Consider the following 60,948-nt stretch of genomic DNA (forward strand, 5'->3'; position numbering starts at 1 on the left):
CAAAGAGGTTCCTCTCTAAAGGAAGCCTGGCAGTGCAGCCCCTTTCACAGTCCATAAAGTCTTTTGAACTGGACAAAGCAACATGTACAAGAAATGTCCAAGCAAAATGGAAGTAGGATGCCTAAGCTAAGTCAGAACTAAGTTAGGAGCCACACAACTAAACACTGTTAGTGAAACCTAACTCAGTATTCCTTTTGCTGTAACATCCAATCCTGATCCAACAGTAAGGGGCTACACAACACAACACTGTGTGCCACCTCCACTCGAAGCAAACAAAACAGAATCACCTAGAGATGTTCTTGGCCTTTGGTCACAGATAATCTCTTTCTTTTATATGTCTTAAAACACTCAATAAAAAAATACAATAGTGCTCAGTCTTCTTGGTGCCTACTTCGTTTGCCATGATGTGGTGTCTCTATCTTTAAAATTGCTCACAAAAAATCCAGTTCTAATAAAATTTCGTCATGGGAAGGAAACACATCCATACATATTAATCAGCCAAGGTAGTGAGAAAACACTTGATATGGAATTGTGTTTAACATCCCATGTTGAACCACTTTAACTTTCCTTTAGTTTTGGTTTCATTTACACTAAAAAGCCCAGTTCCAATTAGCTTTGTTAAACATGCTTCACATCTATACACAATGTGTCTAGAATGGATCTATCAGTGAACATGGACAAACACAGGACATAACATAAGCTGTCTTCATGCAGCTTGTTTTCCTGGGCTGGCACAAATTTGTGTTATGATAGATGAGTCATCCCTGCATGGCTGTTAAGGTAAGTTTTTTAAATTATTCTTCTATTTTCCAGAATCATAGAATTATGTTTGACAGATAGTCTAAAATCTTAGAGATGCTGATTTAATCCATGCCTTCTTCTTATGCTATCCTCTGCTGAGGTCCAGCATCTGGAGGATAAATAACATAGCTAAAGTTAAACCATACCCCAGCCACAGAACAGAGACTAACATCCATGCCAGCCCCCTGAATCCCCACACTCATGCACAAAGGAGTGGACAATGCCACTTCTAAATTCATTAACAAGAACACAGTTGTGTTGCAGACACATAATGAATATGTGGAAAGGTCTTTTGTTCTATTATGATCTGGGGTCCAGCTGTGGGGGCAGAGATTTAAAATGGTACAATAGCTGTAGGGTTTGCAACTTGTTTCCAAGATCTTTATAACATCCCACATTCTGAGTAGTGGCATGTGACAAACAGGACAGTAAACTAAAGAGTATGTGTCATGTTTCTAGTGGAGACTGCTGTATAGCTTCCTCTGTCCTCCTTGGATCCTCTTTAAAAGAAAAGACATAAAGCAGAGAAGTGTCCTTTTCCTTTATGAAGCTGTCTGCCTTGTTGCCTTTGTTAGATACTTAAAGGACTGAGATCATTAAAAAAAAAGCAAAACAACCACCCCACATGAATTTCATCAGTAACAAGAACCAAAGTTATGTCAGTTACACCACGGAGATATTTTTCTTAGCTGAGACACACTGAGGGATAATGTAGCCTACTGCTTGGATACCTAATATTCTTTATGCTTTTGCTAGAGATGTGTGGTTTTGACAGCTGCAGAAATTAAAAAGGCTATTACCATTAATTATCAGGTATTAAACAAGATTATGCTTGTAAAATAATATCAGCAAAGTTGAGGGTGAACAAAGAAGTTAGATGTTTTGCCTGTTTGTTTTAAAGGACCCAGGATAAGTGGGTGGCCCGGTATTGGAAAGACTAAAGCAAGACTCAATTCAATCATTCACCTTGAAAATTCAGAGAAGGGTGGTCACTGATAAGTGAAATGAGCATGTGAGGAAAAAAATGAACATAGGTGGAGATGCAAGTCTCTGCAACACTGAGTAGAATACAGAGTACAACAGACTTTTCAGAATTCAGAAGAACTACAGGAGGAATGAACAAAGTGAAACTTCAGATTAAATTAGTTGACTCATATTCTCAGGGTCTCTACAGCCAATTAAAGAATAAAGTTCCTGCACAGAGAAGGTAATTACTTGGGTTAGAGCATAAAACAATATCCTCCATCTACAAGCTGTTCAGAAGAACAGATTACAATTTTATTACTCTTTTTTAACAACCAGAAACTAATGGTGTATTTGGTGCTACACAGAAACTATTGCCCCTCTCCAGAGTTTAGAATCTCAATGAGCACAGGAAAGATTCAATGCCTGGAGAACAGAAGGATGAAGGGATTAAATTATATCCCTAAAGTTACACATTGAGTATATGACAGAACTTAAAACAATACAGTCGTGTTTTACATCCTTATCTGGCCTGCATGCAGACTGCATGTTCTGGTAAGCATGCAGCATACCATGAACAAGGAGGAGACTGACCAGCCCTTCCCCTGAAACTAAATTCACTCCTTTTTCCTATGATGTGTTTTTCCAAGGTGTGAAGAAGAAGCATCTGCTCTCAATTAAACTGAATGCTTTCAATGTTTCCTATTAGTTCAAGGAATAGAAATAATCACTTCAGCTTTAGTTTTTTCACCAGCCCACACAGACTCAGTGCCTCAGATTTTTTAACAACTGCTGAACTTCATGGAGACAATCATAATGCTCACTTGTGGGAAAGGAGATAGAAAACTGGAATTGCACACTTCGAATATACACCTGTTTCCCAGAGCTTAGATTTTTTTGTAGAATGGACTGAAATAAGAACCTCAGGGCAGGCTTTCTTCCTTGATTTAGCATGTTATGCACTGTCTTGCCTGACTTTATGACCCAAACTTCAGTTTCTCATATCTTAGAGACACTGTCAACATCAACATGAAGACATTGTCTGTGTTATAAGGAGAGCATGGAATAAACATGCTTAGCTGAAATCTACCTTACAGAGACAAATGATACACATATCTCACTGTTTTTTAAACATGAACACTCTTGGAGTTAGGATTCTGTTAACAGCCTACAAACCAGCTTTTGCTGCCAGGAATGACTATTACAAGGAATGACTTTTTCATCCTAAAATTGTGGCTCTCCACCATAACCATCACCAAGTAGTTATCTGAGTCTGTGCTATGAACACAAAAAGCCCTAACTCTGTAAAATCACAGAATTTTTGACTCAAGCTGATGACTTCTACAGTTCTGTGAAACTTCAAGCAGGATGCTTAGCCCTTTCTGCCTTTCAAATTCACCACCATCATTGTTACAACAGCCTGCAAGTCATATTTTGACTTGAATGAAGCAGAACTGATCAGACTTATTTTAGAGAAGATAATCTTTCAGCATTTTGTCACCATGTGGTACCAGATCAGTATTCTGTCTTTAGCACAATCATCCCAAGAAGTTGGAAAGAGGTTCAAGATGAATTGTTAATTAAGTTGAAACTCCCACACATGTACTGCTGAATTGATTGTGCTGTTATCAAGGCAGCTATTATTTGTACAGTAACAGTGTGTAAGGGCCCCAGGGACTCACCTGTGCTAGGTTCTGTATTTCTGTTTCCGCCTCCTGCCTTGCCAACCAACTCGCCATGCCCACTCTGAAAGATGTGAGGCACTGAACCAGCCTTTTAAAATGTCATCATGCACACTCAGGCCAAGACGATTGATGGGTGAGGTCTCCAGCTGAGAAGGAGCTCTGTCAGAAAGTCAGAAGCAGAACTGAGCCCAAGATGTTTACTTCCAAAGTGGAACTGGCAACTCTCTTGCTGTCTGCCAGCTCCACTCAGCACTCCACAAGTATTTCCGGCATTTTCTACAGGAAGCAGCTTTGATGACTGATTGGAACTGCCTTCCCCATCTGGCAAGGCAGCTTCAGGGACCTGGAGCCTCTGGGAAGCATGCCTCACCTTTAGCTCCCTGGCAGCACAGTTTTGTCTGGTTATGTGCTACAGCCTCTACTAGCCACCAGTGACACACTCTCATTCCTATACACTGCATTCCCAGCACTCCTTTCCTTTCAGTCCACTCTGCTTTTCCTTAAAGTCCAGGACTTTAAAGAGAAAGTCTGGACTTTAACTTCAGAAAAGAATGTTTCGTTCAAAGGAAGTCTTAAATCTCCTCCTGAAAAACAGATCTTTGTGGTAGGCCCCTTTGTCCACAAGTAAATGCTTTGACTTCAGAGGGACAAACCAGGACTGTGGGCCCAGCACATTAAACAGGATGATAAAGTTCCCAAATCATCCTACTTGGCTTGCTTAGAAAACTGATGAATATACAAAGAAGTTTCTAAACTAAGAACAAAAGCAAATCATTGATAAAGCACACCTAGATCTCAGCTTTAACCAGTATTTTCTTCCAGGCTCAAACACCTTAAAAGTCCTGCAGATACTCTTGACTTAAAACATTTTACACTCTTGAACTTCATCTCAGCTTAAGGCATTCTCCCTAAATGGATTCAAATATTATAAACTGATTGAGAGGAAAAAAAAAATTGCAAGTTCACAGTAATCTGCAACTTCTCCAAGAATTTTCTGTATAATATAGGTTTTTTAGTGTTCAGGTTTTGACCAGCAACGATTTGAAGGGTTGTTTCCCCCTTTGGGTATTTTCCTGACTTTGCTGAAAATCCAATTAGAAAAAAAAATAAAATATATATATAAAAATATATGAAAAACTATAAAACTGAATTGGACATCAAAGTTTTCCAGGAAAGAGACATTCTTGCTGAACTATTTTGGGGTTTGTAACAATTTTTGGTTTATGATTCTTCACTTAAATTCTTTTCTAATCAAACCAGCATTTTTTTTTCATTAATATTCTCAACTGGATGTAAAGTCGGTTTTTATTATAAGAATTTAATGAAAGAACCTTGAGCAGCTCTACCATCTTTATTTCTAAATAAAATTTTCCAGGTACATTAATAACAAGCATGAGAGGAACACTGCACCAACGAAGATCACCTGCTAATACACAAGTGAGAAGCGAAGCTGAGGAATGACAAAGCAAATTTCCCAAGCACCGAATTACAGCTTGCTTCTCTAACCAGATGTTGGGTATAGCCAGACAAACAGATGCAGGCAGTTGGGATTTTTACTCTACCACACCTCACACAAGCCAGACAGCAGCCAGCTCTCCAAAAGCCATGTAACCATATGAACATGGCACTGAGCCTGAGCTAATATGTCTTGCTTTTCAGCACCAGCATATGGCTTCTGAATTGGACTTCTCCTGTTTAGTGGGCTCAAAAAATGGGCAAAGCAGATGCACACCTCCCATCATTCAGCCAGAAAAGCATCTCCTCAGAAGAATCATTCCCATGCAGTTTCCAAGTGGGCTATGATGCACTATGATGAAATATCATTTGATGAGAAAAATTCAAGAAAAAATACATCTCAATACAAAAATCAGTTTTGCCAAGCAACACTGATTCCCACTAAAGTGCTTCATCCTCTTTCTGTTCTTAAATGCATATTGTCAAAACAACAACCTGCATGTATTAGTTTTCTGGAACGACACTGATGGGTGACAAAATACCTCATGGAAAAATTCTGAGTAGCTCAGTACACTGCTGGTCTGTAACTTATTGATGAAATCTTTTTTTGTTAAAAATACATTAATGTCTTGGAAACAAAATTTATTTACTTCAAGAGAAATTTATATGTGTTCTTAGATCTTGAATTGACTTCCTGGCCAAAACCACACTTGTCTGAGTGGGTGTCTGAGTGGATAAGTGACTTGACCAACTTTAAGCTATGTCTCATGACACAGGAGAAGCCAAGACATGCAGCATGGCATGGCTAAAGGGATGCCCACTATGGCTGGTTTGTAACAGTTCCTCATGAGCTGAGAGTGAAGGAAACATCGCATTAAATCAAAATAACACAAAAACCTATACTAATCAAAATAGGAATATATGATTAAATGAGTTTCCAGTTATAGATAATCCCCTAGGGAGGAATACATAAACAGTTAACTGGATTATCTTCCTTGAGGATTTAAGACTTCTTAAGAATGGTGTTAAAAAGGCAAAAGTAAGAATGATAGAGCAAAAACAATTACAAACTGTTCAGAGCAATTATGAAAACATCAAAATAAAAAAAGATCAAATTTGGTTTTTTTCAAAGTAAAGTTTAGGTGTGGAGATACCATACAGTAACAGCGTGAAACTGAGGGAAAAAAGCATGGTTCTGAAAACTTCAGTAACAAAGCACAGGAGATATGGAACCAGCATGAAAATGGAATTTGACTCCCATGAAATGCTGTTTTCAGTGAAATCTGCCTTGCAGCACTGTTTCTAACTCACAGACAGATTTCAGGAATTTCTTTGCTACTCTGTTTTCCTTTACTTTCTTGAATCTTAAGGAGTTTTACATTCATTCTTCTGACCTTCCTGAATCCTTAAGAGGTAAATAGGCATTATTACCCCTATTTTATGCATAGGAGACTTAGACACAAAAAACCATGAATGAGTCACCAAGATCACACAACACTTCAGAGAAAGTCTAGAACACCATCCAGGAGGCCTGACCAACCATGCTCTTCTCACCACTTGACCAAATTTCTTCCTATTGTAGGAACTGAAAGGATGGAAGCCAATTAGCCACCTGTTTCATTGTTTGGCATTTTCAAGACATCTGGTGTGTGCTAAGTGAAGCAATGGTCTTCACACATACAGGACCTCCTGCTACTCAAGAAGGTTGAAGTTTCACACATGACCAGGACCTTTCACTGTGTAAAACATAAATTGCACACATTCCAGACTTCTGTTTCTATTAAACAAGTGTTTTGACTGGGAGCACTGATTCCATTTTACCTCTGTTGTTTCTGATTTCCTATTGCCGTTTCCTTTCTTTCCACTCCTCTTCCTCTTCCAACACTGGTGCCAACACAGTGGCCACACACACACACACGTCATGGTTGTTAGTAGCCAGCTGGCAGGTGCTGGATATTTTTCTTGCAGCATATGTATGTGTGGATGACTGCTCTTGCTGTGTGACTAACTTAGCTGCTGGCAGTGATTTTGGCTGGGGTATACTCTCTGGCATTATTTTAGTTCCAGACATTTGATGGGTTGACTCTCCTGTTTTGTTCTCCCAGACAGTATTTTTCAGTATTCTCTTTTTTCCAGCCTGAGACAGTCATGGCTGTGTGGATGTCTTTTAATGCTGTTTGCAGAGCTGCAGGCCTTTCTGTCACTTTATACAGCTGTGAAGGGAACCGTGGTGTGTAGGTATCTATGTGTGTATTCATGCGATATTGTTCATGGTCACGTGGCTCCCATTTTGAGTATGTGAATTTGCTTCTGATGTGGATGTGCATGCACAGCCCTATGCCCTCCTAGCTTTGAGTACATCTGTGCATGTCCTTCCTTCAATGTGCCCATTTGTACAGTCTGTGTATACCTGAATTTCACAATGTGAATGGATATGTGTCCTTAGTACATGCAGAAAAATAATATCAAAAGTATTATTAAAGTAGCAAGTCAAACAGCAGATATGTGAAAATACTACCCTGAATTCCAGCCTGTATAAAAATATCTGCTGAGATAATCAAAAATCATATCTATAGTTTTCTAATTGAATGCTTAAAGCGGACCTGCTTTAAGCATCTTCCTGCTAAAGGAAGACTGCATAGCAAATGTATACAAATTATCCAAAATCTGTTGCAATAACTGCCTCATTTATTGCCAAAATAAAAAATTAAAAAAAAAAAAAATGAGGCAAATGATTACAAAATGAAGGTACTCTGAATCCTTGACCCAGCACCTTATCCTTCCAGACTTCCCTTTGCAGTCTCTCAGGCACCTTGACTAATTCTATATTCTGATTTCATACTCATTCTCCAGGCATTTCCAGTTTTCACTAGCTTTACATCTCTTCTCTTTCCAAAGAGAAATGTCAGTGTCAACACCAGAACTGTAAATGCAAGTTCCTTCTCCATTTGGGATTCTTCACTTACATGCCCACAATATCTATTCCTCTCTTTCCTCCCAAATATTTAAACAACTTCCAACACATATAACTTCAACCTTCATTGTTAATCCAAAACATGCTTACAACATACAATGTTTGATGGTGAAAACAACACATGACTGTTAAGAACATAAGCATAAAAGTAGATTACCATTAATATTATAAACAGTTTAAGATTTCTGTAGCACCTGTAAGACAGACAGAATTTCTGTTTTTTACAAGCTCAGAAGAAGAATAATGACTCAAAGAAGTATGTGAAAAGCTATATGATGGTATATTCAAACAATAATGATTTTTTATGTAGTAAGAGAGGACACATAACATCAGGGTATATTCCTGAAATATTTTGTTACAAAAGTATTATTTTCCAAACCTTAAATTCCTTAATTCTTGCTGACAACATCTTTTCCTTGAACAATGAAAATTATATAATATATGTGCTGCTTGTAAATGGTGACATCAATCAACAAGCAAGGATTATGGATGCACACTGTGAATCACCTGATGAGAAATGGACAAAGAAAACAAAACAAAAGAAGAATCCTCAGTTCTCCAATCACAGCCAGAACAGTCAGGAAAACATCCTGAAGAGACTACTACAGTTTCACCTTGCAAACATGATGAAAAGACAGGAAACCACAATAGGTAAGAGCAGAGCAGCTCATGAATCTTGTCCACAAAGGCAAAATCAAAGGCCACAGTAAGAACACACAAATACAGTCCCCAGCTCATCGCAGGCACTCAGCTGAGTGACGACCTCCAGTGCTGTCAAGGACTGCAAGCACGTAGCTCAATCCAAGATTTGTTGAGAATAAATTAAAACAGTCCTAAAGAGCCTTAAAGGATTGGGTAAGTGCTGTGATATACACTTCCATGGGCTAGTTGGAGAGTTCAGTACTCTTTCAGTAACAAATCAACATTGGTTTGAGTACACCAGACCTAGAGCTTAGTGCTCTGAGCACTCACTTGTAGTCACCTGATAACAAGTCTTTTCCAGATTCTTCCACTCATCAGTCTCAGAGAAGAAATGTGGATGTATGCAATGCATTAAAGCACAGGACAATTTATAGCCAGACAGAAAAATTACACTGGCAAGAAAGTTCCAGTGCTAAGTACATGGTTCAGTGGAGAAAGTGTTACTGGCTAAGGTGCACCAGTAACATTTAAAGAAACATTCAGGCTATTCTGCTAGGGTTTTTCAAAAGGGAAATCACTTCTGTTTACTCTGGAACATTTTTTAGAAACTCTTACTCCTCCTGTACTACTATTAAAGCATACAAGTTTTTCTGCAATATAGGCATTTTTCCATAGCCCTGAAAGTATACTGGAAATATAATTGTTCAGAATGAAATATAATGTTGTTTTCATTACTATTAACAATATATTTTATTTTTTTTATTGAAGATCTGTTATTGCAATTCATGCTGCACTAATTATGTCCCAGTTGCTTAAAATCACAGATTTCAGGAATCAGAAATGTGACTGATCATCCCAATCATAAATGCTATCCATTTAAAATTCTAAGCTGACTGCACATAATGTAACTATTTGAAACTAGCTTACTGATTTAAGAATATTCTTTTCAATTGCTCAACTCATAAAAATCCTAACAAAAGGCAAACACAAAACCACATGGATTATGCCTTAATGAAGTCTAAATTTTAATACCTAAACAATATTTCTGGAATTTCCAAAATTATCTGTTGGCTGCAATAGTGATGCATAAGTGCGTTAGAAAGATTAGGTAACTCATATTACTGAAGTAATTAAATATTTTTAATTTTCTCTATAAAAAGAAAGACCTTGTCTTCAGTTTGGCACAGCAATATAAACTTAGATTATCTCCAAATTCAAATACATTGTGCAGGGAAATTTTAACATATATCTGTTTATTTTTTCCAATTATTTTACTTCAACCAGTTGCCCAAATAGGAATTCAAAAGTAACAAAACCCATCATTGTTCTATATTTTTCATGCCTGTTTAAAATTTCAATGGACCTTCTTAGAAAACCTATTTTAGATGGATAGAGCTAAAGATTTAAGGCCACAGAACACTAACCACATAAATTGCTCTCATTCAGATCTTCCCAGCATATCACCTGGTGTTTTACAGGCATACCCCCTAATGCCACATAACTGAGTTTTCAGTATAAATTTGCAAATGAAGAAAATATTTACAATAGTTTAAAAGTCAAAAAGAAAAAATTTATAAATAAAATTAATTACATTTTGAAATTAAAAATACAACTTTGCATTACTGTCTATTTGAGTATCTCTATGAAAACAGCAAGATACTAAACACAAAATTAATCAATGTGCCTTGTGATCTAAGCTAGCTGAAATCACCCACAAACTTCATGCAAATTACATTGAAATGCATCTTTTTGCACAGCAAAGTGTAGGTAGAGAACAGAAGGACATGTGTAGTATATATAAAAGACTACACACATATGCTAAAGATAGAAAAAATAGTTTAGAAAAATCTATAAAACTTATTACACAGGGTACAATATTTCATATAGAATATTTTCAGAAGAATGGTAAAAAGTTGAAACAACACACTGGATAAAAAGATACTTTGTCCCAGGGGCAAGTACTGTAGTGATCAATTACATCTTGAACTGCAGAAACAAAATTAACTAACTTGATGGAAAGCACCACATTGCAATAAAACATATTATATACAGATGAACAGGAATTGAGAATGCTATTTATTTGAAACAGCAGGTATAATATACTGTACCTCTATACCTCCTGATGGAATATTTCTAAATGGGCTACCCATATTTTGCAACATGACTGCACGTTGATTTATGGAGCCAAAATAAATGATATGCTTCGCCAATAAAAATTCCTTGCAAAGGCAGCTTTTTCCATTTCATTTTAAAGTGAATATGAAAAGAAAGACATACAGAGAACTTTTTTTTTAACAAACAGTGCTAAGCAAAATACATGTTACAGGTATGAAAGTATGTTTGTGTATGTGTACAAAAGTATTTTCTGTACTGAATCAGTTTTTGATACAGAAAAGCACTTGTACATATGCAGACAGCACAAAAAGCACTTTCCATCTGAAGGGTGGAAATAGTCAATGAAAACAATTCACTGTTTTGCTTTACAAGTGAATGAAATACCCTGAGTAGTTCTGTGTTACTGTGTGCTAACACAGCAGTTCAGGGTTGGTGTGTTAAGGGATGCACAAGCCGTAAGATCCATGGATGTGCAAGCTGCCTGCCATGGAACAGCGGACTGCAGGCAGCTGGTGGCTGTAACACACACCCATCATTACCCATCACAGGTCATGGGAAGGTGGCAATGCCTGACACACTGATGGTGCTGACATTGTCAGCATGACAGTTCCATCATGCTCAGCTTCAATTTCACTTTCAGTGCTGCCATGCAGCCACTCAACGGTGAGGTGGAATGGCCACTAGCACTACACTAATTAAGTTTAGGCAGCTGTAATTTCCCATCCTTAGGGATATTCACAGCATCCAGTTTCAGTCATTGAACTTAGTTATCTGTGAATCCATTTCACATAATGCTGGACATGTAAAAGCCAGATGCCTCATCTTTCCACTTTAATCTGTGGGGGTCACCGACAGTCACATCCAGATTCCACAGAAATCAGTCTTACTAAAATAATTCCTTGATATGCACAGTGTTACAATAAGAATAAGAGGAATGAATGCGTACTCACATTAATCCTTTGTTGTTAAGCATATGAAGTAAACTGCACCAATTTAATTGGGATAAGAGTAAATTATATGGCATGGGAAATTCTACACCAGTTATAGGAAAGGAAAAGATAAAAACTTTTCATGCTGAAAATAAGCAGAAGCATTCGATTGATTCAGCTCAGCACAAAACTTTACCCAGATCTAACTGAAGCCTCCATGCAGATTCTGATGGAAAAGCTGAAAACAATACATGGTGAAAAAGTTGGAGACAACATATGGTATAAAAGTTGAAAAGAAATTTGGAGAACTAGATCTCAACAGAACTTCAGATCTCTTCATGCAAACAATTCAGGTATTTTAATGGCACTTTGAAATCTTCTGAAGGAGAGGTGGAGGCTCAACAAAAATGGCACTGTGAGCAGACAACCTTCCAAACTATTCACTCTCAGCTAAGGTGACCAGTTTCAACAGGTCTGTAAAATCAGTAACGTAACACTTCTTCTGCTTTACTTCTGACATCATAGAAAAAACATTTTCTCCACCCTTACAGACAAGTGAAATTATTATATTCATTCTAAGCAGCTTCTCTCTCTGCATTGCACCAATATCACATTGTATCATCCTTTTCAGCATTCAATCCCATGGCATTCTCTACCTCACTTCTTCCTACCTCCCCTTATCCCAGCTTCTATTCCTCTTTGCTCTGAAATAAAAGCATAGGCTTCTTGTTCTTCCTTCCCACCAGGGTGGGACACCTTCCTCTGAGAAACCTGCTGCACAACTGTTCTTTCTCCTTTCTTCCTAGGGTGGAAGCTTTTAAAATCTTCCAGCTGGCATCATTGTCACTTGAGATTACGTGCCTTCTCATGAAAGGTCAACTACCATTCTAGAACCTTAAAAAGGCCACATGCCCCGTCACTAGAAGGATTTTCTATGTTCATTGTACTGTTGAACCACTTTTCACTGCAATAAAGCAGGGATTATTTAACAGTCATCTCAATATATTTTCAGTGATGTTTATTTTAAGTCTTTTCTGCTGTAAGAGCTCCTGCAACTTTGGGTAATGAAGCAGAACCACTGAACTTATCATCTCCCTTCCGAATAGTTCCCTGGAATCCTTGTTTCTTCTCTGGGACTAAGGAGAAAAGAATGAGTGGAGTTTCTTTGGCAATGATAAAAAACCCCATGATGAACTTGTGTTCTCTGAATCATGAGTGTGAGTGATATTAAATGCAGACTGTTAGCAGGAAGATGAACATGGTAACAAAACATCTTTGGGGACAAGGGACCACAGACAAGCATTGGAATGCCTTGTGGTAAATACATCCCTTCTGAATGCATCATCATCAGAGGACTTATTCCAGGTCTGGCTCATGTTGCCATAACCCTGAAATGGCTTTCAAGAACTTATAAAACATATGAGTGAAGACAACAAATTAAGTGAAGGCAATAATTAATAATAAAATACTTTCCTTTTCCAAAGCTCTTTGATCCTAAAGCTCACAAGGAACCCAATTATATCATATTAAGGCATGAAACAATTTTGATTAGTGCCTAGTAAGCTTTCTGAAATTCATAAAATAGATACCACCTCCTTCTGAAAATGGCATTAGGTACAGAAACATCTGCATCTTAAGTTATCTAAATACCATTTAAAAAACAATACAAGTACATAGATGCTCCACTAAATTTAAGTTGCCTTACAGATTTCAGTTTAATAGAAATAAAATGCATTTAAAATTCCCACATGAGATTTTAACTGAATTGCCATACTTATGAGCCTTTTCATGCAGAAAGAGATTCAAACAAACATCCTTACAGAACACTCTATCTTACAAACATGTAAAAGTCAGTGCTGCCCCTCATATACCCTAAGGAACTGCTTTCCATGTTCCTCATCATATTTCCCACTGTCCTTGAAGTACTTGTTCCCCAGTCTAGTTTCATAGGTAAGTCCCTGTAAGCTGTGGATAGTGCAGTGTCCTACCATGATCTCTGCAACACTCCCATCTGGGAGCACTGCCCACCTCAATCTAACAATACTTGGTGATTTAGTGATTTATAGATCTCATGGCCTGCACACAGAGTGAATTCTGCTGCCACAGTAAACTTCCTTTGTGCTTGTCCTTATACCTGAATACGCCAGCACTGCTTTTTAAAACAAATATACCATTCGCCATTCTGTCAAACTTTCAGTGTCAGCAACTAACCATAGTTGCTTTTCTCACTGTATTCTTTTCTTTACTGCTTCTTTACTGAAACTCTTCACCCTACTCTTTAATCCAGTGCTCAATTTTTTCTAAGACAGTGCCATCCAAAACATACATTTTAATGATCTCTCATCTGCAGTATTTCCACAAACTACCATCTTCTTTTCCTGGAGAAGTCAACCCATAGGTGTCAATTCCAGTCCAGCCACTGTGCTGAGAGCTTTGAAGCTGAATAAAACATGTCTCAAATCAAGACTGGGTTTAACCAGAAAGAGGCCAAGATGATTAAAGTGGATAAGAAAGATGTATTAAGATAGGCTTTATTTTTCAGTATTTCCTGGGGGCCCATGCTGCAGATAGCAAGGAATTGCTACTGAGTGTGGAAATGAGCCATGGCAAATTTTTAATGTGCTTTGTTATACTTTAATAGTAAAACCCATTAAACTATAAAAATGTAACAATGCTCATAAAAACTTGACACTCCTCACTAAAGATAGGGCTGCTGGAAGCTGCCTCTGCTCCAGAGCAACCCTGCTGAGCCACTTTACTGGGTTTCTGACTCCCAGCTCTGGGACACTGTGGCACCACGGCTGCTTTCAGCTCCTATGGAAGGAGCCTGACCCACCAAAAACACAAAGTACAAGCTTAGAGCTTTGTTTGACTACAAACTTTTACTGCCTGCTGCAGCCCTTTCCAATTTCAGAATACATTGCTTCACTGCTTTACATCTGTCTCACTGAGCAGAACCACAGAGGTCAGACCTTGGTGAAGCCAGAAGCCTGCCTTTGCCCATCCTGATACTTTGTTAGGTATTTATTAGGTGTTTCTCTAGGGAGGCTCTGGGAGACACTAAGATGCTCATAATAAAGATCTAGAACAGATCTTCTAACCTATGCAGGTTGTGATGTATCACCTTAGCATCAGAATGCCATACAATGGTATACTGAGCAACAGACATATATCTTGTATGTCTTCCATTTGTCTTTAAAATATTTTAAAATATTAATAAATAAATTACTGTACTGAAAAAAAAATCTAGTGTTAGCATCATGATTCTTCTGCTCCAATATTCATCTACAAGTTTTTTTCATTAATTTGCTATAAATCAATTCCAAGTGAGTCTTATGGAATTTCTGGTATTTCTTCTTTCTGTGGAAAAAAATCCCTGCATAGAGTTTGGGAGGAAGAAGTTTGGGCAAGTGTTCTTACGATTTCCTTCCTACAAGATAGGATCTTAAATGTGTGTTCAACCCAAAATATCCTACGATTCAATGATAGATGGTTTTAGATTCATATAGGAAATCTGTCAAGAATAGGCCTTATTTTATTTATATCTATGTACATCTATGATTAATGGGAGTGAGGGACAATGAAATTTACAACTGAGACTACCATAGATTAGATGCCACAAAATGCAAAGAACTAGTACAATAACTCACTTAGAATGATATACCCATTTTTCTCCACTCAGATACTTCAAACTGTTTTAATTGTCATCTTCCTAATAGTTTAAGAGTTATATAATATTAATGAAAAATTAGTGTGAGACTGATGAACAAAGCATCTTATTTCAAAGCTTAATTTTTCAATTTACAGGGAATAAGAATTTTGGTGGAGTTTCAACTGATGATTACTGTGGTTGCTAGTCTGGCATGCTCCCTTTCTAAGCAAGCTGAGATCAATCATAGCAAGAATTCAACAACTGACAGGGCCAAACTCATCTTGGATGGAACTGCAAAGTTCATATAGTGACATTAAATTTTGGTCCACAACTTAGTATAACAGAAAACATCCCCTTAGTATTCTTTTACAACAAAAAAAATATCCACATGCACCCAAACTACACAGCAGTGATCTGTGGAGTCAGTTTCACACAATGTGTGAATTCTGCTTACCATCAAGGAATTCTGTCTATGGAAATCAGAATAAAAACCCCACTTTAAGCTCTGGCATACTTTCTGTGTTGGCTGTTGGGTTTTTCTAAGCATACTGAATATAATATGTGATGATAACCTAAATAACTCTTTCAAATGAGACAGCTAATGGTGCAGCCTTCAAGAAGTAGTGTTCTGCACTCAACCACTCGTCCACATTTCTTCTGGAGGCTGCAGGACAGAATGGGATTTTCTCAGAAAAAGGTGTGAGGTTGGTCTCTCCCCTCAAAAATGCTGAGTATAAGAAATGAGAGACAGGTAGATCAAGGAAATATGAAAAAAAGGGATATATCTGGAGAAATAAATTCTTCCGTGTTGTTGAATTACCTGAAGAGGAAAGTAACTACTTACAAGAGAAACAAGAGAAGAGGCTTCATGGATTCAGAAACAAGGCAGAGAGAGAAAATAGCTCTCATTAGACCCACAAATATGGGTGGAAAATTTTAAAAAAAAAACACCTTTCAGCCTGCCTATGCTAGTTATCTAATACAAAACACTACCTTTAACCCCAGGTTCTCCCACTAGCGCATGCTGGCAGCAGCTCAGCCAAGGCTATCCTAAGGCTGAGAAGGTTGAGACTGCCCGAGCTGGAGACAGGGAAGCCTCTCGGCAGAGCTGCTGGCTGGGAACACGTCCCCGGAGCACGGGGCTGTCCCCAGGGGCTGGCACTGCCTTCGGGACACGCCTGTCCCCTGCTGGTCACCGTGCCCGTGACAGCGCCCGGAGCCGGCTCAGCCCGCCGTGCCAAGGCGCTGCGCATCCTCCTCTCGTCTGCAGCCGTACTCGGAGCCACAAAACCCCGAAACATCCCGGCTCCATCTGCGAGAAGATCTTTGCAAAACCAGCAGCGGTCACCGATGGTTCCCAGCTGCTGCTGCCTTTCCCCCACCCTCTCTCCAGGGCCCTCAAATTCCCCTTGCAAAGAGGAGTGTGAAGATGCAGATCGCAGCTGGCATGCACTGGTGCAGGGGGTACAAGGGCACGCTGCAGCCTCAGCAGGTCTGTCTATTGCACAGCCCATTCCCACTTTCCTCTTGACAAGCACGAGTGTTTAGAGCGGCTCATCAGATATGGGTCCTGCCAGAGTGCATCAGGCAGAACTCTGAACCTGTATTGAACACTGACCTCAGTGAGAGTCTTTGCTGCCTAGGAAACAAACGGCCTAAAAGGACTGTAAATTCAAAGCTTTAGACATTGCAGGCTGGAACTTTAGTGCCTAGAACTGCTTGAATAATTTCCTTTAATTTTGTTTTGAACATGAAAATTGATTTAAACACCACAACCACCACCCCTTTTTCTCCCTGAAGTTGTTGACTTCTGCTTCAGCCACAATCTGAATGGTCTGATCACCTTCTGCTCTCATTCTCCTGCATGGTCTGTAGCTTCCCTCTCCCATGGAAGAAAGGTATCCCAGGCAGGACAATGGCCAGGCACTTGTGATGCATCCTCTCGCAGTAAGGAGAGATCTCAAACAGTTACAAGAGCTACTGCAGTTCAGGTGAGGTCAAAGGCAGAATAACCAACATGGATGAACCAGTTTTTCAACAGAGATGAGTTACCATAGAATTTCTACTGGAAAAGTTTCTTCCCTTAATAGGAAAAACATTTCTTCCTAAATGACTCTACATGGTGGTGCATGGGCCATTGAAAAGTTGAAAATGCCTGCTGTAACAAAAACAAAACAAAACAAACCCCAAAAAACAACAAATCAAAACATGGTCAGTACATGGTAAAATCACAGAATTGCTACGTCTGCAAATACCAGCTGATACCTTTGCACTTGGTAGCCTATGCATGGAGAAAATCCTCCCACAGAGAGAGGCTGGTGACTTCTGGGTAAGCAACAGAATGGGAAATGCTTGTCTGATAATTGTCCATACTATCCTCATTACAAGCATAAATGGTGGACCTCAAGATAGAAACATGTGTCTTTGGTTCCTGAGACCTATCAAAAATACATGTTCTGAAAGTCTTCCAATATGGAAGAAAAAATACTGGACTGTCAGTGAGATAAAACCAGAAAAGCAACAGATACAACATTTCTACTACTGATGGGGATAAGGAATTATTAATGCACCAATGCTTGGTACAAGCCAATTGTGTAAAGAGAAACTGAAACTAACCCCAGACTTGCAAAACGCTAATCCTGAGGCTGAACAGTGCTAGCACTGCCAGTGGAACTGGAATGGGAAGGTGCTCTCTACTTCACACAACCACCCTTGGGGAGTGAAATCCTCCTCTGCACATCTAGCCAGTTGATAGAGATTCCTTGTAGCCAATGAAAACCTACAGACACCACTAGACCACAGAGCATATGAGCAATTTTGGACATCTGCCGTAGGGTGGGACAAATTACACTTCATCTGTGCATCCTAATTCCTTGGTTTCTGTAATGATGATCATTACAGTGTGGTGGGATGAGAATAGAGGTAATTTTTGCTTCTTAGCAAGACAGACAAAATAAACTTTTGTCACTAAGGATGAAGGATGGGGAGACTGTCAGGGGGAAAGTTTATTCTTGTGACAGACTGGAGTATGTGAGATCGTGGATCCAGAATGGAAATTCAAGGTGAGATATTGTTCTTGAGCTGATGGGATGGACTGAGAGAATTACAGGTGCTTCTTAAGAGCAAAATCTTTCCCTGCCAACAATAGGCAAAGCTTTCCCTGCCTGATATACCAAACTCTTCTCTCAGCATTAAAAGCCTTCCAGAACTCTGGATCAACTCTGAGCATTCTGTTTCCTTTAATACCTAAACACCACTTTGTCCCTTCTGGGGTATTAAAATAATTTCACTATTGTTTAGGAAAACTGAACTAGATGCAAAAGCCCATTTTACTGACCATACATCACTGACCATATAACATCTGTGCCACACTATGTGATTTTGGAAGGAATGTGAAAAGGCTTTGTAGAGTTCTGCCACCAAATTCTATGAGAACCTGCAGACCACTGCATTTCACACAGCTAACTTCTAATTAATAAGTTATATAGTTAAGGAATGGTCTTACCTAATTGTGTAGCATTACACATAGCGAGGGATTTTTCTGAGTGAAAAATGAATGAGCTGCCCTACAATAAGTAGTAGCCAGAAATTTGGACTGAAGCCAAAATTCAATAATAATTTATGTTTCATTAACTTCCCTGGAGTTTTAAGCTTTATTATCCCTGCTACTGACTTTATTTTTAAAAATAAAAGAGTCAGGCAAAATTATTTTAATATACATAGATATAATCCTAAAGGGAGTTAAAAATTTATTTTACCATAGAACAAGAAGAATAGATACTACTCCGTGCGCTCTATATCCCCTTTTGTATATTTCCTGTGTATTTCCTACAACAAAATACCACCACAGCTCACAATAGTTCCTTTGTGAAGATATCATTAATTCCATAAGAAAACATTATTTGGTTTCTTTTTCACATATAAGCTGTTATTGAAGGTCTGTAACACTATTTATATCACAATTATTTTAGCAGGAAACTTAGATCTGCAGTTTAAAATCTTGAATGCATTGTTCTAACTATAAGGAGACTTTCTCCAAGTCCTGGCTTGCAAAGCTTTGACTTAAGCTATTTAAGAAGGGAAGAAGAAAAGAAAAAAAGTAAAAGAAAAAAGAAAAAAGACTCTACTTGGCAAGAGCTTTAATTAGCAGAAATTTCCACGCTAGGAATATTATTCTGCATGAGCAGAAATTGCATAGCTCTTGCCTCTAGATGCCTTAGAGATGCCATTGATTGGCCATATTCAGAACAGGGGAATTATGTGACCCAGTGCTAATTTGAATTCCTTTACCAAACACATTTTTATTTCATCATCTCAGCTGCATAAAAGAGTCAAAGTACCAGAGCTTTAAAGACTTTGAATTCCTGCTGTTCTGCAATAAAATAAGGCAAGAAATATTAGCCATCCCTGGTTGATTCTTCAATTCTTTCCCAACAATGTCAAAGTATCAGTGTCCTACAGGTTTTAGTGCAGGTTAAAGACTGATACAAAGTGTATGCCTGAATAGAAGTTTGGAGTGAGTTAAGGAGAGGGAGAACATTTTAATGGGACATTGGTCCAAAATAGCCCAGCTTGTTTCTACCTCCTGCTGCCTCTTCCTCCTTTTCACAGGACCTTGATTGTATAGAAACAGTACAGACAAAAACCACAAACAACAAAAGGTTCGCTCACACCCCCAGTGGAGGTCATGAGCATGCTACCATGGAGAAAAAAAAAAAAGCATCAAAGGGTAGTTTGGCTTACTTATAAGTAAAGATTAATTAATAGGAGGTTTGATACTTTAGCAATGTACATTTAGGCAAATTTGTATTTGCAAATTGTTTGTTTCACACATTCAAAGGGCACAGAGCAATGAGGCCTGGTCCTAATTTTAAAAATGAATCAAACCTTTCTTTGCTATGATCCAAAAACTACAAACTTGTGGTTCAGAGGCTTTCAATGGTATCTGCTCAGACTTGACACTCCAAGCTTAAGAGAGAAAAGCACAAAAGAGTTGTGTTATACACAGCAACAGTAGCTTTTTCCAACAATTTTTCAATTATTGCTTTGTATAATCTCCAAGAAAAGTAACTGTCTTGGCTACTAGAGATAAAGGTTTTAAAAAGAAGGTGGAAATTTAAAATTCCCTTAAAATATACCCCTCTCCTTACAGGTTGTCTTTAAAACTGCTATTCATTACACCAGCATTTGTACCCGCTGGATGACTATGATTCAGAAATACCTGTGTCACATGAAGAATAAGTGCAACACGCACCATTCACTTTGAAATCAACCCCCTCCGACCTAAGCCATGTAAATCCTTCAGAAATTCACACCAGTATTCTCCTCCTTCAAACCACACATAGAAACAGTCCAATGACGAAAGTTTACCCATGCACAGCCCCTTTAACCCCGACCATTTAAGTATCTGCTGGGAATTATCGGTGACCCTTGCTGCACTCCCGGCTAGCTCGCACCGGCTCTTCCAGAGTACGGACCCACGGGGGCTTCTCTTTTCTCAGGGGTCCTTGAAATAAACACTATTCACAGCGTTGCCTTCACAAGACAGCACTGTCAGTTCTGCCAGCAAAGGGGAAACAGCAAAGACTCTTCCACTTTCGGCACGTATATCACACCCTTCCCGTGTCATGCTGCCGCTGCCCCTGCCTGCCACTCACCCTTCCGTGCCCTCACCGCCTGCCCGCCCTGCTTGCTATCTATCGCTTCTATCTTTCAGAAATTATTCTCAATCCCCCCCGCCTCCCGGCCGGCGCAGGCAGCCAAGGTGCCGTCCTGCCGCAGCGCCCCATGCCGCAGCGGCGGCGGTGACATGTGTCTCTCATCAGCAGCTGGCCGCTAATTAATTTAGGTCCTTTTCCCGCTACTCTGTAAGGAGCGGGGAAGCCCCACGTCGGAGAAAGGCAGCGTCCCCTCCCGCAGCCCCCCGCAGCCGGAGAGCTGGAGCTGCCCCCGCTCCGCCGCCCCCGGCCCGCAGCTCCTCGCCCCCGGGCCCGGGGATTGGCCCGGCGGAGGCGGCATCAGCGGCGGGGGGGGGGCCGCCCCCACCCTCCCTCCTCCTCCCTGGCCCCGCCGCCCCCTCGCCCCGGTGCGGCAGGGCCAACCGGGAGACCCAGACGCAGGCAGCGACCCAGCCGCCGCCGCTCCGCGCCCGGCCAGCCGCCCGCAGCATCCCCCGATGGCCGCCCGCCTGACCTGCTGCCTCCTGCTGTGGGCCCTGGGCCATGGGGGCTGCCGCTCGCCTGAGGGGGAGGGCGCCGGCAGCCCGCCCGCCTGCCCCGTCCGGCCGCCCGTCGGCCCGGCCTCGTCCGCCCCCGGCCGCGACCCCCGGCGCGGCTCTTCGCCGCCCCCTGGGCTGGGCAGCATCGCTCAGGACATGGTAGCTGTCCACATGCTTAAGCTCTACGAGAAGTACAACCGGGAAGGGAGCCGGCCCGGCGACGGCAACACGGTCCGCAGCTTCAAAGCCAGGCCGGGTAAGACGGGCCGGGCGCGGGGGACACCGCCAGAGCCCCCTCGCTCCTCTTTCGCTTTAAAGCGACGGGTTTGCGTCGAGTCTGTCACTGACTGCGGGCGGTGTCACTCTGGGTGAATGCTGGGGCTCCCTTGCTACCTGCACGGACAGGGTGTCGCCCCTCGCTTTGCGAGGCTTCCCACGTTCCCTGGCTCCCTTCCCTTCCCGGAGAGCACCTCCCCTGGGAAAGTCTCCGTTGCTGTGGATGCAAACCAGCGGCAAAAGAAGCGCAATTCCCAGCGCACATCGCACTGGGCCGAAAGATCTGCTCAGAAATACTTGGAGCATAAGCCTCGTAGCGAGTGCTCCCGGCACTGGTCCTCTCCCCGGCTTCTCTGGCAGCCTCAGAAGTTCCCGCTAGGAAGAGTGCCGCCTACAGGACCGCCGAAAATTGCTCGGCATCTTAAATTCCTTGCACTGCCTAAACCTGACAAGACAGATACCTGACGTCGCTCTCCCCCGTTTTACTTAGCTTGATTATAAGGGTGGAGAAACATACGTATTGTTTCTCCTTCCTACACTTTCATTACTAGACTTTCATTATCCCAATATCACGTCAAATAATAAAAAAGGACGTTTGCCTAGTTGATAGTCCATGCATTTGTTATCCTTTGCCAAGGAAACACAGACTCTTTTCTGGAAGACATCTTCCTTCTTTGGTTAACACTTACAGACTGTAACTAAGATCTTAGTTCTTAAAATAAGAACTGCATGAGTTTCCAGAATCTAGTTGTTACTACTTTGTCAGAAGCATTCATTATTCTATTTAGACAAATCAGACGGATTGAAACTCACAAAAGCAAATTTTGCATTAATCTATTTCTCCTCCACTTAAGTCTCATGTACAGAGTAAAATGCAGCATACAGTGGTTTAGGGAATGCTTACTATAATATTGCACAATAATTCATGTTCTCTTGTTCACCTCAACTTAATTTCTGTCCTATGTCAACTGTAGTACCAAAAAGCAATCATATTCAAGGAGGGGGAAACTCCAGGGAAGAGTAAGTGGCTAATGAAAATGTCTAAAAATCGAAGAGTTATTATGTAAAGCAATTGCAGACACTTAGGAGAAAAATAAATTGTCATGCTCCAGAACATTATTAGTTGCTATAGTAGGGGTTAGGAAGGAGCTTCCACTGTGGATGGTTTTCCATGACCTCCTGTTAACATATAAGTTTTTCTGTGAACTGAGCAGCTAATACTGGCTGTCACCCAAATAAGGCCCTGGACTACAAGAGGGATTTGGGGACAAGGCAATAATCGCACTATATTCTTTTTCTAAATTTTTCAAATAATCTGATGCACACACTACTTGCATCAAAGTAGTCTTACTTGTAATTCTGTTTTAAAAAGCTAAAATATCAGCATTTTCTACCCACAGGTAGACTGTGCTGACCAAATACAAATCAATATTATTTCACTCATTTGTCTGATCATGCAAGCAAGGCAGAGAGGCCCAAATTACCTTCCCTTCTGAAACCCTGAGACATTGGTGTTTGAAAAGTCTTTGTCCCAACAATGCTTGTGCTTCATAGCAGTAACTACAGAGCTGATGGTGCATTTTACTACTAAAAGAAATATTTAAAAATTCAACTGTACACAACTCAGGTAGAGAGAGCCAGTAGATAGACGTCTTCTTAGAAGCATATGCCTTCTGAAATGAACATGCAATAATAAAGCCTAGTGTTCTACAGGAAATATTATAATTACTCTCTTCCTTGGCCTGAGAAATCATATATTAGCCTTGTGAAATTTCTGTGCTTCAAAGACTTGAATAAAATCTAAACCCTTAAGTTTTTTCATAGTATGAGCACCTATACATATGACTAGTGTTGCCTAAAAGCTTGCAAATAGGAGTTCTGTCCTGCCTGAACTGACAGAAACAAATAGGCTCTTATCACATCAGTGCAAGCTGTTCCACTTCACTGTACCAGGAGCAAAATACAGATGGTGTAGATGGAAACTGCATTTGAACATTTGAACTTGAGCATTTTTACTCCAAAATTGCCTATGTGGATTTGATCATCCTAATCTACTGTTCTTTTAGTCCAAATCATGGCTCTATGCAGCCCTAACCGGGAGACAGCAACCACCAATTTAGTAAGGTGTAGCATTATTCATTTCCTTCTTTGTAATGAAACTGTTTTAAAGAAAGAATGTTCCAACAGGTGGCAGTTAACAGTACTGCCTTTCTGTTGTTGCCAAAATTTCTGTGGTTCATCATCTGTAGTGCATTGAAAAACAAAACTAAATGTTTCTGGGAAGCCTGGCTGTTGCATTTGTTGGGTTTTGTTTGATTTGGGATGGTTTTTTACTTCCTTCTGCCAGAGAATTTTCAGGTATGTCAAACAGGGCTGCCAAAGGGTTGGTCCACTTGGTTTAAATAAAGTTACAAATTTACAGACTGTGATCCTTTGATGCACCACTAAGTAGTGGTGTGAGCTTGGGAGAACAGGAATCACTTCTTGGTTCTGCTACCACCTTCCTACATACTGTTGAGCTAGTGAAAAAACAAAGGCAACTTTTCACAATGATAGACTATTAAGGCATCATCTTTTTATGTTGGGATGGGGTTATATTTTAACACACTAAGAGCAGTTTCTACTGTTTAAATAAACATGGTGTGAGCAGTTATCAGTGTAAAATTGCTTGTCTTACTGTAAATGAGAGTAAACATGTAAGCTGAGCACAAACTGTTCAACTAGCTGAAAAGAAGCTGTTTCAAATGGAGTTTGAATTCTAAGAGTCAGCTCCTGTTCAATAGCATTTGTCACTAACTTCACGCAGATCTAAACACAAGCCTTAGAAACCAAGTGTGTTTTAGAGTGCTTTAAACAAAGCTCCTACACGGTGTGTACTGGAAAGGAGGATTGCTCAGAGGAGTAATGACCCCCAAAATGTGTCACACTGCTTACTGCCAGGCCCCTTATGAAATGTCTCATGTGCACTACTTACAAATGATGAGCTGTTGCCCACAGAGTTGGGACCCAGACATCTTTCAGGAGTCTGCAGTCAGGTTTAGATTAGATAATCTTGAATATTAACTGTAAACCTGGTTTCTGCTAGTAGTGGTTTCAGCAAGGTATTTCTCTGAGCCCTGCTGCAGGTAAATTTGACAGCTTCTCTGAGCCTTTGTTATGAATGAAATCAATCAAGGATTGCTTTTCTTGTTTGCCTAGAATGAAAGGCAGTCTGCAACTAAAAATCTCTGGGAAGAATTTTATCCCTCATGTGTACAAAAGATGCCCAATGTGTTGGACACTCTCAATGCTATTGTAATATTGCTATTAAATAGCTAAGTTGTTTTCCTCCTCTTATTCACCATAGTTCTAAGCTGAAGTGGCAAGCTCACTATACTAAATTATTTGATGTAAGTGAAAAGCAAAATTTGTTAATTCACTTAAATGGAAATAAGATTTGACTGTCGTTTTTGGTCTCATATATACATCCATGTTTTCCTTGCTCTCTTACAGAATTCTTGGCCCAGAAGCCCTTGTACTGCTTCAATCTGACATCCATGCAGGATTCAGAAATGATCCTTGCTGCCACTTTTCACTTCTATGCTGACAAACGCCCTCGGCACCGGGAGGTGTTTTGTAAACGGTCCAAGAACTCATCCTGCCGCCTCCTTCACCTGCCTCCACTCCTACGGCTCAACCTGGTGTTCCAAAGCATTCACCAGAATTCTGCCTATGGACTGGTGAAAGGGAACATCACTGTGCTTCTTCAAAGGCGAGGCGCTTGGCATGCAAAGGACATTTCACACATTGTAAAAGAATCAAAACAAGTTGGGGAGCTCATTCTCTGTGCTGAGCTTGATTCTGGGGAGAAGCACCAGGGCTTCCCCGAGCAAGTTGCCAGCCATTTACCTTACATACTAGTTTATGCCAATGATCTTGCAATCTCTGAACCTAACAGTGTGGCAGGCACCCTACAGCGTTATGATCCATTCCCTCCCAATGACGGGGACCCAAATCTATCCCCTAATGCTTCTACTGACACTCGAGTTAGGAGGGATACGTACCTCGCCAGCTCTATTCAGAACAATGAGTTGCCAGAAGTAGATTATAACAACAATAAATACAACAAACATGACATATGGGAGAATGCCTACAGATCCTTGAAACCAAAAGCCTCACGCAAAGATCGAAGGAGAAAAGGGCAAGAAAATACAGAAACACTTAAAAAGTCTCAGGTGCTAAATTTTGATGAGAAAACGATGAAGAAAGCAAGGCGAAAACAATGGAATGAGCCAAGGATTTGTTCGAGAAGATACATGAAAGTTGACTTTGCTGATATTGGCTGGAATGAATGGATCATATCTCCCAAATCATTCGATGCTTACTACTGTGCAGGTGCATGTGAATTTCCAATGCCCAAGGTAGTATGCCTTTTTATTCTTGTCAGCTTGTAAACAGTAGGCCTACTGATCTGCTTATCCAAGTGCTTGTTTAATTGGAATTTCCTTTAGATTTTTACCTTTTTTTGTTGTGTTTTGTTGTCTTGACCTGAAGAATTTAAACAATATTTTTACCATCAATTTAGCCATCAGAGTACAAAAAGATTGCCACTTCCCTTCAAATGCAATCTGAAGAGTAGGAAAAAACCTTCAGGTTCATCTTATAATTTCTCATCTTACATCTTGAAACCATAGCATAAAGACTTTTGTAGCTTATGAAAATATGGTTATACACACTAAATCATCCAAATACTTTATCGTAGTGACAGAAGTATGAAGTATTATATGCTAATATTAAAACAAGCTACTCTATCAGCATATTTCTGGATTGCACTTGTAACACTTCAGAAGAAAAATAAAGAGTAGTTACACTGAAGTATTTTTAACTTCAGGAAACTGCTTGTGCACTTTTGAAAACAATAATACTGTTTAAGATTATGTTTGTGTATCTAAATTCTAAAAATGTTAGATAATCTTTCTGGAACAAAAATGTTGATTTACCTTATGTCTCTAGAAGTGCCACAAAATTGGCTCTAGCAGTCTAAAGTAAGCATACTGAATTCCTCCTATTGAAGCAGTGTGAAATTTGCCAGTAGAGAGGTAATTTCTCTCACTCCCACTCTGCTCTATGACAAGAAGTAGAAAGGCTGGTAATCCTATGTTGGACAAGAACTTTTAGGATTTTATAAGGCTTTCAAGTAAAGGCAGAGGGGAGGATCTGAAGCACTGCATAACCTGCATATTTAGAAACTAATTATTTTGCAATTCTGCTTACAAATGGCCTGATTATTTGTTCGACTGACATTTTTGTGTGTGGTCATTTGGCGCATAAACAAAGAATAGTGCTGTACAGCACAGAATTTCAAGGCTCTGAGACAGGAATCTGTCCTACTTTACGTCCAGGGAGATTGATGTATGTTTGTGTTGAAACAAGTAGTATAATTCCAGCAAGAGTAGATATGTAGGCTAGTTTTAAGTCCAGGAACAGTGGAAATCCAGATTTCATGGTAGAGTGTACAAATCAGACCATGTTCTTGTATAGCTGGCCAGTGCTGAGCCAGGTGTATATAAATCGACACATGATCTGGCAAAAATTAAAGATTGCACAGACTTACATACAACTTTACTTTGTAGTTGTAACACAAATTGATCATGCAACAAAATCACCACTTAACTTGCGCAAAACAAAAGACAGTCTGGGAATATGGGTCCTTTGCTATAGACTCACAGTCTAATGCACTATTCACACACAACAACATAAACCCAAGAAATAAAAAATCCCCAACCAAACAACAACTCCACCCTTCAAAAAAGATGCATTTAGCACGTCTGGCTTCTTGTGAGCAAAACAGCATTACACAAAAGCTGGTAGGGCCAAAAGAGAGAGGATCCATTGCTAGCTTGAATAGTTAAATAAGCTTATATTGCTCCCTGACTTAATATCTTATCTAGAAATATAAGCAATTACTTGATATATTATAATGATTCCCTTTCACTAATATCTTGATGCCCAAAAACCAAAATAAGGAAAAAAAAAAACAACTAAAAAAAAACCCCAAAACATCCACCCCCCCCAAAAAAAAACCAAACACAAACACCAGAGAAACTAAATCATTCACATTCATTGATTGAGTTTGCTTTGAAAGAGGTCTACTACTTGTTAGCTTTGTATTTTAAACAGAGGAAAAAAAGAAGCAGATTGAAAGCTGTGGCTTTTTTTAATGACTGTTTCAAAAGGAAGAAAGAGAGGATGCTAGCATGGATGAAGATTCAGTTCAGAGCATGAGAATTGCTCTATATTACTGAGGAAAACATTTGTTTTTTCACATATGCTGTAAGTCAGGAGAGTTTCAAAGGCCAGATTAAAGCTATTCATAAAGACTTGGTCTGCACAGTGAACCTATGATGGACAACAGACACCTTATTTCCAAAGTACCCTTTTAGAACTGTGGAGATAGAATTACATACCTGGCATGTTGGGTATCATCACATTGTAGGTGTGGTTTTTTTTTTCTTTAGTATCAGTACATCATTGTGCAGGAACACTTTAATAATTGCAAGTCTTGATTTAGATATATACTCAACAGCTAGGTACAAATAGGTACAAATCTTCTCATAGTAAGTTCATTTACTATTCCCTGAACTGTGAGGAGGGGCACTAGGTTATATGTATGGCTGGCTGCAGTGCTGCATTCACCAAATAAATTCCAGTCCTGCATGTCATAGAACCTGGTGTGTTGTATATAACTTAGCAGCCAGCATTTAAAACATTAGCACTTCCTCAGTGTCATTATTACTGGGCATTCAACTAATTATTTCAAGCTTTCTACTTTAGCACATTGGGACAAAGTTAAATGTGAAGCCTAGCCCATGATCACTGAGCACTGATGCCAGGTTTCCAAAAGGGCTGGAAAAATTCAGAGCCTGGCTGGATGTGGGATGGGTGTGCTGTCTGGCTCTCCTGTGGATTTAGGGCTCAGGCAGCCAGAGTCCATACAGAGTACTGCTCTATCATAAACATTTTCCCTTCTAAGCACTTGTCTGCATAGCATATCCACATTCAGGCATTTAAAACATAATTAGTGTTGTTGTCATGGGAAACAGCTGCTCAGTCTAGATAGACTGTGTTCACATGTCTTTGTTCCTTGCAGATATTAGAGGCTGCACAGTGGGAGAAGATCCTTGTAGGATCTTCTGCAGGTTCATTGCCAGGAATCCTGTAAGTCAGTAACTGGCCATGAGGGCAGTGGTGGCTATAATGGGGGCAATAAATGCTGTTTCAGTAGCACATTGTGATCTGTGGCAGTTTTAAATAACAACATAAAATAACACAGGTGCTAGGAACAGTTCAGGAGGTTTTTAATAAAGGCTAAATTAAGAACTTAATTTTAGAAGCTCTGATTCTTTGAATTTCTATACTCTGCAGTTGCTTAAACACTCAGATCTCCTGTTTCTCTCTTGCAGTCCGCATATGCTGACATGACCAACATGGGTAGAAACTGATTTCTACTTCACACAGCAGCTGAGACCACCTCAATGCTGCTTGTCTGTGGACAGCTTTGAAATCTAAAGATGAAGGAGAGCAAGAGAGGGCAAGCTGCTGCTAATTATGCTAACATGCTAATTACAGAAAGGCACTGTGCAGGATTGGTCACTTGTTGGGACTTGGCCATAGGGACTCTGTCTTGAAGGGTCAAGGACAAATTTCATAGTTACTCCCTATAATGGCTTCATTAAGGAAGATCTGAAAGCCTTTGAGTTGCTGATCTGTTACACTTAATGCAAATGTTTCAAAACTGAATTATCCTAAAAATACCTCCTTTGTTCTGTCCATGGTCTGCGTAATTTTTCATGTTGAAATGGAAAACCATGGTTTTTGTGGCTATAACCCCAAACAGGTTATAGATGTAAAGCTGCTGTGAATCCTCACTTCATATTTTTCCCAGCCTCCCAGCCTTTTTCCTTTTAAAAAAGCCTGGTGATGAAGGCAGAGGGACACAAAGACCACAGATATTAACTATTTGTTGTACAGTTATGATCAGAAAGGCTCTGTCAGGGTGTTTGACTATTCTATACTCTCTCCTGTGTACACTACTTCTGGAGTGCTCTGCTCTTTGAAAAGAGAGTGATCACTCCAGGAAAAAGTAACTAATTTCAGGTTAGCATACATGAGAAAAAATTCTATTGGAACAATAGGGATAGTTATTTTGGAAATACTTACCGTAGCAAATTTTATAAGTCAGACAAGAGGTTAAGAAAACAAAATATAGCATCTACCAACTGAGAACGATGTGCCAGTTTAGGCTTCTTTTTCTGCATGTCTGCCTCCAGCATGTAGCAGGTACATTTAGAGACATTTTTCTTCAGACCTCTGGCTGCTGGCTGTGCCACCAGTGCCCTCCTCTGGTATTTATGAAGGTAGCCTAAGGAACACCAAATATCTGTTGGATACATCCAGCTCAGGAAAGCTGGAAGTGTGAGGGACTGGCTGAGCTATGTGGCCCTGTAATTCAAACAATGACGTATTTGCTTTATTGAGAAGCAAACAACTGCATAATTGTTGTGATTTTCCAAGTTCACATAGGAAACTGATTGCTTAAACCAAGTCCACCTAGGACAGTGACTGCTCATAAGTGAAGCTGTAACTATTTCCTTCTCTTCTAGATTGTCCGGCCATCAAATCATGCTACAATTCAGAGCATCGTAAAAGCCGTAGGAATCATTCCTGGCATCCCAGAACCCTGCTGTGTTCCTGACAAAATGAGCTCACTCAGTGTCCTGTTCTTAGATGAGAACAAAAATGTTGTTTTAAAGGTGTATCCCAATATGTCAGTTGAAACTTGTGCCTGCCGATAAGTTCGTACAAACACACCTTTAGCAAGGCCTACAAATCCTGCCTGACTGCTCTGGGAAGCTGTAAAGGAGAAATTAATCCACTTGTGTTGATGAAGCAATGCAAGTCTCCAATTCCTCTACAGAAAGCACACAGAAGGACTAAAACAATGCACGTGTTTGCCTTCAAGGATGCTGTACTGTCATCATTTGTCTTTCATATTCATCTTCCAGGAATTCAGTTCTTCAGATACCTTCCTAACCCACCTAGCCAAGATACCTGGTGTTTAGAACGAAATTTAAGTGTAAAGTTTTCCATAATCAAAGGACTAAAATATGTTTTTATATGTTATTTTCTGACTATTTTATCTCTTCAGTTAACCAAGAAGATGGGAAGTGAACTTGCAAAGGCAGGCTTATTTTAGAATATCACTTTTGTACACAAATCAAAAGTTTTTGCCTAAAATACTCATAATCTTAATATGCATATTTATACTGAGAAATGCTGTAATAAAGGGCTTAAAATGTATATTTTCTTCAGGATGCAAGTATAGTTCACTGCATAAGTTTTCATATAAACAGTGTGTTAATATAGTCATTTTTGGTTATCTTTCCTTAATATATAATTTGTTCTACAAAAGACATGTAATATCCCACATTTTTGGTTTGCTGGATAATTTCAGGTTGTTAAACATATTCTCTGAATAACACATACAGTATAGTAATATGTTGAAATACTAAAATAAAATAACCAAGATTTATATTTTTGTAAATTATTCTTTATATCCTCTAGATTGTTACATGCTTTTAACAAAAGCTAATAAATTAAAGGTACAGTAGTATCTAAAAATATTTGATTGTTTTTCTATAAATGCACTCTCCTACATTCTGTTAATTAGATGGAAACTTGTAAATACATGTTAAGCTTGTCATAATGCGCTTCAATACATTAAAGACAGAAGGAAATACTGCGATCATCCAGACCGACCTCCTGCATAGCACAGATCAAAGAACCTTGCTCAGCAGTTTCTGCACCATGCATTATGGAACTTCTGTTTTAAGCTTGGGAATATCTTTGAAAAACATGCATAAATTTGGCTTTAAAGATTTCATGTGATAGAATATCTCTACTGGACTACAAGTAGTTGTTCCAAAAGTTAGTGCTCTTTGTTCATATGCAGTGGCTTAATCCTAGACTGAATTTGATGAGCTTTAGCTTCAATTCAATGGATCTTACTGTAACCTATTTCATTAGAACCCTTTTATCTATTATCCAAAATACTTTCACTGTGTATTTTTAGTATAGAGAGTAGGGTCAAGTTACATTTTGGCTAAGATTTAAATAGATTGATTTCTTATTCTAAGCCTTAAAACAATTTCTCACAGCTCTCTTCTGAACTCCTTCCAGAACTTTCATTAACTTTCTTTTCAAACAATGAACATCAAAATGGGAAACATTTGGCAGTGGTTCCATTGGAAGTCTTTATAGAAATAAAGTCTCTGCATCCCTCTAACTCCTACACAATCCCCTGTTGATACATTTATGGTGGCCTTTTAACTACAGCAGTCTTTTGAGACCTGGTGTTCCCATCGTGGTGTCTGTCAATCCTCTGAGTGTTCTAGGACACACTTGCCACATACTTCATTTTCACCCACCTGCTGTACAGTAGCATAAAGAGACCAGGAGTGGAAGAAACACCTGAAGTTCCTAAGGTAGCACAAATTATGATATGGAGTGCTTCCTCCTCAAGAAACAGTCTAACCTTAGGCACTACCTTGTTCTAGTAGGAGCTGCTTTTTTTAAGGGGAGGACACTACATGCACTTCCTTCTGAATAACAAATAACTGAAAGGCTCTTGTCCTACTAAGGTTCTGCGTATCTTCTGCCACCATTTTTCTGTGCTCAAGTGGTGCAGTTTCTCCGACAACAGAGGTGTGGTAAATGTGGTACTTCTTGCTAACGTACATAGAAGCAAGATTCACCATGCATGGGAGGCTTTGCAAGGTCACTCTGACGCAGTTCTTGCTAATTCTTCGTAGGAAGCTCTGACTAAGAAGTAAAAATGGTGCCCTGTAGTAACTGCCAGTTATGCCGAAAAAAAGATCACTGATCAAGTTTGCAGTTCTTCTCCCAAAGTACTTTTTTTACTTTGTAAATTACTACAGTAATTTACACTAGAACTACTGGAAAAAACCTTTGTATAGTGTCGCTTTTAGAGATGTGCCTTAAAAAATTTACAATCTTGTGGTTTTATAAATCATGAGAAACACAACCACAATTGATAGAGTAACGCTAACATATAAAGAAAAATTCAAAAGTGGTCAGGTAGTCATCATTCCTACAGAAAAGCCATAAGAGTAACATTCTTAAAGTATCTTAAATCCATGTTATTTCTGCCCTCTATGAAAATCTACCTTTTTATGTAGCTCTAGTCTTGCTTCCATTCATCACTATATCTGAAAATCCTGACATATTAACTTAGTGTGCTTATATTCTCATACATAGCATTTTGTTTTCCTTGAGGAATACTTGCTATATCTTGAATTAGTCCTTCAACAAAAACATTTTTTTCAAGATGTGCTCATGCAAGCTATTATGGCAAGAGATGCCACACTGTGATCTAAGGTCAATAGGACATATAGAAAATGCTACTGCTGCACTCAGAAGGGCACTACAAAGCTCCAAGAGGTTAAGACTGCATTAAAAGTTCTGTTTGCAAAACTATATATTATACCTGTAAGTGTGATTGTTCTCAAAATGTACCCTTGCTACATAAGTCATACACATCTCCTATCAGTAAAGCTTATTTCATTTGGAGTTTAGCTGTACTGGTCAATTCTTCAATGCAATTCTTCAATGAAGCAAAAAGGCTTTCAACCACTTTTAGTGGTTTTAGTTACTTCTTTCTGGATCTTTGGAATTTGGATGTCCAATCTTTCTCTAGAAAGAGAAACTTTGCATTTAAAATGGCACAAATGCAGACAGCTGCTACCAGAGGATGCTGAAGTCTTGGTTCCTACAGATCTTTTTATTTCTTTGAGCATCCTATAAACCATTCTGCTCAATGCTTGAGTTTGTTACTAGTGGTAAACACAGGTCAAGATAATTCCACTGACTAATCCTAAAAGAAAATTGTATGAGTAAAGACAAATAAAACACAAAAAGAGCTGATACTAGCCAGCAAAGTGTTAAAACCCATTTTTTCTAAAACAAATCCAATTTCATTCTTTCAGGCCAGTGTTTGATTTCCAGAGGTAACAGCAACAGCTACAATGTACCTAGGTTTTTGTGCAGTATTCAATTCACTCGCCAAGGCTGCATAATTCAAATAACCACCGAACAATATTAATGTGTTTGTGTATCACATTAATTTAAAAATGTCTTACTGCCAAACCTCAAAGAACAGCTTCAAAAGGTATTTCCACTGAGTTAAACTGTTCATTGTAAAGTTTCTGCAAAGCTGACACTTGGCCTGACAGTATTTGACACCTTTTTGTATGAACTTCGAGTGTGTATATAGCAACCCCCAAAGTATTTGCAGGAGGAGAGAGGTGTTTATACAGATCATTTGATCTAGCCGCACTCTATGTAATTAAAATTAATTTTAAAGTAGACAGATACAGAACTTCAGGTACCTAGTCACAAGGAATGGGGGGGCTCCTACTGAGCGCAAGACTGCACCCCTGAAAGTCATAACCCTTAAAAATTTTGTGGCTGTCATGGATTTGTGATGCAGTTTGAGCACCCAGCATGATGCTATGTAATGGCAGCCAGTGAAAGCTTTGCAAAGATACACCCTGGAGCAGTGAACCACATAAAGAAAGGATGTGTTATTTCTGCCAGTGGCACTGGTGGACTGCCACTAGAAAACTATATATAGCCCAAGGTTTCACCTTGTCAAGAAGACCTTCAAATTCTGAAAGAGAAACAAAAGAGAAAGAAATTAAACAGGAAGAGAAAATGTCTTTTGTTACTGAAAAGAACAGTTCTGTTTATCAGAAAGAAAACTGAGAAGTAACTTGATTACACTGTGCAAGCACTTTGAAAGGGGAAAATGTCAGTGCTATGGGACTCCTTAAACCAGCCAGAAAGTTACAAGAATTCCTATCTAGAAGGTAAAGTCAGGCACAATGAAATTATGAACATGGCATGAAGGGGTTTTTAGCTGTAGGTGATAATATTTTAGCTACAAAAATTGAAGAAATTTTTGATTCTTTGACATGTTCAGGTAAAGTCTGTTGGCACTTTAGAAGTTATGTTTATCCAAACACAAGCAATTTAACTGTGTATATAGGTAGGAAACACAAAGGTCCTGAGAAAATATAAGCCTTGTTATGCAAGAGACCAGGATCAATGCCAAATAATCCTTTTTGACTTTGTCATAGGTACATAATTAACAAGGATCTTGGATCCAAGTTATCACTTGAATAGACAATAAGGAAGCATTGCAGAAGTCTCAGATCACTTTTAATGCTGTGAATCCACTGCTAAAAAACAAGAGAAATGGCCAAAAAAGGTAAAATATGACCACATGTTTGCAATGAGATTTTTGTTGATGTAAAAGCTCAATACTCTTCAGATTTTTTGGCATGTCTACAGTATGAATTGAGTAGTTCTTAGAAAAAATTATGCATTATTAGTACAGAAAAAGCAATTACATATCATTAGATTAAATCATAATGCATTCATTAAGATAAATAAACCTGGTTTTTCTTCTGCATCATGAGAAATTCATTTGCCTTGGCCTGTTCTTCTCATGCACACTATATCTTCATCAGAGATAACCTTCTCTATCTTCAAAAGGACTTTTTACTTTCCATGTGGCCTTGGAAAGCCTAGTTCTGTCTTCATTTTGAGGTTGCTAAAAAAAATGACTGGTTTTTCTTGGACTGAAATGACCATCATGAATCTATGAATTATATTACATAAGATACTATAAAAACAAGCCTAAGTTCCCATACACCAAAGGAATGAAAATGGACAAGCCTGCAAACAACATGAAGCAAACGTGACACAAAACAGATATTTCACTGTGTACAAACAATAGCCCTTGGCTGATAAACGGAAAGAAGTTTTAAGGTTGTTTGTAATGTCATGAGATCATGTCTTGCAGAATCACAGGTCTCCATCAAACTAAGGGGCATTTTCTAATCATATGTGGAGGGACTGTATAAATGATTTGTGAGATATTATTTGCTAATAGCATGATTTTGTTCTAGGTTTGTATTTTCTAGTCTTGCTGAAAACAGTGTAAACTTCTGCGTCCCTAAGAAAGCTTCTCTCTGTGTTGGCAAGGAAATGATAGAAGAATGTAATTAAGCAAAGATGACCCTAAAGTGAAATGTGGATTCTTTACAATATACAATGTCCTTCCCACCAGCCACATGTGTTTGTCAGATGTTTACAGAATCTTCATTAACTAAGAGCTTTGCTAGATAACAGAAGCTGAAGCATGGCATCAATGACTCTGATAAGGACAAGTGTATGACCAATCTGCTTGACAACTGACAAGAGGCTGGGGTTTGAAGCAGACTGCAAAAAGAACACCAGAAAGTGATTTGCAAAGGGCATTCCAGTTGTTTGCCTTACATCTTCTTTTCTCTGTCAGTATTGAAACAAGACTGGCAATCAGCTAAAATATCCTTGTCCTCTTGTCACTCCACCAGAAAGTAAATGTAGAAGAAATGTGTTGTTTTGGAGTATTAGCTGCACTGTCTGTTTTCAACATCATTGCTTGTTTGACAAGAGGCAAGCCTGTGGAAGACTGGGACAGGCTGTCAGGTATGGGAAAGTCTGATGCACACTTTCATCCTGGGGAAGCAGAAGATGAGAACCATTTCAACTTTAAATCTTTCTTGGAGAATATGAAGATGGATTTACTGAGGAGTTTGAATTTGTCAAGGGTCCCCTCACAAGTGAAGACCAAAGAAGAACCACCACAGTTCATGATTGATTTATACAACAGATATGCTGCAGACAAGTCCTCCATCCCTGCATCCAACATTGTAAGGAGCTTCAGTACTGAAGGTAGGAAAAATCCTCAATATGTGGACTACAATTTTTAAAGAAATAAATTGATAGTAAATAGATTCTTTTAAAATTCAGAAGAAACTGAGTTCCTAACTTCCCCAGATTATTTAGAAATTAAAAGTTAAAATTTTGCATTGTATTCTTAACTATATCGTTTCTTTCAATCTTTAAAAATGCAGTAATCTTTATTTTTCTTCTTTGATATTTTCACTGTACAATATTCTCTTCTCAAATGCTTGAGCTAAGAGGATGAACTAAATAGCAAGGTTTACATGAAGCATGCTTCTCAGTCCTAGATATTTCAAACTGAGTTTTAATGTTAGCATGCATACTTTTGATCACCTATAATTGAGACTGGTGCTAGAGAGCTTTTCTTTCTGGTGGGCTCTGTACATATTTAAAAACTACAGCAACCAGCTGGGAAATTTGTTGCTGGATCCAAACATGGACCAGCACTGCTCCTCCAAAATTCTGGGTTAGACAGAGATTTATATGGAAATGGTTAGTCATGCTTATGTCAACAGAAAAAATTCAAGATCCCTGACTACGTAACATTAAATAGACTTTTAAAAGATCCATCAGGCAGTAAAAAAGTTAGAAGTAAGTGCAATCCTTGTTACAAAATAAAGCAGGGAGAAATGAAGTTTCTGTTTATATGAAAAATAGACACTACGGAGAACTCCAAACTCCCAAATTAGTGTCCCTAGTCCTGAAATAGAAATCTCAACCGTAGGACCTAGATGATAGTTTCCATATCTCGCTCTCCCCTCTGACTACTTTACAGAGTAAATGATCTGAAGAAATGGCAGCAACAACCAATTAAAATTGCCCTAAAACCCAGTCATTATTAAGCAGTTAGTTTACATTGACCATAAAATAGACATCAGGGATGACTTTTAAATACTACCAATCTGATCTTCCAGCCACATATCTGCCCCTTCCAAGGCAGACTTGCTGGTACTGCACATAGATTTGCAGACAACAAACAAACGTGAACAAATCCACACAAACTCAGGGAGTCCAGCCTGGACCAGGTCTGCAATCTGGGCATGAAAAGCTGTTTATCACCAAGACCCAGTTCAGATAGAGACTGGAGCTTCAATTCAGGACTTTCAAAAACTTTTCTATTTACCCAAACTCCCAGTCTAAGCTGCTTTCATACTTTTCTGAAGACAACAATAAAAGCCTTAGCACAGCCAGTTCTTAAAGACACTTATACATGTATATTAGAGCAAAAGAGTAGGAAATCATTGGGGTTTTTTACAAATTCTTTGTGTAAAAAAGATCTTTAGCAAATTGCTAAATCTGAAAACTCTGCACTTGCCTTATTTATGTACTTAATACTGCCCGCCATCATCCACAGTTTGTTCTAGGCAGCCTCTTTATGCTTCCCTCCACACACTCACCTGACTATGCAATCACAGTAAAATACTACCAACACCAGGGACTTCCATTTCCTCTTTTCACTTTCTGCCCTTGAAACTTGGCCAGAAGATGGGATTTTTCTTTTTTTTTAATGCTCTGTTATGTGTTATAATGCTCTTATTTTATCCCCAAAATATATCCTGAGTCTTTTAAAATCAATTACTTGGACAGTCAGAAGCACTGTAACCACATTTTAATCTCCTATTGCAGATGTTGTTTCTTTAGATTCACCAGAAGAAAACCCATTTCAGAAACACATTTTGTTCTTCAACATCTCTATTCCACAATATGAGGAAATCACCAGAGCTGAACTGAGAATTTACATCACCTGTCACAGGGAAGTTGGGTCTCTCTCTAGGCTGGAAGGCAATATGGTAATTTATGATGTTCTAGATGATGGCCACTGGGAAAACCCAGAAAGTACCAAATCTTCCCTTGTCTCCCACAATATCCAGGAATGTGGTTGGAAGATGTTCGAAGTGTCCAGCGCTGTGAAAAGATGGGTCAGGGCAGACAGACTGGAGACTAAAAATAAGCTAGAGGTTGTTATAGAGACTAAATCTCTGAGTGGTTTTACTTGTGGGAAGCTGGATGTCAGTGTTACCCCTGACACCAAAAACCTGCCCCTGTTAATTGTGTTCTCCAATGACCGCAGCAACGGGACAAAGGAGACCAAAGTGGAGCTCCGTGAGATGATTGTTCACGAACAGGAAAGCGTGCTCAAGAAACTAGGGAAGAACAACACCTCATCTGAAGAGGAGCAGGAGGGAGAGGAAAAGGCCATCACTGGATCCCACCTGCATTCCTCCAGAAGCAAGAGAAGTGTTGGAGCCAACCACTGCAGGAGAACTTCCCTCCATGTGAACTTTGAAGAGATTGGCTGGGATTCCTGGATCATTGCACCAAAAGATTATGAGGCTTTCGAGTGTAAAGGAGGCTGCTTCTTCCCTCTGACAGATAACGTCACCCCAACTAAACATGCTATTGTCCAAACCCTGGTGCATCTTCAAAATCCCAAAAAAGCCTCCAAGGCCTGTTGTGTTCCAACCAAACTGGATTCAATCTCCATTCTTTATAAAGATGATGCTGGTGTGCCTACTTTGATATATAACTATGAAGGGATGAAAGTGGCAGAATGTGGCTGCAGGTAGTATACAAGGCTGAATCTCTAAAAATAGGAACATCCCCTTTTTCTGTCCTGTGTAAATCTGTACAATAGTGATGCTAATGAAGACCATTACAAACAAGGTTTGGAGCAGGGTATGGGGCTGGCTGTTGTTGCTGCTTGTTTTAAGGGAAAGTTGTCATTTAAAGAATGGCAATCTTTGTAAATAGCCTGCATTATATATCATGGCAAAGTGAATACTGGATTAAAATGTTGTGAGATTCAATGAACTATGCATTATCTGGTGACAGTGATACAATGTCAATGCCTTATTTCAAACCTTCTGTTTAATCAACTGTATTTAGGTCACAAACTAGAGGACTTTCAGTGGGGGTTTAGAATGTCCTGCAAATGTTTAACAGCTCTCGAAATCTAATTCTCTCAGTCATCTCTGACATTTTCAGCTTCAGTACAACTCAGTAAATGGAATGTTGTCTGCATGATAAAGTCAGGAATCTAAATCCAGGAAGCCTTTTCTCATATCAGTAATCTCAGAGGCTTTTACAGGCAAATTATTTGTTCCTGTAAGTGAAGATTTGCAGTATTCAAAACAGAAGAGACTCTCACTTATTTCATTCCCAAGTTTCCTTCTGTGGGTAGCAGGTGCCTTAGTCTCAGCTTTCTTATCCTCAATGTCCCTATTTTTACCCCTTTATGGCACACACTTGAATGATAAGAAGTGCAGCCTTCCGCTTCCAAGACACTGTTTCCTAGGAGGAGCAGCTGCCCTTATCGCCGCACAAAGATAAGGAGCCACTTTGACCTACTGCATATTCTTAGTATTTCTTTGCAAGAACATGCAGTCAAATGATGTCCAGCCTTAGAAGCTGTATCCTAAGAGCAGTGGGGGTTGGCAGAGCTCAGCACTTTTGAAAATGTCAGCTTAGGCTGCTTATTTAGAGGCCTAAATTTGTTGTTCAGAGTCTGGCATGAGGTTCTGATTTTGTAAAAATTTCTTCTTAGGAGAAACTCTATTTTGCATACAAAATTCTTTCACCCCTTAGAAGTCTGGGAAAAAATGGAAAACTTCTATCTATCTATCTATGTCCTATTACATTGCTGTATGAGAAATATACTATCATACTATCATTCTTCTGACTTCAGTTTTATTTTCACTAAACAAGGACACCATCTTTCCTGCAATTAAAGTAGACTTCCTTTGATGCTAATGGAGGTTGTGCCTGTAAAAGGACAAACTGTCTTAAACTGGTTGCAGGTGACAGGGGTAAGTTCTGTACAACAACACCATAGCGCACCTCACTTCTACTCCTTAACCACCTTACACACATCTACCTGAGAACCCTTTTGGACCAAATCCTTAACAGACTTTTCACCCATTCAAAAATGTGAAGAATATCGATGAGGCAAAAATCTAAACATTACCCTAACATATGGAAGCAACAGAATTTAAATTGATCCATCTGTTTTGAATTAGGACAGCCTGTAGGCAAGACGAATTCATTTAGCATGAACAGGTCAGCTTGAAATCCAATACACAGTTTATTTACTATTGTTAACCTAATACAGAGCAAATAGCAGGTGAGTGTGAGCAGGGCAGTTGTAATTCTATCAAGAACTGCTGGTTAGATCACAAACCATGAGCACAAAGCACGATTCACTAGAATTCTTGAACTGATTTATAGTCTTTTTCTTTAGAACTGGTCTGCAATTGGATCAGATCTGGGATCTGGGTCCATGCAAACTCCATACATCCCTAACTGCATGCCATTAACCTCTTAAACTTCCCACAGCAGTAATCCTTTTGCCACTGGCTTCTGTCATCTTACAGTCATCGTTATGTCTTCCTCCTGCCACAGCCCCCTGTATTGTCTCCCTCTTTTGTACCTCTCTGCTAAGCTCCTGACATTTTGCAAAACTTCTCTTAAGTGACAGAAACAACCAAACATGCACTTGGTTTGATCACACTAGAAGACTTATTCACCCTCGTGTCAATGTAATTGTAGCTAAGTGCCCTCCAGTCATCTAAACACAAGGTCCTAGTTATATTTTAACTTCACTGAATACAGGACTTTGTCCATAATTAAATGAAAAAAATGGGGAAGGGGAAAAACCTTCACAGAGAGAAATTCTCAAGAATCGAGGGAGGGTGGGGGGGTGTTACATTCTGAAGACAAACATTGGATGGGAAAAAATATACCCCAAACAATTTCTGGCTCAAAACCTCAGCTCCTAGCTGTGCTCACAGAATTCCGGAGAAGACCTACAGATCCCATCACAAAACTGGACTAGAAGTTGCTTTTATATTCAGTGAAAAAAATCAGTTGCGATTCCAGCCAGCTTTAATGATCATACACCCACTGGCTTAACATTTTGGTTGGCATGGTAGGAAAATGAAACATGAATCTTTCCATAGGGTAATGAACAGGGTCAAGATGAAATGAGAGCCCAGTAGTGACTACAGCTGCTGCTACCTTCAGCATGGCTGAAGTGCGTGTCAAATTGATGTTTGGCTTTACATTTAGCAGCTTGATTTATGTAGTTTTGCACATTTAATTTTAAATAATTGTTTGAGATCACTCAGGTTTCAAATGCTTTGGGATGCAAGAAGTCAGCCAAGTGGTCATGATGGCTCTAGAGAGTCTACAGGCTGTGAAGAACAGGTAAGCATCTTGCCCCTGCTTCAAGCTGGGCCCCACTGGACACTGAGAAAGCCCTCCCTCATGACTGGATTGTGAATGTTGACCAGCTATTAATGAGGAGCGGGTTGGGGCTTGTGCAGTGTTCAACAGATGCACAGTTAGAATGAAAACTTATTCATTTACCATAAACACAAGGCTGATGTCACAGCTGCACAGCTCAAGGGGCCATATATCAGCATGGGGGGCAGCAGTGCCAGGAGGAGCCATCAGAGCCTCAGACCCTCAGCAGAACCATCTGTGGGATCAGATCAGTTTGGGGGCAGAACCATCTGCAGGATCAGATCAGTCTGGGGGCAGACCCATCTGCAGGATTGGGATCGGTTTGGGGGCAGACCCCTCTGTGGGAATGGGATCGGTTTGGGGACAGCCAATGTTGATGGCCACCAAACAAAGCCTGCTGTGGGTGTCTGGACCTCTCACTGCTTCATATATAACCCCAGGATAGGAGGGCTTGATAGATATTTAATATTCAGTATTTATGATTGGCTAACTCTGCTTGGTGTAGTGAACATGTAAATCTATCCAAAATGTAGGATGCAGAGAATACAGAAAATATAATGCAAACACGTAATATACCAATTTTTCAGGGACTGCATGTTCAAAAGTATATTTCTGAAATAGGTCAGGTTGCATATTTGAAATGCATTTTCTTGATGACCTCCTGAATCTTCTGCTTATCTAGAATATAGTAGTTCATCAGTTCAGTGGAGCTATTCAATGTGAGTTTATCACAGCTGTGCTTCATAAACTGTGGTGACTCTCCACCTGCTCCTGGCTGAAATTAGAGAGATTTCAAAATGGGAATTCCCTTTTTCTACCTTCACTCAATCTTACATTAAATATATAAATCATCTTCTCATTCTCTTTCTTTTTCTTGACCACTGTAAAAACAGGGGGGAAGGGAAGGGAAGGGAAGGGAAGGGAAGGGAAGGGAAGGGAAGGGAAGGGAAGGGAAGGGAAGGGAAGGGAAGGGAAGGGAAGGGAAGGGAAGGGAAGGGAAGGGAAGGGAAGGGAAGGGAAGGGAAGGGAAGGGAAGGGAAGGGAAGGGAAGGGAAGGGAAGGGAAGGGAAGGGAAGGGAAGGGAAGGGAAGGGAAGGGAAGGGAAGGGAAGGGAATATTTACAAAAAATCAAAATCTAACACCTTTTGGATTTAAGTTTTTCTTATTATGAATGTAATCATAAACCAACTCAGAATGCTATTTTCATTACCATAAAATGGAAATATTTTCATATTTAAGTAATGTGAAAGAAAACTTCCAACTTCAATTTTAATCTATACAGGCTTGTATGGCATAAAAACTGGAAAACCTTAGGACAAAAATCCAACATTTCTTCTTTGGTATGGGAATTAGAAAGGAATCTGAGGGCGTTATTATTAATTCTTTTTATTTCTGAGGGGTCTACAAAGCCTACTCAGGAACAAGTTTTCCTTTGAACCAAACAGTACAAGAACAGAACAGAATAGACAGTCTCAGACCATACCTATGCAATCCAGTCATGCCTGTCACAGACAGCTATGAAGCTGTACTGACCCAGACTTGTACATCTATAAAAGGCAGTGAAGGTTTGTCTAGAAATACTTATTGAAGTCCTGGAAGCATTAAATATCTCATTAGCATAGTCCTGTGCTTGAGATAATAAATTCTGCCTCTCAGTATTTGGAAGCCAGCTATCACCTTTAAATTAATTCTTATTTATACATATAATTTGAAAAAATGGCTGCATTAAAGGCTTTACTAAAAGCAAAAGTAGTTTATCCCAACTTTTACCTTTATCCTGTTGGCATCTCTGCCAGTGAAAAAGGTGTTCTTGCTGCCACCTTCAGATGAGCCTCCTGCTACTGCGGCTTGTCAGTGACCAAATATCTGCATGAGTCTGATGAGGGAATGGTGGGAGCAGCTGCACACGAGAAATGGGGAATACTGGAGCAGAATATGGAATGCAAACACTATACAGCAAAACATTTAATCTTGTGCCTATGGAAGATTTTTAGCATGTGATCTGAGTAATGCAGACTCTGCAAGCAGACTAGTCTGGGACAGATAAAAAATACCTCTTTTCAGAGTATGTGGGAAATTCATACCCACAGGAAGTCAGAAAATGAAATACTTGTGGACAGATTTTAAAGGATCATAAAGTTTTATGAGTTATAAAAACTAAAACTAGGCCTTAGCTATTTAGTTCTGCTCAAAACTAAAATCAAAATAAGACTTTGGCTTGAATTATATTATAAATTAGAATAGATGGTAGAGTTACATTTTGGATTTGGTTATTCAGAGTTCAATGAACAGACTTGCATTAAACAACATATTTGATAAAAATTTAAGCTATATGTGCCTCAAAATGAGTAAGCAAATAGTCATTCTCCAAATCTTAAGGAATTCACACCACACAGAAAGGATTCTTAACTTCTAACACCATCTGTAAAGAATTACCAAGGTAGCAGCGAAAGTTACATGTCACATTGAATTCAGAAATCCATACTGAATATTCATATTGAATTTCAATGGAAATAGATTACTGAACAGATCCAGTGAGGAAAAATAATTTTTTCCACTGTCCTAGCATTTTAAATTGTGCATGTTGAAAAAAATCCTTAATTTTACATTTACATTATGAAGCTGTTTTTTGGGGTTTTTTTCATGTGGCAGCAATAAAGTACATGAGAATAAATGTGCTTAACTTGAGAGATAAATTGAGCTGTGGGGTTTTGCCTTATCTAATCACAATACTGTATATATTTCTCAGTATTTTTGCTTCATAAGAAGCTCAGCTACCGTTTCCAGCACTTCTGATATGAAAATCTTTATAGACTGTGATAAAAGGCAAAATAAATGTCAGGAAAATAGAGAAGAGTATTTTTTCTTATCTTACAATAATATTATATAGAAATTACAGGCAGGAAAGTGCCATTTTGTGATCTTTAACCTCTATATAAGGCCTCACTGAAGAAGAATATTGTTCATAACTGGAAATACTTCCTTAAATGCTACGGAAAAAATTGTCATATAAAGAGTTTAGCAGTGATAGATAGACCTCATTTAGGTATGGAAGGCAGAGCTAATATCTGCCACACTGATTAAAAATACTCCATTGCTGTTCTGTTCTTGTCTCCTTTCTGACTATTGTCTTCATGGCAATTCATCCATGTCTGTTACATTCTGAGTAAGACGAGGTGACTGTCAGCACCTTGTATGTAACATCTGTGACATCCTTTGCACAGAAAGTTGAAAGCTGTGAGTGGCAGGCTTCATTCAGGACACTCACACACCAACAGAGTGCATCCAGCCAGGCTCAGACCATCTTTGGACTCCTCCCTCCACATGCATTCATATGTAGCAACATTTTGACAGAGTACAGAAACATGCTCTTCCCAGATTTCAGAGTCTATTCTTGTGGCTACCTCCAGCAAAGAGAGTGGCTGGGATGGCTATTCATTTCAAACTTGAAGCCAGGAATCCGTTCCTGTATATCTCTGTCATGTCACACTGGAGCTCAGAGTGGTACAGCCTGCATGCTGCATATTCTGATCCTCTTTCAAACTCTTAATACAATAGGGTCTCAAATACATTGTGAGCAGAAGAAAACAACCCCCCACATTCTATTTTGGTATGTTGAGCCTGAAGTCTATTGGCTGGGAGCTGTCATCAGACATGACCATATGTTACCCAACGGTATTACAAGTAAATCCTAATTGAGTGCAAATTGTGAAGATTAAAGTCATCTCAGATTTAGCTGTATTATGTTGAGGCAAATGTGTTTCAAAGTCCTGTTTAAAATGCTGGCAATTCTCAGCACAGAAATTAAAAGGCTGTCATTACCTTGGATTTTATGAGCTGTGCTAAATGTCTGGAGTTCCTTGTTTGGAACCCTTAGTCATAGAATGTATGAACAGTCCTTTGCAGCTCTGACTAAAAAACACCAAAGACAATGTATTGTCAACAACTGTTGAAAGAATATTAAATATTGATACAACTTAGTCAGTGAAGAATCTCCTGGTATAAGCTCTTCATAAATAATGGTAAAAGGCAGGATCATTGCTGTTCTAACTGTGGTAAAAATCAGTATTGCATTTAAGCTACCCACTTTCAGGATAAGCCAGGACCAGTTTGCAACAGGCAGTACACTACCTTTTGGAAACAATTTACTGCTATAAAGATCTTCCTTGATGATTGGAGTTCATTACTGTTTCATAAGAGGCCTGTGAAGTAGCAAGGAGCTGAACTTCATCTATTGGTGCACTTTGGATGATGCACTACATTTTAATAAGATTAAAGGTTTAATGCAGATAAAAGATCTGTTCAGTGCACCTGGATTCAACACAGGGATTTCAGTGTGATTCAGTCATTGGGGAGCTATGTTCATCCTGACCGATAAGAGCTTCTGACTTCTTTTCTATTCTGTACAACGACAAAATGACCAGGACACATTTCTTGCTGTTTTCAGCACTGATCATATGCAGCATACCTGCTGAGGAAATCTTTCAGCCAACTCTAGTGCTGGACATGGCTAAAGTCCTTCTGGACAATTACTGCTATCCTGAAAACCTAGTGGGAATGCAAGAAGCCATTGAACAAGCAATCAAGAGTGGAGAGATCCTGGACATCTCAGATCCAAAACTGCTGGCCAGCGTCCTGACAGCTGGAGTGCAGGGTGCTCTGAATGACCCGAGACTGGTGATTTCCTACGAGCCATTGCCACATGCAGTTCCCAAACAAGAAGCTGAAGGTTCCCCTACCCGTGAGCAACTCCTGAGTCTTATTGAGCATGTGATCATGTATGACAAGCTGGAAGGCAATGTTGGCTACCTGAGGATTGATTATATCATAGGAGAGGAAGTTGTGCAGAAAGTTGGAGCTTTTCTGGTGGACAAGGTCTGGAAGACACTGATAGACACATCTGCCCTGGTGATAGATCTTCGTCACAGCACTGGGGGACAGATTTCTGGCCTCCCCTTCATCATCTCATACTTACATGAACAAGACAAGAGACTGCATGTTGAGACTGTATACAATCGTCCCTCCAACACCACCACAGAGATATGGACACTGCCAAAGGTGTTGGGAGAGAGGTACAGCAAAGACAAGGATGTCATTGTTCTGATCAGCCATCACACCACAGGAGTGGCTGAAGATGTGGCTTACATCCTCAAGCACATGAACAGAGCCATCACTGTTGGAGAGAAGACAGCCGGGGGCTCACTGGACATCCAGAAGCTGCGTATTGGTCCTTCCAATTTCTATATGATGGTTCCTGTGTCACGATCTGTGAGCCCCTTGAGTGGGGGTGGACAGAGCTGGGAAGTGAGTGGGGTGATGCCATGTGTGGCTACTGAGGCTGAGCAAGCCTTGCAGAAATCCTTGGATATCCTGGCAGTGCGCAGAGCAGTGCCTGGCACCATTAGTCACCTCAAAAACATATTAAAGGACAATTACAGCTTAGTGGAGAGAGTGCCTGCTCTGCTGCGGCGCCTGGCTGCCTCTGACTTCTCTTCTGTGCAGTCATCTGAGGACTTGGCCACCAAACTCAACACTGAGTTGCAGGCCTTATCTGACGACCCCCGCCTGATGGTCCGAGTCATGATGCCAGGTGAAGCTTCTGATTCCCCAGCTGAGAAGCCAGTTGGAATGGCAGCTGACTTACCTGACAATGAGCAGCTGCTGCATGCCTTGGTGGATACCGTCTTCAAGGTGTCAGTGTTGCCAGGCAATATTGGCTACATGCGCTTTGATGAATTTGCAGATGCCTCTGTGCTTGTAAAGCTGGGGCCTTACATTGTACACAAAGTGTGGGAACCCCTTCAAAACACAGAGAACTTGATCATGGACCTACGTTACAACATTGGAGGCCCTTCCTCCTCTGCTGTGCCTGTGCTACTCTCCTATTTTCAGGATCCTGCTGCTGGTCCTGTCCATCTCTTCACAACATATGACAGACGCACCAACCGTACCCAGGAGCACAACAGCCAGGCAGAACTGCTGGGCCAGTCCTATGGGGCCAAGCGTGGCATCTACCTGCTCACCAGCCACCACACTGCTACCGCTGCTGAGGAATTTGCTTACCTCATGCAGTCCCTGGGCCGAGCCACGCTGGTCGGGGAGATCACAGCAGGAAGCCTCTCACACACCCGGACCTTCCCTCTGCTGCAGCCCGGGCCGGGAATAACCCGCGGCCTGACTATCACAGTTCCTGTTATCACCTTCATTGACAACCACGGGGAAAGCTGGATGGGTGGAGGAGTTGTTCCTGATGCCATAGTGCTGGCTGAGGATGCACTGGAGAAGGCTGAAGAAGTGCTGGCCTTCCACAAGAACATGGGAGTGCTTCTGGAGGGTACCGGGCAGCTCCTGGAGGCTCACTATGCCATTCCAGAGGTGGCTGCTAAGGCCAGTGCTATGCTCAGCATCAAACGGGCCCAAGGAGGTTATAGATCAGCTATAGACCCCGAGACTTTGGCTTCCCAGCTCACCAGTGACTTGCAGGAGGCCTCTGGAGACCACCGGCTTCACGTCTTCCACAGCCATGTGGAACCAACACCAGAAGAGCAGCTTCCCAATGTGATTCCCAGCCCTGAAGAGCTGAGCTACATCATTGAGGCCCTCTTCAAAATTGAGGTATTGCCAGGGAACCTGGGTTACCTTCGCTTTGATATGATGGCTGAGGCAGAAACGGTGAAGGCCATTGGGCCACAACTGTTGCAGATGGTATGGAACAAGCTGGTGGACACGGATGCCATGATCATTGACATGAGGTACAACACAGGTGGCTACTCCACTGCCATCCCAATACTTTGCTCCTACTTCTTTGACCCCGAGCCTCGGAAACACCTCTACACTGTCTTTGATCGTAGTACCTCCCACAGCACAGAGGTGTGGACTCTCCCTCAGCTCGCTGGCAAGAGATATGGCTCCCTCAAGGACATCTACATCCTAACAAGCCACATGAGTGGCTCAGCAGCTGAAGCTTTCACTCGCTCTATGAAGGACCTGCACCGGGCCACTGTTGTCGGTGAGCCCACAGTTGGCGGATCCCTCTCGGTGGGCATTTATCGTGTTGGGAACAGCTCCCTGTATGCCTCCATCCCCAGCCAAGTGGTGCTCAGCCCGGTCACTGGAAAAGTATGGAGTGTGTCTGGGGTGGAGCCACACATCACCATTCAGGCCAGCGAAGCCATGGCTGTAGCTCAGCACATTGCCAACCTGCGTGCCCAGGTGCCACAGGTACTGCAAACTGTGGGCAAGCTTGTGGCAGATAATTATGCCTTTGTGGACATTGGGTCTGTTATAGCATCCAACCTCACAAAGAACATCAACAAAGACAATAAAAGGATCAATACAGAGGAAGAATTTGCTGGGAAGGTGACTGCCATCTTACAAGCTCTTTCTGATGATGAACACCTGAAATTACTCTACATCCCTGAACATGCCAAGGACAGCATCCCAGGGTTCATGCCAAAACAGGTACAGCTCTCTCATACTCAGCTATAGAGATGGCAGCTGGAATGGGAGCGTTAAGTCAGATACCTTATCTTTTTTCTAGCCCAAACCACAAATCTACCCAGATTTATCTGTACCCAGAGGAGAGGCCAATGCCTGAGTAGGTTTTGTGGGCTGAGCTGCCTCTGACACTTAGAGGAGTAGCTTGGGGAATTAGATGGTAGTTCTGGATGCATAGATTTTTGAAACAGCCTTCAGGCTGTGAATTTCAGTTCCTATATCCTACAAGCAAAAATGTAGAGTTTCAGAGTTAGAGGTAAGATATCTCATTGTTTCTGTGATCCCTCCTCTTTCAGTGATGCCGCTTTTTCACGTGTAATTAATTCAGAAACCCTCTGGTTTCAAACCCAGGTTGTAATTTGAGGGAAGTTTAGTTGGACTAGAGTAAATGCATACAACTCACTAAACATGCAGCCATGTGCTCTTTGATGGACCTCTCTATATAAAATTGTAGCAGCTGACATCTATTACACCACAATAATCAGCAACTCCTTTGATAGTGGCAGTGGAAAGTTGTTCTAATTGTATCTCATGCTCAGCATCCGACAGTTTCCCAGTGACCTAGAAATATTTTGAAAGAAGTATCTGGGTGGAAGTTAGGTGACCCCAGGGAGAAATTGATTTTTAATAATCTACTTTTGCCCTTGCTGTGTGGTTTGCATAACAGTCTGTGCTTTGTTCTGAGCCTGAGTGTTTATACACTGGTCTGCCTTGGCAATCTTTCTTATTCATTGTTGTGCTGGAGGGAGCTCCCAGGAGCACTTGTTAAAATTCCATCTTCAAATTAAATAGAGGGTTAGGATAACCTGATCCCTTTCTTGGATGGAGTTAGCTGCTTTCTGGCTACTGCACTAGCAGGGCTATCAGAGACGTATTTTCTCCAGGGACTCATAAAATTACTTTTGAAGAGAATGCATTTGCCTTTGCAATGAACCAGAGTAGACCAAGTGTCAGGTAACTATTAAATGTTTCCTGGGGGAGGAAATCCGTGGACTTCCACACTCTGAAATTTTTGGCATGCATTTAAAGTGGCCATGACCTTTGTGGTATTATCACAAATACTATGGTAAAGGACAAAATCTAAGAATTGCCAGGGATGGATATGTTTTTTTCAAGTTTGTTATCCAAGAGATGCTGGCCCCATTCTTGCCTCTAAGATTAAATAGAAATAATGAATTAAAGGAGTTTTCTATTCCAGCACTCTCCTTCTTAACTTGGTTGTGTGAAGAAAACATCACTCTAAAGATATTTCAATGCTTTTGACTAGAGTCAAAGCAGAGTTCCATGCTCAGTTATTATCAACATACCAGTAGTGCCACATCATAATTTCTCCCTATTCTACAGCATGGAAAAATCCTGTAAATTAGTCACTGCGTTTATTGAACGTTGGTAATGAATACTCTTGGTGGTTTTCACTTGTTCAGATCTTACTTTATTCAGACCTTAAACGTCAAGAACATGACAGAGGGGACAAGTATCTTATTTGTCACATGACATAAAATTCTGATCCTGATAGAGCTAGTGAAGAAATGCCATTATGTTATTCAATGCCTCTGTTTTACCATAGTTCTTTGTCAAGCAAAATGACTAGGAGAGGTCAGGAACAGATCTATTAGAAGGATATCACATCAGTGTGGATGAAAATTAGGACAAATGTGAAATTTCTTTAAGGTGAAACAATATATAAAGAGCAGAGAATCACATCCCTTATGAGACTACAATGGTTTCCAGAGGCAGAAGCATTCCTTCATACTGCTGGAGGAAATGGGGAGTCAGACAAGAGAGCATTAAGATGTTAACGAAGACACTGAAGTCATTAAAGGATTTTCCTTGAGATGGAGGTAAAAGAAAATTCTCCCATTCTACAGAGTCCTGGGCAGCAAGAGTACCTTCATCTCCTGTTTTGTTTTTGCAGCCATAAGAGGAATGCTTTCTGTGGAACATTTCAGAATACCCCAGAGAGCAAATACCTTTAGAGTACAGTGAAGCATATATGATGGCACTGCCTGCATTTGTAAATTAAAAAAAAAATTTAATTCAGCAGCTCGATACATGGACATAGTGGCTCTCTTGATCTATATCACATTATTCCTTAAAAACCCAAGAGCTAGTTTTTCTCTTGTGCTACCTAGCTTCCAAACCACCCTCTCCCTTGACAGTGGAATTTTACTGTTAATGACCTTGATGGTGAAGCAGATCCAACACAATTAACACAGTGATGATGAATAACTACAGGAAGGATGGGATGGGATGTAGGAGACAGACAAGTGAAATGCATGCAGACCTGTGCATCTGCTGCACTAGAATAGCTGCTGAAGCATAGTACAAAGGAGTGAATATGTCTCCTCTAAGCAGCAGCAAGGTCACTGCTAGTCAGAGCTGTCAGCTGCATAAATGCCACTTTGCAAAGTCAGAGTTCCTTGAGACAAATTTTGTCTATATTTTTTGTGATCCAGAAAATAACATTTTTCTTATAAGTCACAGCTCTGTAAACTTGCTGACCTGCAGCTTAATAATCCTTGCTTCTTATTCTTCTGTCTCTCTCTCCCTCTATAGTCAAACCTTCCTCTACATACTGAAACATTTGTGTTTGTGACTGTCTACCTATGGAAGAACTGCTGCCTGATTTTAGCATAAGGTTTATGTCCATTTTAAATCATGAGGAGTCTCCCTGAGTAATTATTTTGGGCCATTCTTAATAACCAAATACTATTAGGGCCGTCTTTACACCTAACAGAATTTTTGTAATGACAATTCCGATAAACAGCTGAAAATGATCAGAATATCACACAAAAACTAATATCAGAATAAAAGGCAAAAAATCAAATACTAATCCTTTGTAAAGAGAGATTTTTCTTGCATTTCAAGTCCTTCTGTTTCCAGATGATTAATATTTATATATAGGAGGGTATTGCACTTGCTGAAGGAGGCAAGAGTTAGAGATGTTTCACCAGAAAGAAGTACAGTTTATATCTATCCCTTCATTAATGAGTGAAATCAAAATGGACAGCCTTCAAGTGTCAAAATAAATAATCAAATTCCTACATCTGTTGCTAAAAAGTGGAAAAAGAATTGTTGTAGGCCCATCTGATGTTGATTTATATCAACAAAATCATAGTAAAGACAATGGTACTATGCAAGTTCATGCAAGAGAAAAATACCTCATAACTCTCATTGGCTTCACCTTTTGCAATCTTTGCTTGCTTGTTCTGGGGTGATAGTTGTTCACTGCACAAATCTGGGAGAAAAGTAGCTTGTTTAGGGGGAGTCCTGTAAAAATGTAAATGGGTTCTTTAGAGTTCATAACCTGAGCACAAGTCAATAGGGTCAAGCTGTTGCAGTAAATACTTAACATCATCAAATTGGAATGGATAAGGAAGAATATAATTAGGAAGACATGAAATCTTTTGCTACATTTAGCTCTAAAGAAAATTCATCTAGAGTATAATATGTAAGGTTTTGGGCAATGGTTTTCTGGAAAGATGTGGCTCATGTATGGAGACAGAAGAAAAGAGGGGCAGGAGTAAAGAGAGTAATTAATAAAAGTAGCCTTCAAAAAGTTTAAAATATTTGAGTTGTTTATTCCAGAGAGAAGAAAACTGAGAGGACACATGAAAACAGTCTTGAGATACGTAAGAGACTGTTTCAAATATGAAAAGAATAATCTCTTCCCATGTCCATAGTAAATAGGCCAAGAAGCAATGCACTTAAACAGCACAAAGTTACAACTTAGACTGTTTACACTAGATCTTAAAAACATCTTTCTAATAGTAAGGCTGGTGACGTACTAGGGTGGATTGCCTGGAAATCACCCAGTAAAATGTGTGTTGTTACGAGCAAGTGAGAAGGAGCTGTCAGGGCTAGAGCTGAGCCTGCTCAGGCCTTGAGCTGGGGGCCTGATGAACAGTTCCATTCCAGCCTGTGAGGGTACACAAGGAACCCAAATGTTCTGAGAAAAGTGCAGCCCTGCCACTCAGCCCTCCTGATCTCATGGTTCTTAAACTAATCTCAGGGTTTGCAATGGTATTGCAAGGGTTTTTGCTGATAATATTTTAACAGCCAGCAGTTGACAGCACGAGCATCCATAATGGAAGTCAGAGTTATCTTACATTGGTCAGCACAAAAATAGCTATGGAAAAACAGGTTCCATCTAAATATAAAAAACAAGGGAGATATGAAAAGAAAGAAAAGAGAGAAGAGAGGCACATTTAGAAAAGTGGTTTGCCAATGTCTGGGGTTTGTGTCAGAATCAGGGATCAAACTCCATGCACAAGTCCTAAGGCAGAATTCTAAGGTCCTATTTTGTGTGACATCATGTGTTTTACTTACACCACTCACCTGTGAAAGGGGTCTGCAGAATAGGACTGCAGACCCTTAGAGTGTTAATGAAAAAACATTTCTCCTTGACTTAAAGTGGAGTTAGCTTGGAGGTCCTTTAGAGTAGCCACATTGCTTATAGTGTGCACCTGAGGGTTGATATTTAACAACAAGTCATTTGTATGTAAACACTGTCTGTCTGAGCAGCAGATCTTACTTTCAGCTGCATCCTGTCCCAGCTTGTCCTTGGCCAGCAAACAGAGCCCTGCCTTCCAAAGGAGAGTGTGTGGTTCCATCTTGAAGCTTGATTTACCTCCTTAGGTACCATTTACCTCCTTACTGGCATGTGGCCCACGTGGCAGTGTCATGAACCTGCAGTTTTGCAGGGCAGTAACTCTCTAATATCAGTCACTGGCTCCTCACCTCTTTTGCTGAAAGATTCCCTGGCACCCCAAAAGTACATTCTGAGAGCTTTTCATCTGATTTCCAGTCTTCAAACTTTTAGAATAGATACATTTTCATGCCTTTTCTTGCAGCCATGAAGAGCTTTCATTTAGGTCCTTGCACATTTATTTCACCCCATTAGACCTGGGGTGAGCAACCTTCCCACCTTGAAATTTATAATGAATGTATCAAAAGTGAAATTCTCATGAAAAAAAAATGTGATGCATCACAGTAAAAGAACAAGTAGAGAAAAAATTTATCAGATAGTTATTACTCTTAACAAGTTTATGGGTATGCATTTAGCAGTTATCACTGGAGACAGAGATAAAACATTTGTGTGTTCAGTTAAATATAATTAGAAGTGGCTGAGATTAACAGATCAGTTTTATTTGTAGATGTTACTAATGAGTGATGTTTTTATTTTCCTCCTTGGGGAGGACCAGTATCTCTGAACTGGCATCTCAGACATAGGTTCTGTCAGAACAATCAATGCATGCTGGATCTATTTTTCAAAACTGTGATTAGTTAATCAAAGTACAGTGGGCAGATCAGGTATTACTGATTATCCATTTTCAGATACTGCATACAAATAAAAGTTCAGCAATAGGAGCTGGCTGTGTCTCTATGCATATAGGGGTTACTAGGAGAACTTTATTGTTTGGCTACACGTTGCTACTAAAAAATGTCTGCTCTTTAATAACATAAGCTAAGCAAAATTAAATAAACCACAATCTAACACGTGAGGCTCCAGGCACATGGCCACCACACAAGAGATTTAACATATCTGCTTCATGAGCATCCTAGCACATGCCCCGCACATCAGGCTCCTCTCTCTCACAGGGACTGGTCACTAAGAGGGGCTGGGCCACTCGCACCTGCAGCCAGCAGCTGTTTGTGAGGCCAACCAAGAGATTGTGGAAGTCCCAGGTGCTGAGTTTAGAAACAACTCTAAAGGCAACATGTGGGCTTGGATGGCAGGCCTGGGATCTGTGCTGCAGGCTGGGATTGTTCTTGCAGCCTCTTTGCTTCAAGGAAATTCTTATATTTTTGAAAAATAAACTGAGCTCTGGGATATAGGAGCCTGATCCAGATTCTGGGTGTTATTGATAAAACTTATACTGCGCAAAAATTCATCAGCAATGCTAACCTATGTTTAGTGTGCAAATATATTGTAAAATTTATTAGGATTTTCAAAGTTGGTCACATTCCTCACACATATCCCACCTGGATTAAACACAACCCACATAATTTTGTGTCAAGCTAGTGCCAGCAAATGATTTGTTTTGTTTTTCTGTACTCTTTCAGATCCCTCCACCAGAAGTATTTGAAGATTTGATTAAATTTTCATTCCACACAAATGTATTTGAAAACAACATCGGCTATCTGAGATTTGATATGTTTGGAGACAGTGAACTTCTAACCCAGGTGTCTGACCTAATGATAGAGCATGTTTGGAAGAAGATTGTTCACACAGATGCATTAATCATAGACATGAGGTAAACCTTTGAATGGCAAATAACCAAAGCTCTTTCAAAGCAGCATTTTATTTGTAACAGTGAATTAGCTTTACATGGCTTGCTGTCCTGTTTACAGACTAACATTGCTAGGATTGAATGAGAAAAGGAAAACAGCCAAGGAAAATAATAACAGTCTGGAAGTATATCTCAAGATAAGTTGTATTATCACTTGAGATGTTTAGAACTAAATAGGCAAATTTAGGGAATAGTTTGCAGAATGCAAATCTGGACCTTACATGTGTTTTATTTCTCTAATCTAACTCTCCATGTGCCATATATATATATATATATATTTAAATAAATCTTTTACTTCATGTAGTGGCCCAGTGATTCAACAGTCAAAAAGACAGACCCCATTTAAGGCTGTGGCCTTTAATTTAATTTAATTTAATTTAATTTGCCGTATCTGCAGTGCTAAATAGTTCTGGGCAATCAGGTCTGTCCAGAACAGGCCCTGTGCACGGAGGAACTCAGAGGTCCTGCAACCCTCCTGAGCCCTGCTGCATCAAGCTGCAGCATCGTGCACCTTCTCTCTGCTTAGAATTCTGCTGGACACTCCAGTGTGTCAACAATGCTCCAAATCTCATGAGCCATAAGATGTCATCCATTTGTCACCAGCTATCAAAGCAGATTGATATAAAAATGTACATTAATATAAAAAGGTACATTTCCTACACAATATTTAGGGAAGTAATTCCCTTGTTGTGGTCCAGAGCTAATGTGTGTGAGCCCAGAACATTACAAGTATAAACCAAAGGGAGACTTTGTAAGAACTTGGTTTTAATGTTAGAACCACTTGCATCTATTGTTATCACAGGGCTCTTAATATTTGGTAATCTTCTTAATATTCTTGTGGGATTTTCAGCATAGGGCAGAAAAGTTAAGCACAGTGATGAGAGCAGAGATAGAGATCTCACTGTGTGAACACAGAATAGGCAAGGTAGTGATCAACATAACATACCCATGACTGTGTTTGAATTCAGCAAAAGCACCACCATCTTCCACTAGACTTGAGATAGCATTGGGACTTTCCTCTTTCTTGCCCCACTTTTCTCCCAAACTGAAACTTTCAGGGCTGAGAGCACTGAAACAGCAAATATGAAATCACATCTCAGGTACCAAATGGCATCATTATAGCTCTTGTCATGTGTTGTTTGGTTTTGATTTATTCTTTTACTATTTAATGAATTTTCAGTCCTTTGAATGCACATAAAAGACCCAGTCTCTGAAGGCATATAAAACCCTAAAAAATCCTTCTGAAATTTTCTGTTAGCCAATCTTATAATTTTAAGACTGATGATTTAAATTTTGCATGGGATTAACTGTAATGAATAATGTTTCTCATTTTACAAGTTGCCCTCCCTGAAACAGCTGGGTCACTCATGAACTTCATATTTGGATAATTTCAATTTTGCATGGGATTAACCATAATTCATATAATGTCTCTCACCTTGATATTCCCCTTTCACAGAACAGCTGTGCTAGTAACGAACTTCATCTTTTTAACCCTCTCAGCATTGATAGGAGACACTGATAAACTAAAAGGCCTCCCTAAGGTCACACAAGACATCTGTAAGAAGGAGTACTAGCATCCTAGAGTTAAGTTAAAACTCTGGAACCTGCTCAGTCATTATTACTGACTGAAGTGTCACTGTCTGCAAAAGGAGTGTTCCAGCACTGCCCGGCCTGCCACCCCCTGCAGCACTGGTGGCACCTGTGTGAGCTGGGCCCTGCTGGGCTGTGCTGGCTCTGCTGGGCTGGGCAGCAGCAGCACCGCTATCACGGCACCACTGGGGACACGCTGGAGACGGCTCTTGAACTTCCAGCCAGTCACACTGTCAGTCATACAGCTCCCAAATGCTGAAGAATAACGACTTCACTCTTCAGAACAAAGGCATCCTGGATTGTTGGATCCTTTCCTGGAGGTGAAAAGTCATAGCCATATATTGAACTGAATAAAGTCATTTTTCAGCAGGTTTTTGCTGGAATGCCTGTGCTGGGTATTCCTAAAATCACCTACAGGAAAGCACTGAATCCACACTATCAGTAAATAGAGTACCAACATTTCTAGAGCTCTATGTGCTCTAGTATTAGTGAAAAGTCACAAGCAAAAATGTTTTGGTAGTTAATAGTGTGTGTTCATAGCAGGAGTTCTCCAATGACAGGCTCTTCAGTAAAATTAATCTTCAGAGACTGCTATGGAACTGAACTGCAACCAAAGTTTTCAATTATGAGTGTGCTAAATGAAGTAACTAACACAATCTTTAGGCACCAAAAAAATGACCTAATTAAAACCAGTAAGTTTTCTCATTTTGTGTAGCAAAAATAAGAACATAACGGTTGTACAAACATACATTGCTTTCATTGGAATCTACTTTTATGTATTAGGGCTTAGGTATTGCTGCCTTGTCAGGAACAGAATAGGTTACCCAGAGGAGAATAACAAGAATCTGATGTTTCTCTGCAGATCCATAGTCTTTGCTTACTTTCTGATTTTTTCTAGGTAACATCAAGAAAAAAAATAGACTTTTAAGTTTTGTGTTTGCTTTGGAAGTTAGTTGTGGGCAATAACAGTCTGACACTTTTAGACAGGATTTTGCTTATCTGATAGACATGCAAATGCTGGTAGGGGAGAATGACTATAAATATATCAAAATGTAGCCATAAGCCTTTTTGAGACTGATATTAAGGAACAATACTTGGAAGGGAGATTTACTGCCTGACACAAATTTTTACTTGTTTCCTTAAATATGTTTAATTTTTGAAAAGGTACAATATTGGAGGCTCCACTACACCCATTGCAATCCTATGCTCATATTTCTTTGATGAAGGACACCCAATTCTCTTGGACAAAGTTTATGACAGACCCAGTGACTCTGTAAAGGAAATATGGACCCAGCCTCAGCTCAAAGGTAAATGACAATTTCTTTTCAGTATAGCTTTTCATTTCAGATGTCTCTCCTTGTAATTTTAAAGTGAGCCATTAAATCATGTAACTTAGCTGGTGGAAGCACCTGCCATGATCAGCTCAAGCTGTGTAAAGAATGTAGAAACAAAAAATGTCCATTTCACCCATGTCACTCAATGCCATCTACAAATAAACAATTTATCACTCCTTGAAATGGGGTATGTAACACACAGAGGTCTGTAAATTGGTCCTCAGAAGTTTAGCCAAATACTGTGTACAGCAGATGTAACTTGTTGCTTTTAAAAGTTGCTAAAATTAAAAATTAATCCAGTGTTGCCTGGACCTCTAGTAAGGTCTCTTCCAACACTCCCATACAGTTTTATACATTGTCCCTACCACCTACCTGTGTCATCCTCTACATCAGTAGATGAAAGCACCATAATACCCCAGTTTGTCCAGACAAGAGAAAGAAAAACACTAAATTTTGTACATCTGGGTGAGTGTGAAGCATTTGGCAATGAGTCACACACACCCTACACATACCCTGCCCCAGTTTGTGGAAGCTGAAAGGATGCTGCAACATGCAGAAACAGAGCTCTTCAGTGCTCATAGGCTGCAGTTAGAGTGCTAAGAAGCCTAAAACATGGGGGTTAATTATTTCCCCCTCTTAAGCTAAGACAGCAGCAAAAAAGTTAATGGTGTGTGCAGTTGTTGGCCTGGATCTTGGTGAAATGGTTAAATTCTATCCCAGTCTGCAGGGCCCATCTATTTTCCCAGGCAGTCAGAGGTGGTTTGTGCTTAGGGATATGATTTCTATGGACACACTCCAGTTCTCATCAAAGAGAACTGGCAGACTCATATTAACTTCAAAGGACCTGGATTTGGTCCTGTATTATATAGATCTACTGTGAAAAGAGTATTTTAATGGTTATTATGTTTATAGTGAAATGAGAAGACAAAAGATGGTGTGAAAATTAATTACCATGCTGTTGGGCCCCTCTCTTAGAATTTAGCATGAGAATTATATGTCATACTATTACTTACTCATAAATTGACATTTTTAGAGCAGTTTACTTTTCAAGCTATCAAGTCCTAGTTGTTACCCACTGGTCACCTTTTAAAAAAAACTAAACTATCAAAAAGTATCTAGCATGTTCAGATATATTGAAAATAAGTTTCAAAGCCCTTCCTATTCCTGTCAGCTGTTTTATGTAAAAAAATTAGATACTTGGCTCAGACCCTAATAATAAAGGGGTATTTGTTGAAGGGTTTGGGACAAAGGTCATGTATAGCATCCATTTACAAGCTATAAAAAAACTGTGGGAAACCACTGTAATTGTAATTTCATAAAATAATGCCTGCACAGTTGCAGGCCAAGCTCTATGACAGTCATGTTCCTAGAGCAGGGATGAGGGTGAAACTGAAGATGCTTCTGGATGAGTTTTGACTACTCCTGCTGCAATGGTGAAAAACGTCATTTTTCTCACATGTCTATTCTGCTATTCTGATGAGATGTGGAGCTCCTGTAAAAGTCAAAGCCACAGAAGAGATAACAGTAGTAATGATGAGCTGGCTTTTCTCTTCATGGAGCTCATAGCCAGAAGCTGATGGAACATGAGCACCACATAGGGTGACAGCCTTTTATACAACATATAGTCTGGGCTAGTGTTGAAAGTACTTTAATACTATCATAAGCACAAAGTAAATTTCCAAACTGCTTGGGTTGTTAATAGCAGGTAGGGAGCAAATCTTCTATCTTGGCTTCTCTTTGCTCTACTCTACAAATAAATCTCTGAAAATAAATCCATTTCTGATGGGTTTTTCCTACCTTACAGGGGAGAGGTACGGCTCTCAGAAGGGGCTGGTGATCCTTACCAGTGCTGTGACAGCTGGGGCTGCTGAAGAGTTTGTGCACATAATGAAGAGACTGAGCAGAGCTCTCATCATTGGGGAGCAGACGAGTGGTGGCTGCCATTCCCCACAGACATATCAGGTAGATGAAACCAACTTCTACATTGTCATCCCCACCTCCAGATCAGTCATCTCTGCAGACAGCCCCTCTTGGGAGGGGAAAGGAGTCCTTCCTCACATAGAAACACCAGCTGAAACAGCACTCATCAAAGCAAAGGAGATGCTCAGTGCTCACCTACACAGCTCTAGATAGCACAGTGGAGGAACACATCCCTACTTCTTATGAAAAGAAAGCTAGCTACCCAAACGTAAACCCTAGAAAGAAGTGGGAGCTCCGTTTCAGCCTCTACGGTCAGTGACTGGGTCCCTGTACATAGCTCAAGTGACTCCTGCCAACATGCTGGCATTTTTCCCCACTCTGTGCAACCCAGCTCTTTCTCTGTGTGATTGGAATACTTGAATAATTCACTGCGGTTTCTGGATTCCTCTCCTGTAGTCAAACATAAATGTTCAGTGTGTAAGTTTTTTGAAGTGCAGTTACCAATTACAGATCT

At 40.0% G+C, this 60,948-nt stretch overlaps 3 protein-coding genes across 3 annotated transcripts; all 3 read left to right on the plus strand.

The window, feature by feature from the left end:
- Positions 1-21,315: 21,315 nt before the first annotated feature.
- On the plus strand, positions 21,316-31,358 carry GDF10 (growth differentiation factor 10). Its single transcript, XM_064716997.1, has 3 exons — positions 21,316-21,689; positions 25,202-26,109; positions 30,352-31,358. Exons 1-3 carry the CDS (start codon positions 21,392-21,394, stop codon positions 30,541-30,543), a joined length of 1,398 nt encoding a protein of 465 aa, XP_064573067.1. The 5' UTR covers positions 21,316-21,391; the 3' UTR covers positions 30,544-31,358.
- Positions 31,359-36,204: 4,846 nt separating this feature from the next.
- Positions 36,205-39,126, plus strand: GDF2 (growth differentiation factor 2). Its single transcript, XM_064717305.1, has 2 exons — positions 36,205-36,547; positions 38,186-39,126. The coding sequence occupies exons 1-2, from the start codon at positions 36,205-36,207 to the stop codon at positions 39,124-39,126; spliced, it is 1,284 nt and encodes a 427-aa protein (XP_064573375.1).
- Positions 39,127-46,216: 7,090 nt separating this feature from the next.
- RBP3 (retinol binding protein 3) lies at positions 46,217-60,682 on the plus strand. Its single transcript, XM_064717048.1, has 4 exons — positions 46,217-49,261; positions 55,364-55,554; positions 58,345-58,487; positions 60,319-60,682. The coding sequence occupies exons 1-4, from the start codon at positions 46,217-46,219 to the stop codon at positions 60,645-60,647; spliced, it is 3,708 nt and encodes a 1,235-aa protein (XP_064573118.1). The 3' UTR covers positions 60,648-60,682.
- The last annotated feature ends 266 nt before the right edge of the window (positions 60,683-60,948 follow it).

Source organism: Zonotrichia leucophrys, chromosome 6 (assembly GCF_028769735.1).
Source record: "Zonotrichia leucophrys gambelii isolate GWCS_2022_RI chromosome 6, RI_Zleu_2.0, whole genome shotgun sequence".
In the NCBI taxonomy this organism is placed as follows: domain Eukaryota; kingdom Metazoa; phylum Chordata; class Aves; order Passeriformes; family Passerellidae; genus Zonotrichia; species Zonotrichia leucophrys.

Coding starts and splice junctions, on each gene's coding strand:
- GDF2 (XM_064717305.1), top strand. CDS start 36,205: ATGTGTTGTTTTGGAGTATTAGCTGCACTGTCTGTTTTCAACATCATT. Junction 36,548..38,185: donor AAGGAGCTTCAGTACTGAAG/GTAGGAAAAATC, acceptor CTCCTATTGCAG/ATGTTGTTTCTTTAGATTCA.
- GDF10 (XM_064716997.1), top strand. CDS start 21,392: ATGGCCGCCCGCCTGACCTGCTGCCTCCTGCTGTGGGCCCTGGGCCAT. Junction 21,690..25,201: donor CAGCTTCAAAGCCAGGCCGG/GTAAGACGGGCC, acceptor GCTCTCTTACAG/AATTCTTGGCCCAGAAGCCC. Junction 26,110..30,351: donor GTGAATTTCCAATGCCCAAG/GTAGTATGCCTT, acceptor CTTCTCTTCTAG/ATTGTCCGGCCATCAAATCA.
- RBP3 (XM_064717048.1), top strand. CDS start 46,217: ATGACCAGGACACATTTCTTGCTGTTTTCAGCACTGATCATATGCAGC. Junction 55,555..58,344: donor GCATTAATCATAGACATGAG/GTAAACCTTTGA, acceptor ATTTTTGAAAAG/GTACAATATTGGAGGCTCCA. Junction 58,488..60,318: donor GACCCAGCCTCAGCTCAAAG/GTAAATGACAAT, acceptor CCTACCTTACAG/GGGAGAGGTACGGCTCTCAG.